This window comes from Myotis yumanensis, unplaced genomic scaffold (assembly GCF_028538775.1).
Source record: "Myotis yumanensis isolate MYYU_CA2020_CCGP unplaced genomic scaffold, mMyoYum1.0.hap1 SCAF_1, whole genome shotgun sequence".
In the NCBI taxonomy this organism is placed as follows: domain Eukaryota; kingdom Metazoa; phylum Chordata; class Mammalia; order Chiroptera; family Vespertilionidae; genus Myotis; species Myotis yumanensis.
In genome coordinates, this window is record NW_027223752.1 from 114406215 (window position 1) to 114478303 (window position 72089).

The window sequence follows — 72089 nt, forward strand, 5'->3', positions numbered from 1 at the left end:
GGATTGTTATTTTAGTTTCTCTTTCTGTGAGTTCATTATTGGTGTATAAAAAGCCATAGATTTCTGGGTGTAAATTTTGTATCCTACTACATTGCCGAATTCATTTATTAAGTCTAATAGTTTTTATTTTTATTTTTTAATTTTTTTAAAATATACTTTATTGATTTTTTTACAGAGAGGAAGGGAGGGGGATAGAGAATTAGAAACATCGATGAGAGAGAAATATCAATCAGCTGCCTCTTGCACACCCCCTACTGGGGATGTGCCCGCAACCAAGGCACATTCCCCTGACTGGAATCAAACCCGGGACCCCTCAGTCCGCAGGCCGACGCTCCATCCACTGAGCCAAACCCGTCAGGGCAAGTCTAGTAGTTTTTAATGGAGTCTTTAGGGTTTTCTATGTACAATATCATGTCATCCTATCTAATAATAGACAAACATGGTAATTGACCATACCTTCGCTACGCCTCCCACTGGCTAATCAGAGCAATATGCAAATTAACCGCCAACAAAGATGGCAGCTAATTTGCATACTGCAGGCAGGGCAGGACAGCGCCATCCCGCCTGCCCTGCCACCATTCTGGCCTGCTATCTGTGACCTGGGGTGGCGGGCGTCCTGTGTGCGACCCAACTGAGGGTGGCCGGGCGGGGCAGCGTGACTCCTCTGTCACTCCAACTTCCTCATCACAGCTCCCTTGGGAGCCTAAGCCTTTAGTCGGACATCCCCCGAGGGCTCCCTGGCTGCCAGAAGGATGTCTGACTGTAAGCTTAGGCCTGATCCCCCGGGGAGTGGGCCTAAGTCGACAGGTGGACATCCCCCAAGGGGTCCTGGAGTGCAAATGGGCGCAGGCCAGGCTGAGGGACCCCCCCCCAATGCACAAATTTTTGTGCACTGGGCCTCTAGTCTGCAAATAATGGCAGTTTTACTTCTTCTTTTCCAATTTGGATGCCTTTTATTTCTTCTTCTTGTCTGATTGCTTGGCTAGCACTCCAGTATTATGTCCAACAGGAGTCGTGAAAGTGGACATACCTGTCTTGTTCCTGTTCTTAGGGGAAACGGTTTTAGTTCTCGCCAATTGGGTATGATGTTCACTGTAGGTCTGTCATATAAAGCCTTTATCATGTTGAGATATGCTCTCTCTATTCCCACTTTGCCAAGAGTTTTTATCAAAAATGGGTGTTGGATTTTGTCGAATGCTTTCTCTGTGTCTATTGATATGATCATGTGATTGTTGTCTTTTAATTTGTTTATGTGATGTATCACGTTTATTGTATCCCTTGTTTCCCTGGGATAAATACCACTTGATCATGGTCTTTAAACTTTTTAATATATTGCTGGATGTGATTTGCTAATATTTTGTTGAGCATTTTAGCATCTATGTTCATCAGGGATATTGGCCTATAATTCCCTTTCTTTGTAGTGTCTTTATCTGGTTTTGGAATTAGGATAATGCTAGCCTCATAAAAAGAGATTGGAAGTGTTCCTTCCTCTTGGATATTCTGAAATAGTTTGAGAAACATAGTGTTAGTTCTTCTTTGAATGTTTGGTAAAACTCCCTTGTGAATCCATCCAGACCTGGGCTTTTGTTTGGTGGAAGTTGTTTTCTTTTTTTTATTACTGATTTTATTTCATCAGTTGTTATTGGCCTATTCAGGTTTTCTGATTCATCCTAATTAAGTTTTGGGAGATTATATTTTTCTAAGAATTTGTCTATTTCATCCACATTGTCCAGCTTGTTGGAATATAAGTTGTTCATATCTTTTTATTTTTTTTTTTTACAGATGTGAGAGTTTTTATTTTATTATTATTATTATTTTTTTTTAATTAAATCTTTATTGTTCAGATTATTACATTTGTTCCTCTTTTTTCCCCCCATAACTCCCCTCCTTCCAGCTCCCACCCCACCCTCCACCCTCACTCCCCACCCACTGTGTTCATCCATAGGTGCATGATTTTTGTCCAGTCACTTCCCGCATCACCCACACCCCTTTCCCCCCCAAGAATAGTCAGTCTATTCCCTTTCTATGTCCCTGATTCTATTATAATCACCAGTTCATTCTGTACATCAGGTTATTTATTCACTTGATTCTTAGATTCATTTGTTGATAGATGCATGTTTGTTGTTCATAATTTGTATCTTTACCTTTTTCTTCTTCTTCCTCTTCTTAAAGGATACCTTTCAGCATTTCATATAATACTGGTTTGGCGGTGATGAACTCCTTTAGCTTTTCCTTATCTGTGAAGCTCTTTATCTGACCTTCAATTCTGAATGATAGCTTTGCTGGATAAAGTAATCTTGGTTGTAGGTTCTTGGTATTCAGCACTTTGAATATTTCTTGCCATTCCCTTCTGGCCTGCAAAGTTTCTGTTGAGAAATCAGCTGACAGTCGTATGGGTATTCCCTTGTAGGTAATTGAGCCTCTTTCTCTTACTGCTTTTAAGATTTTCTCTTTGTCTTTTGCTCTTGGCATTTTAATGATGATGTGTCTTGGTGTGGTCCTCTTTGGATTCCTTTTGTTTGGGGTTCTCTGCGCTTCTTGGACCTGTAAGTCCATTTCTTTCTCCAGGTGGGGGAAGTTTTCTGCCATTATTTCTTGAAATAGGTTTTCAATATCTTGCTGTCTCTCATCTTCTGGCACTCCAATAATTCTGATATTAGACCGCTTAAAGCTGTCCCAGAGGCTCCTTACACTATCTTCACACTTTCGGATTCTTTTTTCATTTTGCTTTTCCAATTGGGTGTTTTTTTGTCGAATCTTTGGTTTGATTATTGTACTCCTCTGGTCTGCTATTGGGTATAATATTCTTTATTTCAGTCCGTGTATGCTTACTTTCTAATTTCTTTATCGTAGCATCGAGGGTCTCATTAGTTTTCGTGAGGCTCTGCACAAATTTATGGCAAGCCCTCAAAATTGCGATTCTTAGCTCCATATCCTCCATTTCTGTCATGTTTTTTTGTCTCCGCATCTTTTATGCTTTCTTGGTGCACCCCCTTGTGGTCTCTGTGCGCAGTCTTGTTCTAGCCAAGCCTTAATTGTTGTAGTTAACACTAGAGGGATTTGACCACCAGGCCGACTGGCTATAGGAATCAGCTGTATGGAAAACGTCTGCCTTCTGGGGAGGCGCTAATCCAGCCTTTGCCTGAGGCGATCGGCAAATGGATGTGCGCAGGGATTGGGCGGGGCGGGATCAACAGGGCGGGCGGAGGGAGCAGTTATGGCCACGCTCAGTCCCGTTCCCAGAGGCTCTGCTTCTCAGAACCCCGGCAGCCGCTGCAAACCTCGGAGAGAAAGCTGCCCTCAGGTTCCAACTGATGCCGGATAATCCCGCTTCTCCCGTTTGAGTCTGGGTCCCTAGAGACTCGCCCGGATCTGGAGCCCAGAGTCTGAGACTCACTCCCGACAGAAAACGACAACCGCGCCCTCAGCCACCAGCCCGCTTTGCGCGCGCACCTCGGTACCTTTGTATTTTCCACACTGCGCCGCCTCTGAGCCTCGATTTGCTGTTCTCTTTCCTTCTAGTTGTAGAGTCTCTCTTCAGCCAGCCTTCCTGTGGTTCTGGGTGATGTCCGTTCAGTCTTTTAGTTGTATTTTTGAAATGGTTGTTTGCGGCAGCGGTCTCCGGTGTTTACCTACGCCGCCATCTTGGTCTCCAAGTTGTTCATATCTTAATGGGGATTGCATTAAGCTACGAGTGGCGATAGGCGGGGCGGCAGCTGAGGCAAGTGGAACCGAGGCTTAGGGTAGCTGAATGGATACAAAAACATGACCCAACGATATGCTGTCTACAAGAGACCACCATCAAAAAAAAAAAAAAAAAAAAAAAAAAGACACACAGTGTCTGAAACATATCTTGGTTTCAGATCCTTGCTTTCCATTACCTTGAGTACTTCATGCCATTCCCTTCTGGCGTGTAGAGTTTCTGATAAGAAGTCAGGTTTCCACCTTATGGGAACTCCTATGTTGTTTACAGTTTTCTTTTCTCAAGTGCTGGAGAGGATGTGGAGAAAAATGAACCCTCGTGCTCTGTGGCAGGAAGGCAGACTGGTGCAACCACTGTGGAAAACAGTATGGAGTTTCCTCACAAAATTAAAAACGGAACTCCCATTTGACTCAGTATTGTCTTACAATCCTTTGTATTTTGTGGTGTCAGTGGTTATTTCTCCACTTTCATTTCTGATTTTATTTATTTGTGTCCTCTCTCTTTGTTTCCTGATGAGTCTGGCTAATGGTTTATCAATTTTGTTTATGTTTTCAAAGAACCAGCTCTTGGTTTCATTGATTTTTTATATTGTTTTTTTAGTCTCTATGTTGTTTACTTCGGCTCTAATCTTTATTATTTCCTTCCTTCTATTTACTCTGGGCTTTTCTTGTTGTTCTCTTTCTAGTCCTTTAAGTTGTAGAGCTAAATAGCTTATTGCTGATGTTTTCTTGTTTTTTTTAGGTATGCCTGTAGTGCTATAAATTTCCCTCTCAGGACTGCTTTTGCTGTGTCCCAGAAATTTGGGGATATTGTGTGTTCATTTTCATTTGTTTCCAGGAAGTTTTTTATTTCTTTCTTGATCTCATTGGTAACCCATTCATTGTTTAATAATATTCTATTTAGCATCCATGTATTTGAATGTCTTTGGGTGTTTTTCTGTAGTTTATTTCTAATTTCATTTCACTGTGATCTGAGAAGATGCTTGATATGATTTCAGCCTTCTTGAACTTGTAGAGACTTGGTTTGTGTCCTAACATGTGGTTTCTCTTTGTATATGATCCATGTGCACTTGAGAAGAATGTATATTCTGCTGTGTTGGAGTGAAATGTTCTATAAATGTCAATTAAATCCATCTGATCCAGTGTGTCCTTTAGAGTTTCTGTTTCCTTGTTAAGTTTTTGTCTGGAAGATCTATCCAGTAAAGTCAGAGGGGTGTTAAAGTCCCCTACTATGACTGTATTGTTGTCGATCTCTCCCTTAATGTCCTCTAGAAGTTTTTTTATATATTAGGTGCTCCTATATTGGGTGCATATATATTTACCAGGGTTATATCCTCTTGTTGGATTGATCCTTTTAGTATTATGTAGTGACTTTTGTTGTCTCTTGTGATGGCCTTCATTTTAGTTTATTTTGTGGGATATGAGTATTGCTACTCCAGCTTTTTTTTCTTTTCTAGTTGCATGGAAAATTTATTTTTTTTCCATCCCTTCACTCTCATCCACTGTGTGTCTTTTTTTTTTTTTTTTTGATGGTGGTCTCTTGTAGACAGCATATCGTTGGGTCATGTTTTTATATCCATTCAGCTTCCCTAAGCCTTTTTATTGGAGCATTTAATCCATTTACATTTAAGGTTATTATGGACAGGTACTTATTTATTGCCATTTTAATTCTATATAGCTAGGTTACTCTCTGTGTTCCTTCTTCTCATTACAGCAGTCACTTTAGCATTTCTTGTAATGCCTGCTTAGTGGTGATGTAATCTTTTAGCCTTTTTTTGTCTGGGAAGCTCTTTATTTGACCTTCTATTTTGAATGATAGCCTTGCTGGATATAGTAATCTTGGTTTCAGATCCTTGCTTTCCATTACCTTGAGTACTTCATGCCATTCCCTTCTGGTGTGTAGAGTTTCTGATAAGAAGTCAGGTTTCCACCTTATGGGAACTCCTATGTTGTTTACAGTTTTCTTTTCTCTTGCTGCCTTTAAGATTCTCTCTTTGTCTTTAATTTTGGCATTTTAATTATGGTGTGTCTGGGTGTGGGCTTATTTGGGTTCTTCTTCCTTGGGGTTCTCTGTGCCTCCTGAACTTGTGTGATGTTTTCCATTTACCAGGTTAGGGAAGTTTTCTGCCATTATTTCTTCAAACATATTTCTCTTTTCCTTTCTCTTTCTGCCTCTTCTGGCACACCTGCAATTTGAATATTGTTTTGTTTCACGTTATTTTACAGCTCCCTTAAGCTGTCCTTCTGTTTTTTCATTGTTTTTTTTTTCTTTTTGGTTCTCTGATTGAGTGATATTTTCAACTCTGTCTTCTAATTCACTGATTCTATTCTCAGCTTCCCCTAATCTGCTGTTTCCTTCCAGTATGTTCTTTATTTGCATTATGTCATTCTTTATATCAGATTTTTCTGTTTTTATAGTTACTATATCTTTTTTCATGATGTTGAGCTTCTTTACCATCATTACTCTGAACTCTGCTTCAGATAAATTTTTTTTAATATATTTTTATTGATTTCAGGGAGGAAGGGAGAAGGAGAGAGAGATAGAATCATCAATGATGAAAGGGAATCATTGATCGGCTGCCTCTTGCAGGCCCCACACTGGGGATCGAGTCTGAAAACCAGGCATGTGCCCTTGACCAGAATTGAACCCGGGACCTTTCAGTCTACAGGCCAATGCACTATCCACTGAGCCAAGCCAGCTAGGGCTCAGATAAATTTCTTTATCTCTGCTTCATTTATCTCTTCTTCTGGATAATTCTCTAGTTCTTTCATTTAGGGGTTGTTTCTTTGTCTCCTCATTTTGGCTGTCTGTTTGGGTTTATGACTATGTATTAGATAAATCCTCTACACCTCTCAATCTCTAGTGCAGGACAGTGTTAAATGCTGTTTCTGACTAATTAGATCAGGCAAAGACTCAAAGCCTCCAGCGACCGCCTCTGCCTACAGACTGATAGGATTCCTACTTGAATTGCCCCCCAGGCTATCATCCTCAGGTGTGGCAAGAGTTTTTTTCAACAGGGTCTGGCAGTTGCTTCTGCCTGGAGGCTAATTGTTACTTTTAATCTCTGAAGTGGCCTCACAGTAGGGTGTTTTCCAATAGAGTGGATCAACTGCTTTCCCCAAGGCAAGGCAAATGTCTATGTGGGAAAGATGTCCTCTGCTGCATGAGGGAATGACTCAGCCCAGGAAACTTGGGGTGTCTGCATTCTGAGCGCTATCCCCCGAGTCCCCAGTCTTGGGTTCTGCTCTCACAGCTCCAGTCCACTTCACCCTCCCTCTCCCAGAGCACAAGGTGGGTGGGTCCACAGGGAATTTTGTGCATTGGCCCTTCAAGAGGGTGCCTGAATTTTCAACTGTGACTCACTGGCAGACAGGACCCCCTGATTTTCACAGCTAGATGTTACGTAGGTACCCTTCTCAGTTTTGGTGCTCTCTGCTGGGGGGCACAGGTTGAGGTTTAGATCCCAGAGTTCTCAGTGGCAACTTCCTACAGCTGAGATATATCTCCCAGGACTTCAATTGTTATCTGTGGGCACCCAGCCAGCCCTTTCACTCCTCCGCCCCTCCTCCCAGTCTCTATGAGGTCTCCACTTTCGGTCCTTGGGTGTCAGGGTTCTCTCCTGTGAGTTTTCCATTGATTATTTAGGAAGTTTTTTAGTTATAATTCCAGTTTGCTCCTGGGAGCATCTCTGTGCAGCATGCATTTACTCTGCCGCCATTTTTAATATTAAGTTCACCTTTTCCTTTTTTTCTAGGTTGATCTGATTCCCCTTCTTCTGCAGCTTCTTCTTGGATCCCTGGAGGTTCAGCATCAGAGTCTGCCTCCTCTTGTTAATCCCCTTTTCAAAATAGTTAGTACAGAAGTGTGATACCCATCATCGGAGGTGCTCAAATAGGGACCTGAGGAAATGAAAGCAATGTAAGATCAGTCAGACTAACAGCCTCAAGGACCCTTCCATCTTTAAAATGGCAGGATTCATTTTTTCCCCAATGCACGCTTCATTATTACCAAAGAAAATAGAGCTTTTCTTTAATGTACACTTCCCTTTACTAGACATTCAAATGGTGGAACAGTATTTTTGTCCTCACAAGCTGCTTAATAACATTATTCCTTCCCTGTGCACACATCCCAGGAAATGCCTTATCACAACTCTTCCAGGATGAAAGCTCTGGTTGCAGCAGGAAGCTGATAGCTGATCAACTGATGATGATGTCATGCTTGAGGCTTTAAAAGTCCAGCTGCTGCTTCCCCAGAGGGACAGAAGGTGATAAGAAGAGATAAAGGACCCAATGGCCTTGGGCAAGAGCTAGGATACCTGGTCTAAACCCATCCAGGAAGGAGCACCCACCAGGAGCAGCAGAATGGACTGGGGCCTGGGTGCCAACTGGAGGCAATTTGGGAACAAGTCGACCCCCCACCACCACCTTTGCCCAGTGATGTGGTAGGCTGAATTAAAGATGGCCTCTGGGAGCATTTGAGATCTTGCTTCCCAACATTATGCTCAGTTTGGCTCAAATAAACACTTACAAAAATTCAAAAAATAAAAAAGATAGCTCCCAAGATTCATGACCACTGGTGTACATGGCTTGTATAATTGAGGCAGAATCTGGGAATTTGCTGGGATATCATTACCAAGATTAAGCTGCTAATCCTTTTACTTTCAGTTAATCAAAAGGGAGGTTACCCTGGATGCCTGATCTAATCAAATGAGGTCTTCAGAAGAGAGTGAAGGGTCTCCTGCTGGCTTGAAGAAATAAGCTGTGGTATTGTGAGAAGCCCTATAGAGGGGAGCCATGTGGTAAATCCCCAGTGGGGGGCGTGCAGGGGGCAGCCAATCAATGATTCTCTCTCATCATTGATATTTCTAGCTCTCTCTCCCTCTTCCTTCCTCTCTGAAATCAATAAAAATATATATATTTTTAAAGAGACTGAGAATAACAATTAGCCTCCAAGTAGAAGTAATTGCCCCACCCTGTTGAAAAAAACAAAAACTTGCCACACCTGTGGATGATTGCCTAAGGGCAATTCAAGACAAAATCCTCTCAGTATATAGACAGACGCTCTCTGGAGGCTTTGAATCTTTGCCTGATCTAATTAGTCATAAACAGCATTTGACACTGTTCTGCACTAGAGATTGAGAGGCATAGCAGATCTACCTAATACATAGTCACAAACCCAAACAGGCAGCCAAAATAAGGAGACAGATAAATGAAATAACAAGAGAATTCTCCAGAAGAAGAAACAAATTAAATGGAGATAAGAAATTTATCTGAAACAGACTTCAGAAGAATGATGGTAAAGATGCTCAATAGCATGATAAGAGATAAAGTAACTATGGAAATAGAAATAAAGAATGACATAGCACAAATAAAAAACACATTGGAAAGAATACATAGCAGATTAGGGAAAGCTGAGGATAGACTCAGTGAATTAGAAGACAGGGTTAAAAAAATCACTCAATCACAAAACCAAAAAGAAAAAACAATTTAAAAAAATAGGAGGACAGCTTAAAGGAGCTGTGGGACAACGTGAAACAAAACAATATTCGAAAAACAGGTGTGAAAGAAGAATCAGGAAGGGATAAAGAACATGTCTGAAGAAATAATGGCAGAAAACTTCCCTAACCTGGTAAAGAAAAAAGTCACACAAGTCCAGGAGGCACAGAGAACCCCAAGCAAGAAGAACCCAAAACAGACCCATGCCCAGACACATCATAATTAAAATACCAAAATTTAAAGACAAAGAGAGAATCTTAAAGGCAGCAAGAGAAAAGAAAACTGTTACCTACAAAGGAGCTCCCATAAGGCTGACACCTGATTTCTCATCAAAAACCCTACAGGCCAGAAGGGAATGGCATGAAGTACTCAAGGTAATGGAAACCAAGTTTACTATATCAAGCAAAGCCATCATTCAGTATAGTCGTTGAAATAAAGGAGCACATCACCACCAAGCCAGCATTACAAGAAATGCTAAAGGAACTGCTGTAATGAGAAGAAGAAACAGAGAGATAGATCTAGGTATACAGAATTAAAATGGCAATAAATAAGTACCTAATAGCCCTAAATGTAAATGGGTTAAATGCTCTAATCAAAAGGCATAGAGTAGCTGAATGGATACAAAAACATGACCCAACTATATGCTGTATACAAGAAACCCACCTCAGAACAAAAGACTCACAAAGGATGAGAGTGAAGGGATGGAAAAATCTTTTCTATGCAAATGGAAATGGGGAGGAAAAAACTGGAGTAGCAATACTCATATCTGACCATATAGACTTCAAAATGAAGGCCATCACAAGAGACAACAAATGTCATTACATAATACTAAAAGGATTGATCCAACAAGAGGATATAATCCTGGTAAACATATATGCACCCAATATAGAAGCACGTATATATAAAAAAAACTTCGCTCAGCCGGCGTGGCTCAGTGGTTGAGCATCAACCTATGAACCAGGAGGTCATGGTTCGATTCCTGGTCAGGGCACATTCCTGGGTTGCAGGCTCGACTCCCAGTGGGGGGCGCAGGAGGCAGCCAATCAATGATCCTCATCATTGATGTTTCTTTCTCTCTCTCCCTTTCCCTTCCTGTCTGAAATATACATATGTATATGAGATTGGACAAAGAGCTTACACCTATGGGTGGGGTGGGAACTGGGTGGAGGGGAGCTATGGGGGCAAAAAGGAACATCTGCAATAATCTGAACAATAAAGACTTTTAAAAAAAACTCTCAGCAAAGTGGGAATAGAGGGAGCATATCTCAACATAATAAAGGCCAAAGATGACAAACCTACAGGGAACATCATACTCGATGGCCAAAAACTAAAACCATGGAGATCTAAAATGGTGGCGGTTTAGATGGACGCGTCCCGTGCCTTGTCCCGGAGCAGATAGGGTGAGCAGCTGAAACCAGTACCATCCAGTCCAAATTGGCAGTGGAGATTCAGCTGGGAGACAGTTTGCAGCCGGGAAAGACAGAGGACTCCAGGAGAAAGGGGGCTGTTGGAGACTGCTGAATCGGGCTCGCCTGGCCCGGCAGCCTCCACTGTTGCAGAGATCTCTCCCGGAGCGGCCAGCTCAGCCGCGGAGACTGTGCCATCTTGAGTGGCTGATATCAGAAGCGTATACATCCAGGGACCCTGCAACCACGTCATCCAGGGATCATCTCAAGCAGCGCGACTACGTGGACTCAGACAAGCTCTGCTTCTCCTCACGGAAAGGTCAGATTTCACCTAAAGGTGCGGTTTGCAATCCAGATTGGAGAGAGGAACGCGCGCGGGGGACTCTGCACCCCACAAAGTCCGCAGCCATTGGAGCCAGCATGATCCGTGAATGTGGAAGGGGTCCCGCAGGGCTGCTGGCAGAAGGGAACTCTGAGAATAACCCCATAGCTGGACTGGGTGCAAAAAGGCACCTTCACATTTTGCCAGTGTGCCGGCGGCTTAGTACCAGGGGAGAGAGGACGTGCGGAAGAGTCTGCGCACAGAGCTGGATGGTGGAGGGTTGCCAGTTCGCGCACCTTCTCAGGCTCTTTTTTTTTTTCTCCCTCTCTCTCCCCCTTAAATCTTTGTGTTTGATTATTAAACCCAATACATAGGATCGCCCAATTGGGGTCACTCACAGAGACTGCAGGGGAAAGTTGTTTTTGTGGAAGCTGGGAATCAGAGCGCGGAGTAAGGATCAAAGAACCAGTTCTGGGGCAGTCGACTCTCCCAAACCAGTATTACCTGCGATAGGGAAAACAAAACCTAACTACTGGCTAGAGAGGACTTATAGCCTTGGAGGTCAATCCAGAAACACTGCCACCCAGGGGCTGAACCACAAACTGACTCTTCTGTAAACACACATAAAGGCAGTCAGGGAAACAAATACGGCCTGCTTTAATATCAAGACTGTGGTTTACAACACGGATGAACAGTGTATCACAGGGAACTTCAACCCTCTCCTGAATACCTGACAGGACTAAGGCATCCCAAACAGAAGAGTAGAGGAATTGAAGGACCTTCGCTACTGCACAATTTTTTTTCACCTTTTACTCAAGAAACTAATTTTTCTCTTTTTTTTATCACCTGATTTTACCTTTTTATTTACTACATTTTTATTTTTAACCAGTATTATTACTACTACCATTTTACCTTTTTTTATAGTGTCATTTATTTTCTCTTTATTTTATTTTGGGATTAGTGTTCTACATTCTATTTTCATCTTTCCTTTAGCATCATTTTACTCTACCTCAACTTTACCTTTACACCAAAACTCTCTTCCTTACTTTTCCCCTTTTGTTGTCCTGTTTCTCTTACCCTATTCCTGCTTTAGATTTTCCCTATTCCTTCTTTTTACCCCCCTATTAAAATTTCACCCTACTTATATATCTAATTTCCAGTCCCCTGCTATAAATCCATATACACCTCTCTCTTCTCTTTCTTCACTATCCATATTTTTTTCTCTCTCTGTCATTTTGTTGTTGTTTACTTGATTGTTGAGTATATTGGGGTTTTTTATGCTTGTTTGTGAGGTGGTTTTTTCTTTTTCTTTTTCTTTTTCTGTTGGTTTTTTTCCCCCGGTTATTTTTTTTGCTTCTGTTTTCCCTCGCATTGCTTGATATTAGTTGCTGTTTGTAGTTTGCATTCATCTCTAGGGATCTGTTGCTGGAATTTGTTGGGATTAGTGGCTGTTCTATTGGAGTTTTCTCCCCATATAAATAGTTTCTTCCCCTCCTCTATTTCATTCTCTTTTCTCTCTTATTTTTTTTCTTTTTCCCAACTTCATTTTTGCACTCCTTTTCTTTTCTTTTTCTCCTGTTTCTCTTTCTCTTCTTTCTTCCTAATCCCCTAATTCTCTTCGCTCAGGTGGTCACCTTTATTTGGGGTTATTACATTTGTGTTCAGTTCCTTGTGCTTTGTGCCTTGTTGTGTTGTATTTTGTGCCTTTAAATCAACGCAGCATAGAGAGAACTACATATCCAAACACCTGGAGAAGAGAGATCATGGGGAGACAAAGAAACAGCCCGCATATGAAAGAAAAACAGGCATCACCAGAAAAGGAAGTAAACGAAATGGAGGCAATGGAGGCAAGCAACCTGTCAGAGAAAGAATTCAGAGAAATGGTCATAAGGTGGATGAAAAGAATGGAAGACAAATTCAACAATATGTGTAAGAACCAAGAGGAAATGAAGAAGAACCAAGAAGGAATGAAAAATGGCATCACTGCTATAAAGAACTCAATAGAAAGCATCAACAGTAGACTAGAAGAAGCAGAGGACCGCATCAGTGAGCTAGAAGACAAGGTAGGAAAAAATACCCAAGCAGAGCAGCTTCTAGAAAAAAAAAATTAAAAAGCAGGAGGAGAGCCTAAGAGAACTTTGGGACAACACAAAACGAAACAACATCTGCATAATAGCGGTGCCAGAAGAAGAGGAAATTGAGCAAGGAATAGAAAACCTGTTTGAAAAAATAATGACAGAAAACTTCCCTGATATAGGGAAGAAAAAACTCACACAAATCCAAGAAGCTCATAGAGTCCCAAACAAAATGAACCCCAAAAGACCGACACCAAGGCACATTATAATTAAATTGGCAAACACCAACGACAAAGCAAGAATCTTAAAAGCGGCCAGAGAGAGACAGAAAGTTACCTACAAAGGATCCCCCATCAGACTAGCAACTGTTTTCTCAACAGAAACACATCAGGCAAAAATGGAATGGAATGAAATATACAAAGTCATGCAAAGCAAGGGTCTGAATCCAAGAATACTGTACCCAGCAAGGCTATCAATCAAAATTGAGGGTGAAATCAGGAGCTTCACAGACAAAAAAGGACTACAGGAGTTTAATACCACCAAACCAACAATGCAAGAAATGCTAAAGGGTCTGCTGTAAAAAGAAAAAATAGGAAACAAAGAAGGAACACAGGGGTAAAGAATTAAAATGGCAATAAACAAGCATCTATCGATAATAACTTTAAATGTTAATGGATTAAATGCCCCAATCAAAAGACATAGGGGAGGAGAAACCAAGATGGCGGCATAGGTTAACGCCGGAGTTTGCTGCCTCGAACAACCACTTCAAAAATACAACTAAAAGACGGAACGGACATCATCCAGAACCACAGGAAGGCTGGCTGAATGGAAGTTCTACAACTCGGAGGAACCGAGAATCAGAGGAGGTGCAGTGCTGAAGTAAAATACTAAGGTGCAGAGTGCGCAAGGCGTGGGCTGGTGGCTGAGGGCGTGGTTGTCTGTTTCAATCCGGAGGGAGCCTCAGACTCAGAGCTCCAGATCCGGGCGAGTCTCTAGGGACCCAGACTCAAACGGGAGAAGCAGGACTGTCTGGCTACGGTCCCTCCGAGGTTTGCAGTGGTTGCTGGGACAGAGAGGCAGAGCCCCTGGGGACGGACTGAGAGCAGCCATAACTGCTCCCTCCTCCGCCCTGTTGATCCAGTGGGACCCGCCCCGCCCAAGCCCTGCACAGAGCCATTTGCCGGATAGCCTCAGGCAAAGGCTAAATTAGCACCTCCCTAGAGGACACAAGTTCTTCCACTGCAAACACAGCTGATTATCACAGCCAGTCGGCCTGGAGGTCAAATCCCTCTAGTATTAACTATAACAATCAAGGTTTAACTACAACAAGACTTCGCACAAAGACCACTAGGGGGTGTACCAAGAAAGCGTAAAAAAATGCGGAGACAAAGAAACAGGACAAAACTATCAAGGGAGGATATTGAGTTCAGAACCACACTTTTGAGGTCTCTTGAGAGGCTTCTAGAGTCTGTCGATAAACTTGATGATATATACAGGAAATCTAACGAGACCCTCAATGGTGTGATAAAGGACCATCTAGAAAGTAAGCATACACTGACTGAAATAAAGAATATTATACAGACTCCCAACAGCAGACCAGAGGATCGCAAGAATCAAGTCAAAGATTTGAAATGCGAAGAAGCGAGAAACACCCAACCGGAAAAGCAAAATGAAAAAAGAACCCAAAAATACGAAGATAGTGTAAGGAGCCTCTGGGACAGCTTCAAATGTACCAACATCAGAATTATAGGGGTACCAGAAGATGAGAGAGAGCAAGATATTGAAAACCTATTTGAAGAAATAATGACAGAAAACTTCCCCCACCTGGTGAAAGAAATAGACTTACAGGTCCAGGAAGCGCAGAGAACCCCAAACAAAAGGAATCCAAAGAGGACCACACCAAGACACATCATAATTAAAATGCCAAGAGCAAAAGACAAAGAGAGGATCCTAAAAGCAGCAAGAGAAAGAAAGTCAGTTACCTACAAGGGAATACCCATACGACTGTCAGTTGATTTCTCAACAGAAACTTTGCAGGCCAGAAGGGAGTGGCAAGAAATATTCAAAGTGATGAATACCAAGAACCTACAACCAAGATTACTTTATCCAGCAAAGCTATCATTCAGAAGTGAAGGTCAGATAAAGAGCTTCACAGATAAGGAAAAGCTAAAGGAGTTCATCACCACCAAACCAGTATTATATGAAATGCTGAAAGGTATCCTTTAAGAAGAGGAAGAAGAAGAAAAAGGTAAAGATATAAATTATGAACAACAAATATGCATCTATCAACTAATGAATCTAAGAATCAAGTGAATAAATAACCTGATGTACAGAATGAACTGGTGATTATAATAGAATCAGGGACATAGAAAGGGAATGGACTGACTATTCTTGGGTGGAAAAGGGGTGTGGGAGATGCGGGAAGAGACTGCACAAAAATTGTGCACCTATGGATGAGGACAGTGTGTGGGGAGTGAGGGCGGAGGGTGGGGTGGGAGCTGGAAGGAGGGGAGTTATGGTGGGAAAAAAGAGGAACAAATGTAATAATCTGAACAATAAAGATTTAAAAAAAAAAGACATAGGGTAACTGAGTGGATAAGAAAACATGACCCATATATCTACTGTCTACAGGAAACCCACCTCAGAAAAAAAGACGCACACAGACTGATGGTGAAGGGATGGAAAAAGGTTTTTCAGGCGAAGGAAATGAAAAAAAAGCTGGGGTAGCAATACTTATATCTGACAAATTAGATCTCAAAGTGAAGGACATAAAAAGAGATAAGGAAGGCCACTTCATAATACTAAAGGGAGCAATCCAACAAGAAGAAATAACTCTGGTAAACATATACACACCCAATATAGGAGCACCCAAATACATAAGAAAACTTCTGGAGGAGATCAAGGGAGAGATTGAAAGCAATACAATCATAGTAGGGGACTTTAATACCCCACTATCACCATTGGACAAATCCATTAAACAAAAAAATCAGCAAAGAAACATCAATCCTAATTGACTCACTAGATCAGATGGAATTAAATGACATCTTCAGAACATTTCACCCCAAAGCCACAGAATATACATTCTTCTCAAGTGCACATGGGTCATTTTCAAAGATGGACCATATATTGGGTCACAGGCAAAGTCTCTTCAAATTCAAAAAGATAGAAATCATATCAAGCATCTTCTCAGATCACAATGGCATAAAACTGGAAATCAACTACAATAACAACAATCCAGAGGAGAAACCAAGATGGTGGCATAGGTAAACACCGGAGATTGCTGCCTCGCACAACCACTTCAAAAATACAACTAAAAGACGGAGTGGACATCATCCAGAACCAAAGGAAGACTGGCTGAGTGAAAATTCTACAACTAGAGGGAAAGAGAAAAGCATACCGAGAATCAGAGAAGATGCGGAGCGGAAGTAAAATACAAAGGTGTGGAGGTGCATGCGGAGAGGACTGGTGGCTGAGGACACGATTGTCTTTTTCAATCGGGAGGGAGTCTCAGGCTCTGAACTCCAGTTCCGGGTGAGTCTCTGGGGACCCAGACTCATACGGGAGAAACGGGTCTGGCATCGGTCCGAACTCGAAGGCACTCGCAGCGATTGACGGGGCCTCTGAGGGCAGGACTGAGAGCAGCCATACTGCTTGCTCTGCCCAACCTGTTGATCCCCTGGGACCCCGCCCCGCCCAAGCTGTGCAGGGAGGCTTTTGCATATGAAAGGCCTGGCCCTTTGTAATCTGAAAATTACTTAACAAACTGCAGCTGCCCCAAGGCCCCAGGGCAACTTGCATTGCTTTACAGCTGGCTTCTGCTGGGTAGCCTCAGGCAGAGGCTAGATTAGCACCTCCTTAGATCCAAGAGCCAGTGTACCCAGTGGTCTGAGTGGGACCATCCAATTACAACTCCTCAGATCCATAAGGGCCACACTCAGGGGGCAGACTCAGTGAGCAACAAAGCACCACTGAAACAAGTCTTGCCCCATAAGGGTGTCTTCAGCACAGAAGTTCCCCCACCGTAGACACAGCTGATTCTCACAGCGAATTGGCCTGGAGGTCAAATCCTCCAAGTGATACCTACAACAATCAAGGCTTAACTACAACAAGACTGTGCACAAAGACCACAAGGGGGTGCACCAGAGTGTCTACCTCAGGTAATTGGGGAGGCTGAGCCACTGGGCGCTATAGGACACTTAGCACAGAAAGCCACTCTATCAACACAGGGAAGCATAAAAAATGCCAAGACAAAGAAATAGGACACAAATGACAGAAATGGAGGAAAGCAAACTACTGGATATAGAGTTCAAAACGACACTTTTAAGGTTTTTCAAGAATTTTCTAGAAACCGCCGATAAATGTAGTGAGATCCTCAAGAAATCTAGTGAGACCCTCGATGTTGTGATAAAGAACCAACTAGAAATTAAGCATACACTGACTGAAATATACAGACTCTCAAAAGCCGACCAGAGGATCACAAGAATCAAGTCAAAGATTTGAAATGCGAAGAAACAAAAAAAACACCCAACCGGGAAAGCAAAATGAAAAAAGAATCCAAAAATACGAAGATAGTGTAAGGAGCCTCTGGGACAGCTTCAAATGTACCAACATCAGAATTATAGGGGTGCCAGAAGAAGAGAGAGAGCAAGATATTGAAAACCTATTTGAAGAAATAATGACAGAAAACTTCCCCTACCTGGTGAAAGAAATAGACTTCCAAGTCCAGGAAGCACAGAGAACCCCAAACAAAAGGAATCCAAAGAGGACCACACCAAGACACATCATAATTAAAATGCCAAGAGCAAAAGACAAAGAGAGAATCCTAAAAGCAGCAAGAGAAAGAAAGTCAGTTACCTACAAGGGAATACCCATACGACTGTCAGTTGATTTCTCAACAGAAACTTTGCAGGCCAGAAGGGAGTGGCAAGAAATATTCAAAGTGATGAATACCAAGAACCTACAACCAAGATTACTTTATCCAGCAAAGCTATCATTCAGAAGTGAAGGTCAGATAAAGAGCTTCACAGATAAGGAAAAGCTAAAGGAGTTCATCACCACCAAACCAGTATTATATGAAATGCTGAAAGGTATCCTTTAAGAAGAGAAAGAAGAAGAAAAAGGTAAAGATACAAATTATGAACAACAAATACACATCTGTCAACAAGTGAATCAAAAAATCAAGTGAATAAATAATCTGATGAACAGTATGAACTGGTGATTATAATAGAATCAGGGACATAGAAAGGGAATGGACTGACTATTCTTGGGGGGGGGGAAGGGGTGTGGGGGATGCGGGAAGAGATTGGACAATAATCGTGCACCTATGGATGAGGACAGTGGGTGGGCAGCGAGGGTGGAGGGAGGGGTGGGAACTGGGTGGAGGGGAGTTATGGTGGGAAAAAAGAGGAACCAATGTAATAAACTGAACAATAAAGATTTAATTAAAAAAAAAAATAACAACAATCCAAAAAAATAAAACACATGGCGACTAAATAGCATGCTATTAAACAATGACTGGGTTACCAGAGAGATCAAAGAAGAAATAAAAAACATCATGGCAACAAACGACAATGAAAACACAACAATCCAAAACCTATGGGACACAGCAAAAGCGGTCTTGAGAGGGAAGTTCATACCTCTACAAGCCTACTGCAAAAAAACAAGAAACAATGATAATAAATTACCTAACTCTACAACTCAAATAGTTAGAAAGAGAGCAACAAGAAAAGCCCGTGTAAGCAGAAGGAAGGAAATAATAAAGATCAGAGCAGAGATAAACAACATAGAGACAAAAAAAAAAAAAAAACAATACAAAAGATCAACAAAACCAAGAGCTGGTTCTTTGAAAGGATAAGCAAGATTGATGAACCTCTAGCCAGGCTCATCAAGAAACAAAAAGAGAGGACCCAAATAAACAAAATCAGAAATGAAAGAGGAGAAATAACAACAGACCCCACAGAAATACAAAGGCTTGGTAAAAAATACTATGAACAACTCTACTCCAACAAACTAGACAACCTGGAGGAAATGGACATATTCCTAGAAAAATACAACCTTCCAAAACTTAATTAGGAAGAATCTAAAAATCTCAATAGGCCAATAACTATGGAAGAAATTGAAGCAGTCATCAAAAAGCTTCCAGCAAACAAAAGCCCAGGACCAGACGGCTTCACAAGGGAGTTTTACCAAACATTCAAGGAAGAACTAAAACCTATCCTCCTCAGACTATTCCAAAAAATTCAAGAGGAAGGAACACTTCCAAGCTCATTCTATGAAGCCAGCATCACCCTAATACTAAAACCAGATAAAGACAACACAATGAAAGAGAATTACAGGCCAATATCCCTCATGAACATAGATGCCAAAATCCTCAAAAAAATATTAGCAAATCAGATCCAGCAGTACATCAGAAAGATCATACACCATGACCAAGTAGGATTTATCCCAGGGATGCAAGGATGGTACAATATCCACAAATCAATAAACATAATACATCACATAAACAAATTGAGAGTAAAAAACCACATAGTCATATCAATTGATGCAGAAAAAGTATTTGACAAAATCCAACACCCATTTTTGATAAAAAACTCTCAGCAAAGTGGGAATAGAAGGATCATACCTCAACATAATAAAAGCCATATATGACAGGCCCTTAGCCAACATCATACTCAATGGACAAAAACTAACACCATTTACCCTAAGAACAGGAACAAGACAGGGTTGCCCACTCTCACCACTCCTGTTCGACATAGTTCTGGAAGTATTAGCCATTGTGATTAGACAAGAAGAAGAAATAAAAGGCATCCAAATTGGAAATGAAGAAGTAAAACTGTCCTTATTCGCAGATGACATGATATTGTACATAAAAAACCCTAAAGACTCCATCAAAAAATTATTATACTTAATAAATGAATTTGGCAATGTAGCAGGATACAAAATTAACCCCAAGAAATCTAGGCATTTCTATACACCAATAGTGAACTTACAGAAAGATTGACTAAAAAAGCAATCCCATTTACCAGCACTCCAAAAAAATTAAGATACCTAGGAATAACCCTAACTAAAGAGGTAAAAGACCTCTATTCAGAAAACTACAGGACATTGAAAAAAGAGATAGAGGAAAACATAAACAGATGGAAGAACATACCATGTTCATGGATTGGTAGAATCAACATCGTTAAAATGTCCATACTACCCAAAGCAATCTATAAATTCAATGCACTTCCCATTAAAATACCAACAGCATATTTCACAGACCTAGAACGAACTCTCCAAAAATTCATCTGGAATAAAAAAAGACCCAGAAAAAAAAAAAGACCCAGAATAGCTGCAGCGATCCTGAGAAAGAACAAAGTAGGTGGGATCTGAATACCTGATATCAAGCTGTATTACAAAGCCACTGTTCTCAAAACTGCCTGGTACTGGCACAAAAACAGACATATAGATCAATGGAATAGAATAGAGAATCCAGAAATCGACCTGAACCAATATGCTCAATTAATATTTGACAAAGGAGGCAAGAACATACAATGGAGTCAAGACAGTCTCTTCAATAAATGGTGTTGGGAAAATTGGACAGATACATGCAAAAAAATGAAACTAGACCACTAACTTACACCATACACAAAAATAAACTCAAAATGGATAAAGTACTTAAATGTAAGACGGGAAACCATAAAAATACTGGAGAAATCCAAAGGCAACAATATCTGACATATGCCAAAGCAATTTCTTCACCGATACAGCTCCTAGGGCATTGGAAACTAAAGAGAAAATAAACAAATGGGACTACATAAAAATAAAAAGCTTCTGCACAGCAAAAGAAACCATCAACAAAACAACAAAAAAGCCCACTGCATGGGAGAACATATTTGCCAATGTTATCACTGATAAGGGTTTAATTTCCAACATTTGTAGGGAACTCATACAACTTAACAAAAGGAAGATAAACATTGCAATCAAAAAATGGGCAAAGGACCTATATAGACACTTTTCAAAAGAGGACATTCAGAAAGCCAAGAGACATATGAAAACATGCTCAAAGTCACTAATCATCTGAGAGATGCAAATCACGACAACAATGAGGTATCATCTCACACCTGTCAGAATGGCTATCATCAACAAATCAACAAACAACAAGTGCTGGAGAGGATGTGGAAAAAAGGGAACACTCATGCACTGCTGGTGGGAATGCAGACTGGTGCAGCCACTATGGAAGACAGTATGGAGTTTCCTCAAAAAGTTAAAAATGGAACTCCCATTTGACTCAGTGATCCCACTTCTAGGAATATATCCCAAGAAACCAGAAACACCAATCAGAAAGGATATATGCACCCCTATGTTCATAGCAGCACAATTTACCATAGTGAAGATCTGGAAATAGCCTAAGTGCCCATCAGCAGATGAATGGATTAGAAAACTGTGGTACATCTACACAATGGAATACTATGCTGCTGTAAAAAGGAAGGAATTCTTACCAATTGCAACAGCATGGATGGAACTGGAGAGCATTATGCTAAGTGAAATAAGCCAGTCAATGAAAGAAAGATACCACATGATCTCACTCATTTATGGATAATAAGGACCATTATAAACTGATGAACAAAAACACATACAGAGGCAGAGCAGCCTTGAACAGACTGTCAAACTACAGCCGGAAGGCTGGGGAGGGTTGGGGCGTGGGGGAGGGGGGCGGTAAGAGATCAACCGAAGGACTTTTATGCATGCATATAAACATAACCAATGGACATAAGACACTGGGGTGTGAGGAGGCTGGGGGATTGTCAAGGGGGGGCGGGGGGGATAGGAGACATATGTAATACTCTTTGTAATACTTTAAGCAATAAAAAAAAATACTAAAACCATTTCCCCTAAGAACAGGAACAAGACAGGGATGTCTGCTTTCACCACTCTTATTCAATGTAGTATTAGAAGTCCAAGCCACAGTGAACAGACAAGAAGAATAAATAAAAGGCATCCAAATTGGAAAGGAAGAAATAAAACTCTCCTTATTCACAGATGACATGATATTGTACATAGAAAACCCTAAAGACTCCACCCCCAAAAAACCTACTAGATTTAATAAATGCATTTGGCAATGTAGCAGGATACAAAATCAACACCCACTATTTGATGACGTTTTCATAATCCAACTAGAGGCCCGGTGCATGAAATTCATGCACTCAGGGGGGTCCACCAGCCTGGCCTGCGCCCTCTCTCGGTCTGGGAGCCCTCAGGGGATGTCAAAATGATGGCTCCCACCACCACCGCTGCGCTCACCAGCCGTTAGCCCGACTCAGGGCTTCTGGCTGAGTGGCACTCCCCCTGTGGGAGTGCACTGACCACCAGGGGGCAGATCCTGCATTGAGCATCTGCCTCCTGGTGGTCAGTGTTCGTCATAGCGACTGCTCGTTCCGCTGTTCGGTCAATTTGCATATTAGCCTTTTATTATATAGGACTAGAGGCCCGGTGCACGAAATTCGTGCACTTGGGGGGGGTCCTCTCAGCCTGGCCTGCACCCTCTCGCAGTCTGGGAGCCCTCAGGGGATGTCAGACTGGGAGCGGGCCAAAGCCATCAGTCGGACATCCTTAGCATTGCCGTGGAGGCAGGAGAGGCTTCCGCTACTGCAGCTGTGCTCACCAGCTGTGAGTCCAGCTTCTGCCTGAACAGTGCTCCTCTTGTGGGAGCACACTACCAGTGGGCAGCTCCTGTGTTGAGCGTCTGCCCCCTGGTGGTCAGTATGTGTCATAGTAAGCAGTTGAGTGGCCTTAGCATATCATTAGCATATTACACTTTGATGGGTTGAATGGCTGACTGGACCACCAAACACTTAGCATATTAGACTTTTATATAGGATGATAATGAATTCTTAGAAAGAGAAACTAAACAAACAATCCCATGTACAATTGCAACAAAAAAAAATGAAGATACTTAGGAATAAACTTAACCATGGAGGCCAAACATCTGTTCTTAGAAAACTACAGGACGTTGAAAAAAAGAGATAGAAGAAGATATAAACAAGTGGAAGAATATACCATGTTCATGAATTGGTAGAATCAACATCATTAAAATGTCCATACTACCCAAGGCAATCTACAGATTCAATGCAATCCCTATTAAAATACCAACAGCATATTTCATAGACCTAGAACAAATACTCCAAAAATTATTATGGAACCAAAAAAGACCCAGATAGCTGCAGCAATCTTGAGAAAGAAAAACAAAGTTGGAGGAATCACAATACCAGATTTCAAGTTATACTACAAAACCACCTAATCAAAACAGCCTGGTACTGGCACAAGAACAGGCATATAGATCAATGGAACAGAGCAGAGAGCCCAGAAATCAACCCAAGCCATTACACTCAATTAATATTTGACAAAGGAGGCAAGAGCATACAATGTAGTTAAGACAGTCTCTTCAATAAATGGTGTTGGGAAAATTGGACAGATACATGCAAAAAAATAAAACTAGACCACCAACTTACAGCATACACAAGAATAAACTCAAAATGGATAAAAGACTTAAATGTAAGTCATGAAACCATAAAAATCCTAGAAGAAGCTGTAGGCAGCAAAATCTCAGACATCTCTCATAGCAATATCTTTATGGATACTTTTCCTAGGGCAAAGGAAACTAAGGGGAAAATAAGTAAATGGGACTGTTAGGTTTGATCAAATAATTTAATTGATACCCCCTCCTGGGAACTGACCTTTAGGCCACTTCACAATGGAAATTCCACTTGTTTGGACCACATTCCACTTGCTAAGACCATATCTCTCCCCTCCAGAGTTTCCCAGAATCTGGACCTGCACAGAGAATTCTCTGCCCAGAGAAAGCCCACCTATAGTCCTTTAAGAACTTCTGACTCCCCATCTTTGGGGGCTGGCACCATTTTGGGGCTCAGCTCATCTGGTATCCAGATGACCTAATAAATTCATAATTCTTTACCCCCTTTTGCCTCATGTGTTTCTCCTTTTGCAACCCTAACATTTGGTGCCAAAACCCGGGAGGGTTCCACGGGGATGGGGAGCCATCACCCCAGCTTCAGTCACCCTGAGTTTGCTACTCACAGAGCAGCAGGCAGTAGCAGCTCGACCTGGGCTTACCTCCGAATCCTACTGGTGTGACTTGATTGCCGGCCTGGATTAAGCCTCCCTCCCTTATGGTCCCTCCTGAGCCAGCCAAGGATGACTACAGTTTGGGAACCTCTCCTTCTCCATTGCTGGCCCTCCATCCCACACTAGCCAATCTTCTCCAGGTCAGACCTCAGCAAGGCCACCCTCTGGATCCAGTTTAGAACTCCCAGACATCCTGATACTGGCCACCAAAGACTGAAGCTGCCCAGACCTGCCAGGGCCCCACAGACTTATATCACAGGACAGAGCCTCAGGTAACGATTATGGTGGCAGGTAAGCTGACCTCATTTTTAATTGACACTGGGGCCACTTATTCTGCCCTCTCTGAATTTGCTGGGACCCTTGTCCCCTCCTCAGTCTCTATTATGGGGGTTGATGGATTAGTCTCACAGCCATTAGCCACCTGACTTCTGCACTGCATCTTACTAAATACCCCCATTCACTCTTATTTCATTCTACTTCAATGCCCGGCCAGGGCTACCATGCATCCCCTCATAAAGCCCAGTTGTCCCAAATGACTTTTACCTACTTCAGTTTCACTCTCACCTCACAAAGCCGCACCATTCTTTAGACTGTAAACGCCTTATCTCCTCCATGACTGTCCCTTCTTCTAAGCAAGAAATTCTCTCCTTTCTCAGGCTTGCTGGGTACTCTCGCCTCTGAGTTCCCAACTTCATCTTCTCACAAAGCTCCTCTATGAATGACATGGTGACTAGACCCCCTCCTTGAGCCTTTAGATCCCAAGGCCAGCATTCTCACCCCTTTAATGCTCTGAAAAGTGTTCTCACCTCAGTGCCTTCTCACACACACTCCCTCCCCTTTCCCAAAGAACAACTTTCTTTACTGCAAAACTGCAAATGCTTACTTAACAGTCTGGCTACTATCAGAAGCTAAACTCATTATCACCCCTAGCATGTTATCACTAAGGAAAAATGTGGCAGTTTTAAATCCAAGTGGCTAGAGGCCTGCGAACAGACTGCTTGGCCTGCTCCCTCCTCCCCCTGCCTTTTCTCCAGCTTCATATGCCTATACATAATTTTCCAAAGTCTTTGGTAGCTTACAGGCTTTGGAGCATTGCTGGGTCAAATGATAAACATCTAAATATTTCAATAACTTTTAAGTTCACCTGATTTTAGCTTTTGTTACAGAAAATCTATAAAGTAGATTTGGAACTGTTAATGTAATGTCTTGTGCTTTGTTAAAGGTACATTTCTTGAAAGTGAGAATGTTCATAAATGTCAATCTAAAAAATGCTGGCTGTTTACTTTTGGTTATCATTGGAAAATTAAGCTTTCTAAGAGTTAGGAATATAATTAAACTGGAAAGAAATTGTATGGTTTGGGTAATAGATGGCATGAGGCATAGACATGCATTTTGAAGGAAAAAGAGAGTTAAAATTATAAGAATGTTTGTGAAAGTTGTAAGAAGGTTCATGAAAGTTATAGAAGGTTTGTAGAGAGAAATGTTAAAAGGAAGTTATATAAATTACACAGGCCAGTAAGCCAGAACAAGCAGAATAAGGATACTGAGACAGCTGTGGTACATCTACACGATGGAATACTATGCTGCTGTTAAAAAGAAGGAACTCCTACCATTTGCAACATCATGGATGGAACTGGAGAGCATAATGCTAAGTGAAACAAGCCAGTCAATGAAGGAAAAATACCACATGATCTCACTCATTCATGGATAATAAAGACCATTACAAACTTTTGAACAATAATAGATACAGAGGCAGAGCTGCCTCAAACTGATTGTCAAACTGCAGTGGGAAGGCCAGAGAGAGTTGGGGGGCAGGAGGGAGGGGAGTAAGAGATCAACCGAAGGACTTGTATGCATGCATATAAGCATAACTAATGGACATAAGACACTGGGGGGTAAGGGAAGGTAGGGGTTTGTCAAGGGCGGGGGGGGGGGGGGGAAAGGACACTTATGTAATACCCTTTGTAATACTTTAAGCGAAAAATAAAAAAAAAAAAAAATAAAAATAAAAAATAAAAAATAAAAAAAAATAAAAAAAAAAAAAAAGGATACTGAGACAGTATGCAGCCATCTAGAAAATCCTATCTTCCCTAAACCAAGGGTACTTAAGAGTAAATTATTTGAGAATAAACCTATTTTTGGTATATTAAACTACAACCCTCCAAACTAATGTCTCTATCCTTCCACCAGACCATTTGTCATAATTCTTATTGTTCTAGCTTTTGTTCCAGTAATACTAAAATTTATAAAACAGTTTGCCTCCACCAGGTTACAAGCCCTACTTGTAGAAATATCACCTCTAGACACCATTACAACCTCCTTTTGTGCCCAGGCCTTATCATCCTTCTGACCCCCAGAGCAAGGATGATGGGCCAGGTATAGAAACTTACCAGGGCAGAAAGCTCCAGATGCCCAGCAAGAAGCAAAACTGGGAAAATAAAAATCTTGCCCCAGGGTAACCTACCCTCCCCTAGCATATAACTCTTCAGGCATTTTAGACCCCTAATCTTTTCCTCCCTAAAGATAACATCTAGGCCTCAGTTGTATTTCAGCTCCAGGCCCAGAAAAGCAGCAAAACCAGACAAGTGACACTGTGGTAGCCTCAGGACCAGCTTTTACCTCCCAAGTCACTCAACAGGACTGTTTTAGAGCCTTCACCAACCAGTCTCTTGGGAAAATGATGATGCTGCGACCCCTCGTCCAGCCAACTACTATCAAAGTCCATTCCCCTGCGATCTCAACATCCCCCCTCAGCAGGAAGTATCTACAGAAGATATGACTTCATCCCTATTCCATAAAACAAAAAGGCCGAAATGTTAGGTCTGATCAAATAATTTAGGTCTGATCAATACCCTCTCCCCTGGGAACGGACCTTTAGGTCACTTCACAATGGACATTCCACTTGCTTAGACCACATTTCATTTGCGAAGACCATTATCTCTCCCCTCTGGAGTTTCCCAGAATCTGGACCTGCGCAGAGAATTCTCTGCCCAGAAAAAAACCACCTAGAGTCCTTTAAAAACCTCTGACTCCCCGTCGTTCAGGGCTGGCACCATTTTGGGGCTCAGCTCATCTGGTATCCAGATGACCTAATAAATTCACAATTCTTTATTCCTTTTGGCCTCATGTGTTCCTCCTTCGGTGACCCTAACAGGGACTACATCAAAATAAAAAGCTTCTGTACAGCAAAAGAAACCAGCAACAAAGTGAAAAGGGAGCCCACTGTATTGGAGAACATATTTGGCAATGATACATCTGATAAGGGGTTAATATCCAAAATATATAAGGAAATTATACAACCCAACAAAAGGAAGACAATAAAATCAGCAAAGGACCTAACTAGACACTTCTTCGAAGACGATATACAGATGGCCAAGAGACATATGAAAAAATGCTCAAAATCACTGATCATCAGAGAGATGCAAATTAAAACAATGAGATATCACCTCACACCTGTCAGATTGGCTACCATCAACAAATCAACAAGTGCTGGCAAGGATGTGGAGAAAAGGGAACCTTAGTACACTACTGGTGGGAATGCAGACTGGTGCAACTATTATGGAAAACAATATGGAGTTTCCTCAAAAAATTAAATATGGAACTTCCATTTGACCCAGTGATCCCACTGCTAGGAATATATCCTAAGAATCCCGAAACCACAATCAGAAAGAATGTATGCACCCCTATGTTCACAGCAGCAAAATTTACAATACCTAAGATCTGGAAACAGCCCAAGTGCTCAACAGTAGATGAGTGGATAAAAAAAGCTGTGGTATATTTATACCATGGAATACTATGCAGCAGTAAAAAAGAATAATATCTTACCCTTTGAGACAGCATGGAGAGACCTGGAAAGTATTATGCTAAGTGAAATATGTCAGTCAGAAAATTGTAAGTATCACATGATCTCACTCATATGTGGAATCTAAGTAACAAAGTAAACTGATAAATGGAGTGGATCCAGAGACATGGAAGCATGGAACAGAGTGTGGAATCTCAGAAGGAAGGCAGGGGAGGGTGAGTGGGTGGGAGGTAACCAACCAAAAACCTTCTTTGCATATATGCATAACCCATGGACACAGACAATAGAGTGCTGAAGACCTGGGGTGAGGGGAGGGGACGGGCTGGAGGGGGTCAATGGGGGAAAAAGGGGGACATATGTAATACTTTCAACAATAAAGATTTATTAAAAAAAAAAAAAAAAAGGAGACGGGCTTACCTGCCACCACAATCATTACCTGAGGCTCTGTCCTGGTGATGTAAGTCTGTGGGGCCCTTTCAGGGCCTGGGTAGCTTCAGTCTTTGGTGGCCAGTCCCAGGAGGTCTGGGAGCTCCAAACCAGATCCAGAGGGCAGCCTTGCTGGACTGGCTGAGGTCTGACCTGGAGGGGCCAGACTGTAGTCAGATTTCCAGTGGCCTTCCCTTCCGCACCTTGGGCAGGGCCCAGGCAGGGGTCTCGGGTTTGAGCAGGACCTGGCCCAGTGTCTCCTTGTTGCACTTGAAGCATGGGCCTGGAGGAGGCTTAGCCCCTGACTTACCCTTGGTTGGAGGGCCGACACTTCGTTTGGGGTTCGTGAGAGCGGTGGCTAGGAGCTGGAAGGCCTCCTTCTTGGTCTCAGCTTGGCCTGATCTCATCTTTGTTTTTGGATTTGGGTCTTCTCATCTCTATTATTAAAGACCTTAAAGGCCAGGTTAATGAGTCTTTTTGAAGGGTTTGTGGACCTGTGTCTATTTTTTGAAGTTTATGGTGTATGTCAGTGGCTGATTGGGATATAAAATGGATGTTCAGAAGAAGGGTTCCCTCTGGGCAGGTGGAGTCTAAGGCGGTAAATTTCTATAAGGCCTCTGTAAGGCGGGAGAGGAGGAGAACTGGGTTTTCATCAGGGCCCTGAGTGATTTCATTAAGTTTGTCGTAGTTGACCACCTTATGGGCAGCCTTTTTGAGTCTGACAATGAGACAGATGATCATATGGCTACAGAGCTGGCATCCTGGAGAATGACCTGATAGTATCATCTCAGGTCAATTCGGGGGAACTGCATCAGAGTCAACCCGGTTGGCCGCTGCGTCCTGTCTATGGAGGGCATGGGCGTGGTCCTGAACTGCTAGCCAGATGAGCTTCTTCTCCTTTGGGGTGAGAGAGGAGGACAGGAGCACGTAGATGTCGTGCCAGGTCAGGTTATAGAACTGGATCAGGTACTCAAATTTTTTAGTAAAGGTGATCAGGTCAGTGGAAAAAGCCCCCAGATGCCTCTCCATCAGTGTGAGGTTGGACATGGAAAATGGGATGTGTACTCGGACAATCCCTTCACTCCGGTCACCTCTCGGAGGGGAAGGACAGGGGCTGGAGGCTGGGCTGTCCAGGAACAAAGAAGAGGAGGGGCTTGGTAAGGAGGTTGAGGTGGTGGACAAAGAGGTGGATACTGTAGGAGGAAGGAGGAACATCAGGAGTTGGGTTCAAGGACACTGGGAGGGGAATGGAGAATTGAGTAACTGGAAGGGTTGAAGGAAGGGTCTGAGGGACCTGAGGGGTCAGGGAAGGACGGATCAGAAGCCCCAAGGTGGAAAGGTCCGGTCTTAGCAAGTGGAATGTGGTCTAAGCAAAACGGAATGTCGGTTGTGAAGTGGTCTAAAGGCCAGTTGACAGGGGAAGAGGGTATTGATTCAATTATTTGATCAGGCCTAACAGTGGAAGAATGCAAAGCGGGTGAGGAGGGACCTCTGGGATTGGATAAAAAGTAAAATAATAGATACATACTTCTTTTACTTAAGTGGGTTTAGGGTAGTTAACAGTCAACAATTAACTCAATAACAATGAGGGGATTTGTGGTCTCTGAAGAGAGGTGCCTGTGCTTTGAGGGGTCCAAAAAAGGAAAATTACTTTGACATTCCAAAGATAGGTTACCGTAGATTCAAAAAGACAATAGACAGGCTCAGTTAAGGTAAAGATTGAACTTTGTCAGAGAAGATACCAGTCTAGGACAAGACTAACTACCATAAACTGTTTTTTAGTTTTAAAAAGTTTTAATTTAAGACCATCCTTTGTGGTTATGAAACAAGAATTTTAGAGGAATATAGGCAGGCTTAGGGAATTTTTAGAATTGGGGTCCATGGAAAAACACAGGGCTACAGATTGGGAGAAGGTACATCTCCATAACACAAGGAAAGCAGGTGCAGGGAGCAGCAACAGTTGCATTTACATAAGACAAGGGAGCTGGAAGTAGCCAAAAAGGTCTATACTGTATCTATACTAAAAAAAAGGTAATATGCTAATTAGACCAGAAGACCTTCCAGGAGACCTTCCAGACGTCCTTCCAGACAAAGGCATGGTGGCGTGTCCGAGGCAGAGGTGGCTAGGGGCAATCAGGCCAGGGGGGGACAGTTGGGGGCGAGCAGGCTGGCAGGGGGGGCAGTGGGGGCAAGCAGGCCGGCAGAGGGGGGCAGTTGGGTGCAAGCAGGCTGGTGGGAGGGGCAGTTGGGGGCGAGCAGGCTGACAGGCAGAGTGGTTAGGGGCGATTAGGGAGGCAGGCAGGTGAGTGGTTAGGAGCCAGCAGTCCCAGATTGTGAGATGAATGTCCGACTGCCGGTTTAGGCCCCATCGGACATCCCCTGAGGGGTCCCAGGTTGGAGAGGGTGCAGGCCGGGCTGAGGGACACCCCCCTCCCCCGTGCATGAATTTTGTGCACTGGGCCACTAATCTCTACTAATAAAAGAGTAATATGCTAATTAGACCGGGAGACCTTCTGCATATCCTCCTGGACAAAGGCATGGTAGTGGGGCTGAGGCAGAGGCGGTTAAGGGCAATCAGGCCAGCGGGGGCAGGGGGTGGGGAGGAGCAGTTGAAGGCGATCAGGCCAGCGGGGGAGAGGGGCAGTTTGGGGCAATCAGGCTGGCAGGGGTGGCATTTGGGAGCGAGCAGGCCGGCAGGGGTGGCATTTGGGGGCGAGCAGGCTGGTGGGGGGGCAGTTGGGGGTGAGCAGGCTGGCATGGAGGGGCAGTTGGGGGCCAGCAGGGATCGGGCCTAAACCAGCAGTCAGACACGCCCGAGTGGTCCCAGATTGGAGAGGGTGCAGTCCGGGCTGAGGGACACCCCCTCCCCCATGCACGAATTTCATGCACCGGGCCACTAGTTTACAAAATAAAGAAGAAGGAAGAAAGCCCAGAAAGAAAAGAACAATGAGGGAGGAGGGCATCACATGTCCCATGTGGTGTTTGACCTTTGAGTTCAGGAGTTGCTATAGTGACCAATCAGAGGGGATATCAGGACACAGGGACTTGCAGCCTTTATAAACCATGAAAACAGGAAGTCAGTGGGACCCTTTCCCCCTCCCCACGTGGGAGTCCATTCTGTGGGTCAATTTCCCTCTCCCCACATGGGAGTATTTACTTCTTCTTCAATAAATTTCGACCTTTGTTATACCACCTCTGCCCGTGGATTCATTCTTCGACTCTGGCCGACAAAGAATCCGGGTTCCAGTCCAAAATTCCGTTTCAGTTACTTTATGTCTCTGAGTTTGCAAGGTTACCTGTCAGGTTAGCATGTGGCTCCTTTGCCTCCACAAGAGAGAGAAACCTGGGTGACAGAGAAACATCCATTGGCTGCCTCCTGCTGGCCCCCTACCAGGGACAGAACTGCAACTTGGGCCTGTGTCCTGGAGAATCAAACAGGGGCAACCTCTTGGTGCATGGAGGAGCTCTACCACTGAGCAACAGTGGCCAGGGCTGAACTCATTTTTTAAAAATATATTTTTATTGATTTCAGAGAGGAAGGGAGAGGGAGAGAGAGAGAAAAACATCAATGATGAGAGAAACATTCATCAGCTGCCTTCTGCACACTCCCCACTGGGGATCAAACCTGCAACCCAGGCATGTGCCCTAGACCAGATTCAAACCTGGGACCCTTCAGTCCGCAGGCTGACGCTCTATCCACTGAGCCAAACCAGCCAGGGCTGAACTCATTTTTTTAAAAAAATTTATTTCAGAGAGGAAGAGAGAGGGAGAGAGAGATAGGAACATTGATGAGAGAGAATCATTGATCGGCTGCCTCTTGCATGCCCCACACTGGGGATCCAGCCTGCAACCAGGGCCTGTGCCCTGACCGGGAATCAAATCATGACCTCCTGGTTCATAGGTCGACACTCAACCACTGAGCCATGCCAGCGTGTGTGAACTCATTTTTTTCCTTCACATGCATGGTTAGTGTTTTATTCTTTGAAGAACGGTTCTGAAACATTACACTAAGTCAGACTGAAAGGTAAAGTTTAAAATAGTTTTTATAAAGATATGTTGTAACATGTAATGACTGTTCACTCTACAAAATCTTGATCATAGAGCTTATAATACACCTAGTTGGCAGTAGTACCCAGGTTTTCCAAATTGTCAGTCATCATTTTTCTCTTGTCTGCATAGACTTCTTCTCATTAGCTGCTTTCTGCTTTTGTTGCATGATCTCAGAGTCTCTCTGTTTTCTCTAAGAGGCAGTAAAGCTATCGTCTTTTCTTTTTCCCTTGCTAATTTCCTGGGATTTCTTCATGTTTTTCTGGCGGGCAAGTTCTCGTTGATTTCCACGGGCCATGCCGACCACCGAGCCCAGAAGAGCGACTCAGAAAAGCACCGGCTGCCTCCCGCGCTCAGCGGACGTCCCCACCAGCGGGTCTGGAAGGCGGGCCAGCCCCGCCCTCCGCTGGGCCACCTGAACTCATTTTTTAATGCTTGCGGATTTGTGGATAAGAATAGTTGCTAATAAGGTCCCTTATATGTAAGCAGTTGCTTTTCCCCCCCATTCGTTCTCTTATTTTAGGCTCAAACCCGGGATAGGGGGAAGCAAAGGTATTTTTATTATAATTTGTCCTTGTTGGTATTGTTATTCCTATTTCGAGGTGATGGAGTAGCCCCAAACAGGACTTGAACCTACACCATCCACCACTCGCTGCTTTTCCCTCCATCTTCGCTTCATGATGGCGGCGGCGGGACCCAGCGCCCAGTTTGTCCACAACCCGCCGCCGTAGCCCGCCCGCCCCGCTGCGTGCGGCTCCCTCCGGCCGCGGTGCAGCGCCGCGGTGGGTGGGGTCTCATGCTCCGCCCACTGTGCGTCAGTGCGTGAGTCCGGCCCCGGGAGCTCCGGAACGGCCGGTGAGCTCACAGCCGGCTTCTCTTCAGCTTCAGCCTGCGCGCCGCCATCGCCGTTATGCTGGGTGCCGCTCTCCGCCGCTGCGCTGTAGCAGCGGCCGCAGCCTCCCGAGCCAGCTCTCGAGGCCTCCTGCACCCCGCACCGGCCCCCGGCCCCGCCGCGGGTAAGGTCCGCTCCTGCGCCCGTGTGTCCTTGCGGTGACCTGGGCCCCCGCCGCCACGCGAGAACAGGCTCGCCCCGCGGCCTAGGCTGCCCTGCCGGCGGGCGGCTGACCCCGGTGGCCACTGGCCGCCCTCCCCGCCGCCTTCCGGCCTGGAGGACTCGAGGACGCGCCCCCGGGGCCTACCTCAGCGACTTCTTGTGCGGCCACCGCGGACGGGTCAGGTGTGGACCTGCCGTGGGCGCCAAAGAGGGGTCCCAGCGCACTTCCCGCGTCAACCCGACCCCTGCGGTCCCCGGGGCGTGACCGTCATACCCCTGCGCTGACCCCAGGGGCCACCTGATTGGGAGTGTCCGCCGCCATCAGCGCTTTGGCGAAGGTGACATTGAGCCGCCGGACGCGCCGCTCAGTGTAGGGGCGGGGGAGATCCCTTAGTGTACCCGGGCACCGCCGCCCCGGAGTCTTCCGGGAACACAATATGCTTCCTTGGTGGGACACAGTATACTTTTTTTTAATCAGGCATTTTCTCGGTTGGCGTTTTGTGGGTTACCTTCACAGATCGTTCTGTTAAATTTTAGAAACTGCTCTGCCACGATCTAATTCTTCCACGTGTGTGGTTGTTTCCTGAGGTCTGAAAGAGGCCATTACTGTTTCGAAAATGGGGTACCACGGACCAGGAATACTGGGATTTACAGATGTGGGGAGGCTTTATTGTTTGCTTCAGGTTAAAGCCTGTTTGTTGGAGTATGAAATGCTTTGCTGTTTCCTGTCTCTTATTTTTCCTTCTCCTAATATATGTGTTCCCAGTGACTGCCCAGCACTAGAATTTTAATTATTATAACCACAGTTTGATCTTGGTCCATGATGGATGTATATGCTACATCATTTAGCCCCTAACCATACATATTTTAACATATAAACTCACAAACTCAAAACTAGTAAGGTTTGCTTGGCTATTTTGAGTGTTTTAAGTAGACATTTACACACCTAAGGAATATGTTTCCCTTCATTCAATTTAAGATTTTATCATTTATCATAGAATGGTAAGGCTGGCATGCACATCAGATCATGGAGACCATCTTATATTATAGAAGAAGAAACCAAAGCCCAACTTGGGAAACTGACTCCTTAACTAGTGGTAAAACAATTTTCTCGTTTTTAGTGGTAGAACAATTTTCTGTTTTGTGTTATTTTTGGCCCATCTGATATTTATCAGGTTTTATAGTTCTTTATTCTTTCCTTATCCAAATGTGAAAGTAGTAAATACTATAATTTTTTCATATAGACACATTTGGGGAGGTTTTTATGACCTTCAAAAGAATTACTATATTTTGTGGCAGGTAAAGGAAAAGGCCAGAGGTTTCTGGCTAACTGTAAATTAAGGGGATTCTTTTTTTCTTAGTACCTTTGGACATAGTAGTTTATCTCCTAAGTGTTCTATTCCCACTCTTAGAGTTTAATTCATAAACAGAAAGTTGTATTTTAGATATTTGTCCCTTAGACCTAAATATTTGCCACAAGGAGTCAGTATTGTTTACGGTTGTGTCAGCTGCTTTCTAGCTGTGTGACCTTGGACACATTAGTTAACCTTAAGACTCAGTTGCCTCTTGGCTAAAATCAGGATATTTGGTTGTGATGTTTTAAGTGAGATAAAGTAACTCTTAGCACAGTGATGGTGAACCTTTTGAGCTCGGCGTGTCAGCATTTTGAAAAACCCTAACTTAACTCTGGTGCCGTGTCACAGATAGAAATTTTTTGATATTTGCAACCATAGTAAAACAAAGACTTATATTTTTGATATTTATTTTATACATTTAAATGCCATTTAACAAAGAAAAATCAACCAAAAAAATGAGTTCACGTGTCACCTCTGACACGCATGTCATAGGTTCGCCATCACTGTCTTAGTACCTTGTCTGGCACTAACGCTTAATACATATTTGCTTTATTATACTGCATTTCATTTTTGCATATTATAGGTTGGGGTTTATCAGTAGAGACTGAAGAGGTTTTTATGCAATTGAAAGTTAGAAAAAATGAAGGTTCTTGTCTCTACCAGTTTGGCTCAATGGATAGAGCGTCAGCCTGTGGACTGAAGGGTCCTGGGTTTGATTCTGGTCCACAGCACAAGCCCAGGTTGTGGGCTCGATCCCCAGTGGAGGGCGTGCAGGAGGCAACCAATCAATGATTCTCTCTCATCATTGATGTTTCTATCTATCCCTCTCCCTTCCTCTCTGAAAAAAAATTTTTAAAAATTAAGGTTCTTGCATGAGGTGCTCCAAGACCAAATGAGAGTATACTTGAAGGAGTTCTGAAAAGGTTAACCTGAGGGGGCCTCAAGTTTGCTCCCGTTAAGTAGCAACCCAAATACTATATTTGGTCCATGAAGAAGTCTCCAATTTTGAAACAGTTGTTTTCCAGGAACCGCTGAATTAGATCATTAAAATGTTTTAAACAACTACTAGATTCTCTAGTCAACCCTTAAAACTTACACAGTCCTGGTTCCTGTATCCTTACCTTGATAATTTGGGAAGGGTGGGAGGAGTTTTCTTTTTTTCCTTTCTTGGTGCAGGGCTGAATTTAAGAGGTACCTTTTTTTAAAAAAAATTTTTTTTATTGATTTCAGAGAGGAAGGGAGAGGGAGAAAGAAATAGAAACATCAATGATGAGAGAGAATCACTGATCAGCTGCCTCCTACATACCCCACACTGGGGATCCAGCCCACAACCCAAGCACATGTCCCGACCAGGAATTGAACGTGATGTCACCTCCTGGTTCATAGGTCGATGCTCAACCATTGAATCATGCCAGCCAAGGCTAAGTGGTACTTTTTATCACCTTCCCACTATATATATATATCTTGAACAATTTGGTGCTCGACTAAGTTAACAGGAAAAATGTCTCCATTGTGGAACAAAACTTCAGTTCTGCAAGGTGACAAAAAGCCTCTAGGAGATGACAAAAAGCGCCTCGTAGGCCACACACAAAGGAGAGAATGAGACTCAGTTTAGAGTCAGTTTACCGCTAAACCTCTTTGTTAACATCTTAGGAAATTGTACTGTGAATATTTTTATGTTTTTGTTGCTGGTGAAATGGACAGTTAGCACGATTTTAAAACATAAAGAGGCCATCAAGAATGCTAACATTGCCCAATGGGGTGTGGCTTGGTGGTTGAGCATTGACCTATGAACCAGAAGGTCAAGGTTCAAATCCCAATGGTCAGGGCATATGCCAGGGTTGTGTGCTCGATCCCCAGTGGGGGGCGTGCAGGAGGCTGCTGATCAGTGATTCTCTCTCATTATTGATTTTTCTATCTCTCTCTCTCCCTCTCCCTTCCTCTCTGAAATCAATAACAATATATTTTTAATGCTAACGTTGCTAAGGGTATGTAAGAAACAATGATCACAGGCAATTGAAGAGGTAGAAAAACTGTTGTTGATTTGTATAAATGAAAACAGCCCAACACAGCATTTTGGAAACAGTGATACATGAAAAAGTGAAGATGCTGCATACTGACTTCCTGAAAGATAACCCTGGAATGAGTAGTGAAAGTGATTAGTTTAAGGCTAGAAGGGGGTGGTTCGATAAGTTTAAGAAAATAAATGTTTGTTTATAGATTAAACAATATATTAAATATGTACTGTATATAAGAAAAGCTTAAAACAATCACTTGGGAGTCTGGAACGAATTAATTTACATTATTTCTAACGGGGTGGAAGAGGGATCATTCGGTTTTCCAACAAATCACTTCTCAAACAGCCTTCTGGAACAAATAAAGTTTCACTGTACAACCAGTTTGTAATTTGGAACTCCCCAGAAGGAAGGTAAACAAATATTAAAGGTGATCCATTGATCTCCTTGACTGGGATTTGCAGCTGCTGGTCATCTTTTTCACAGTTAGAAAACAATACAAAGCTACCAGTCATCTGATGAAATCCATGCCCAGCAGTGAGGAAAAGAATTGGTTATCATGAAACACTTTATGGTAAGAAAGATACACTTAATTAATAATTACCTCTGGGGAGGAAATACATATATTTCATTTTTCTTGGGTAAATATTTAGAAGTGCAATTACTGGATGATATGGTAGGTCTGTGTTTAACTTGATAAGAAATTGCTAAACCGTCTTCCAAAGTGGTTGTACCATTTTACACTTGTGCTTTAAGTATTTAGTAAGGATAACTTTAGTTTTTGAAAAAGGTAGCTTGTAAATTTTGGGTAACAGCAGGTAGAAGCATTGTGATCTATGCTTTCTGATATATTAAATGTGAATATTAGTCCTGTATAGTTTTGACTAAATGTTTGTACTTGCCAAATACTTAGGTCTATAGATTCATTCTTTTTTCTTGTCATAGAAATTAAAGAGTATCCAATTCCAGCCCATTTATATACATGTCTCACTTCATTCTGGGCTCAGATTGTGATGGAAATTTAGGTCTCTGGTAAGATTTGGACTTGTGCGGGGGTCTTCTGTGACTGATGGCAGGTATTTTGCAGTAGGATCAAATGGTGATTTAAGTGAGAATCCTTTTGCTTGATCTAGCAGTGACATTCCATCTGAAGAACTGGCAAGTATTCCATCTTTTCACCTTTTTCTGGTTTCTTTTTTTTCTTATTTTCTTTCTATTTTTTGCACTTTCTCTTGCTAGTTACAGCATTAAAGGTGTATCGGATATATTTGACATTTAAATTTCAGAATATATGTAGTTATATATATCTACACTAATAAAAGAGAAAAATGGTAATTGGCGTACGACCGCTACCCTTCCCATTGGCTAATCAGCATATCCTTATGCAAATTAACTGTCAGCCAAGATGGCGGCCGGCAGCCAGGCAGCTGGAAGCGAACATGAGGCTTGCTTGCTCCAGGGACTGCAGACTCCAACGTTCCCCGCCTGACTTGACTTGCCGGCCTCTGAGCTGGCAGTTTGAAACATTCTAACAAATATAGAAGGCGGGGATCTCAGAGCTGAAGTTATACATTGTTTCGATTATAGAACCGAAACAAACCAGCAGCGGAAGCCTCAGAGCTAGAGCCAGAGCTAAAGCTGGCCCAGAAGAAAAAAAAAAAAAAAGAAAAAAAGGAGTGGTTGGGAGCTTCAATCAATCGCAAGCCTTGAGGCAGCCCTCAGCCCCTCACCCAGACTGGCCAGGCACCCCAGTGGGGACCCCCACCCTAAAGGGCATGTGACCAGCTGCAAACAGCCATCATCCCCTCATCCAGGCTGGCCAGGCACCCCAGTGGGGACCCCCACCCTGATCCAGGACACACTTCAGGGCAAACCAGCCGGCCCCCAGGCCTCTATCCTATATAGTAAAAGGGTAATATGCCTCCCAGCACCGGGATCAGCGGAGCCGAGAGGTCTCCTGGCACCAGATCAGCATGACAGGGGGCAGCGCCCAAACCCCCTGATCGCCCTGCGGCTCTGTGTGTGACAGGGTGTGGCATCCCAACCCCCTGATCGGCCCTGCTCTGTGTGTGACAGGGTGCAGTGCCCCAAGCCCCTGATTGGCCCTGCTCTGTGGGTGATAGAGGGCGGCACCCCAACCCCCCCCACCACGGGCCCTGCTCTGTGTGTGACAGGGTAGAGCCATAACCTCCCCATCGGCCCTGCCCTGAGTGTGACAGTGGTGGCGCCCCAACCCCCTGATCCGCCCTGCTCTGTGTGTGACAGGAGGCGGTGCCCTAACTCCCCTATCGGCCCTACACTGTGCGAGACGGGGGAGCTCCCCAACCCCCTGATGGGCCCTGCTCTGTGCATGAGAGGGGGGAGCTCCCCAACCCCCTGATTGGCCCTGCTCTGTGCGTGACGGGGTGGTGCCGCAACCTCCCCATTGACCCTGCCTTGAGTGTGATAGGGGGCGGTGCCTCAACCCCCCAATCAGCCCTACCCTGAGTGTGACTGAGGGTGGCATCACAACCTCCCAATCCGCCCTGCTCTGTGCATGACAGGGGGCGGCGCCCCAACTCCCCAATCAGCCCTGCTCTGAGCCCGACCAGGGGCTGCACCTAGGGATTGGGCCTGCCCTCTGCCACCCAGGAGCAGGCCTAAGCCAGCAGGTCGTTATCTCCCGAGGGGTCCCAGACTGCGAGAGGGCACAGGCTGGGCTGAGGGACCCCCCCCTTCCCCCCCGAGTGCACAAATTTTTGTGCACCGGGCCTCTAGTGTGTGTATATATATATATATATATATAAAGGTTTCTGTGTAGTTTTATATATATATATATATTTTCCATCACCCTTTATCCCCTCTATGTCCTCTTCCACCTCCACCCTCAACCCCCGCAATCACCATGGTGTCTATGTCCATGAGTTTTCTCTCCTTTTTTTTCTGTTTTGCTCAATTTTTTTTTTTTTTAATCCTCACCCAAGGATATTTTTCCATTTATTTTAGAGAGAGTGGTTAGGAAGGAGACAGAGAGAGAAACATCAATGTGAAAGAGTCACATTGACTGGTTGCCTCCTGCACATGCCCCAACCAGGGCCGGGGATTGAGCCTGCAACCGAGGTATGTGCCCTTGACCGGAATTGAACCCTGGAACCTTCAGTCCAAGGGCTGATGCTCTATCCACTGAGCCAAGCTGACTAGGGCAATTGTTATTTTTTAATCTTTTGAGAGAGATAAGCATCGATTTGTTGTTCCACTTATTTATACATTCACTAGAGGCCCAGTGCATGAAATTCATGCACTCGTGGGGGGAGGGTCCCCTCAGCCTGGCCTGCGCCCTCTCGCAGTCCAGGACCCCTTGCTCCTTACCACCTGCCTGCTCACTGCTCCTTACCGCTCAGCTCACTGCTCCTTAGCACTGCCACAGAGGTGGGAGAGGCTCCCGCCACCACTGCTGCGCTCGCAAGCTGTGAGCCTGGCTTCTGGCTGAGCAGCGCTCTCCCCATGGGAGTGGGAGTGCACTGACCACCGGGGGCAGTTCCTGTGTTGAGCATGCTGCCCCCTGGTGGTCAGTGTGCATCATAGCAACCGGTCGTCCCACCATTCAGTTGATTTGCATATTAGCCTTTTATTATATAGGATTGGTTGATTCTTGTGTGTACCCTGACTGGGGATCAAACCCACAACCTTGACATATCAGGACAACACTCCAACCAACTATCCTACCTGGCCAGGGCGCACACATATGTGCATGCATGCGTGGGGGGGGGGGGGGGGTTGTTTTATTTGATAAGCCTTTAAAAATAACTAGACGCTATACCAAGCTTGTCTAATTCATCTAATAGAAAATACAATTTGAAGAATGTTTTATTTCTATAAATTATGATCTCCATTAATAGAGGTCAGTTAAGACATTTTTAGACAAGGATCAATTTATAGTTGTCATTTATTTACTACCTTCTACAAAGTGCCAAGTCCTAGACAGTGTTACCTGGCCTTCATTTTTATTTTTATTTTTTTAATATGTTTTTATTGATTTTCAGAAAGAGGGAGAGAGAGGGAGATAGAAACATCAATGATGAGAGAGAATCACATATGGACTGCCTCCGGCATGCCCCCTACTGGGGATCGAACCCGCAACCCAGGGCGTGTCCCCAGACCAGTAATTGAACCATGACTTTCTGGTTCATAAGTCAACCACTGAGCATCTGCCCCCTGATGGCTTTCATTTTTAATCATCGTAATCTGATAAGGTAATGGTATCTGCATTTTACAAATAAGGAAGATAAAACTTGCTGTTTCCTAAAACCCAAAGGTAAAATTTCCTTCTCCTCCATCCCTTACCATACAGAGGCTGTTTAGAAAGATTCTACATTTCCTAACTCCTAATTCAGTGTCCATTTGAAAGGCAGTAACTAAAATGGAAAGGCTTTTCATATGTACTACAAAGGGTATAATGATTGGGAGCAGAATGCTAAGTAAGTCTTGTTTTCTTGACACATATTTTAGTATCTCACTTAGAAATTTTATAGTTTTTTTAAAAATTACTATTGCTTTGTCAGGATGTATAATTTATTTTGGAATATAATTTAACTAGAGGCCCGGTACACGAATTCATGCACATTGAAAGGAAATTAATTAGAAGAAATACTTTAGAGGCCAGGGAAGGACCATGGGAGGTTGGCTCCAGGGCATATCCAGCTCATCTAGATCAGGGCCATTAAAGCCAGGGAAGGCTCTAGGGCATGTCCAGCCCATCTCGCCCAGTCCCAATCGGCCGGACCCCAGCAGCAAGCTAACCTACTGCTCGGAGCGTCTGCGCCCTGGTGGTCAGTGCACGTCATAGTGACTGGTCGAACGGTCAGACATTTAGCATATTAGGCTTTTATTATATAGAATAGAAAGCATACAATTTTTTTTAATTTATGAAAAATATATCTTATAAATTAATTTAAGAACTAGAATGAAGCTCTGGCCAGGTAGCTCAGCTGGTTAGATCGAATACCAAGGTTACAAGTTCGATCCCCAGTCAGGGCACATACAAGAATCAACGAATTAATCCATTAATAAGTAGAACAAATCAATGTTTCTCTTCCCCATCTCTCCTTTCCTCTTTCTCTTTCCCTAAAATCAATAAATGTTTTTAAATATTAAAAAAAAAACAAACTAGAATGAACATTATTTTGAATTAAGAATTAATACTCTGCTTATTGTAAAAATTCAGACATTTTGGAAGTGTCCAGTGGGTCCTCAGGTTACGTCGGAGATCTGTTCCTACAGCGTGATGTAACACAATTTTCGCCATAAGTCGGAACCCACCTACATAAGCACCTACGTCACTCACATGGAGCACATACACAGCAGTAATGAAGTGAAACAGTAAAAATAAAATTAAAAGAAAGATAACAATTCCTGACCTTGTGGTAAATAAATAATAAAAAACGGGGGGCGTAATGGGGGGATAAGGACACATATGTAATATCTTAATAAAGAAATTAAAATAAATAAATAACTAAATAAATAATAGAAAACATAAAGCACATATGTACATACGTCGAAATGATGGAACTTTTTTTTTATAAATAAATGGGAGATGGCGACGTAACCATGAAACGACATACATCAAGTCCTACGTAACCCGAGGACTGTCTTTATAAATAAATAAAGTTTTTCTTTCCAAAGATAACCAATGTTAACAATTGCAAGTTAGCATTACACATTGGGAGGGAAGGAGAGCATAAACATACACCTATAATACTCTTTGTTCTGCATTTCTTTAATTTTTTTAAAGATTTTTTTCATATCAATACATAAAATTTGTTTCATTTGACCTGCTGAGTAATTTTCCTACTGTGACATACAGTTGATTCAAAACTTAATGCACTGAATGTATTTAAATGCTACTGAACTGTACACTTAAAAATAGTTAAGATGGTAGATTTTATGTTATACTAGAGGCCCAGTGCATGAAATTCATGCACGGGTAGGGTCTCTAGCGGCTGCCAACCGGGACCTCCCTTCGCACCCACCTTAGCCTTGCGCTGCCCACTCACCTGCTCCACCATCCCACCGCAGTCCCACTCTTCGGGGCCCATCGAGGCCGGCAGTGCCTCCACTGCCGCCCACTGCCAGCGCCACATTGCTGACACCCGCCATGTTCCACACCACCCCCTAGTGGTCAGCACATGTGTAACTCCCAGTCAGTCAAACTCCTGCAGCAGGGACAATTTGCATATTAGCCTTTTATTGTATAGGATGTGTTTTAATGGGAAATGCAAACAAAAAAATATAACTTAATTCTATTAACAGGATATATTAAGTACTTCTGTACATTGAAGTTATTATTTCTCCATTGTAGGTATCCAGTCAGTTCGCTGCTACTCCCATGGGTCACATGAGACAGATGAGGAATTTGATGCTCGCTGGGTGACATACTTCAACAAGCCAGATATTGATGCCTGGGAATTGCGTAAAGGTAATTGTAATATAGATTGCTAAACAGTCTATTTTGACATAGAATTATGAACTGTTTTGTAGTCTTCTACTACTGTGTTAAAAGCAAAACATGCTTCATGTTAACCGAGTCCTCTCATGCAACTTGCAGTTAGAAAATATTATAGCCCTAACTGGTTTGGCTCAGTGGATAGAGTATTGGCCTGTGGACCTAAGGGTCCCTGGTTTGATTCCGGTCAAGGGCATATGCCCAGGTTGCGGGCTTGATCCCCAGTTAGGGGGCATGCAGGAGGCAGCTGATCAATGATTCTATTTCATCATTGATGTTTCTATCTCTCTCTCCCTCTCCCTTTCTCTCCAAAATCAATAAAAATATATTTAAAAAAAGAAAAGAAAATAGTATAGCTTCCATAGTGTTTCCTGTAAAGCAAGGTTTTAAAGCAGGCATAATGGTATTTAGGGCCAAATAATTGTTTGTTGCAAGGGCTGTCCTTTGCATTGTGACATGTTTAGCAGCATCCTTGGCTTCTACCCACTAGGTGCCATCCACTCCCATGCCCTCCACCCCCAATTATGACAACCAAATATGTTTCCTGGGGGACAAAATCACCTCTGATTGAAACCACTGCTATAATGTCAAGGTGAGCAAGAGTTAAATTTTGTATCTTTTAGATAATTTATACAAGTAGTTATTTGGTTCTTCTCCCCTCTTAGTTATAGTTTTGGTTTTTTGTTATTTTTATTCTCCGTTATGATTTGTCTTGCCCTGAATAAGTGTCCAGTCTAAATAAGCTAGAACTTATTTTTCCTAAATTTGCAGATGTGCATTTAACATGAGTAAGTAGCATTAATGATAACTAATCTTTCTTTTTCTTTTTTTAAAAATATATTTCTTCATTGATTTCAGAGAGGAAGGGAGAGGGAGAGAGAGAGAGAAACATCAGTGATGAGAGAGAATCACCAATTGGCTGCCTCTGGGAGGTGTGCAGGAGGCGGCTGATCGATGTTTCTCTCTCATCGATGTTTCTAGCTCTCTATCTCTCTCCCTTCCTCTCTGTAGAAAATCAATAAAATATATTTAAAAAAATAAAAAATAAAAAAAAATAAATGTATTTTTATTGATTTCAGAGAGAGAGAGAGAGAGAGAGAGAGAGAGAGAGAGAGAGGAAAAAAACATCAATGATGAGAGAGAATCCTTGATCAGCAACCCAGACATATGCCCTGACCTGGAATCAATTCACAACCCCCTGGTTTGTAGGTCAATGGTCAGCCACTGAGGCACGCCGGCCAGGTGATAACTAGTCTTAATAGTTAGATGTAAATAGCTTTAAGTGTAGGCAATTTATCTGAGACCAAGAGTTCAGCCTCTGTGACTGTAGTCTAGCATTATAGTCACTGGTGTCCTTTGTTTAAATATTGTGTTATTTTGTTCAAAGCTCAATGTAATCACGCCCAATTATTTTCTGGTTGAATGTTTGAGTCTGCACACTAATGTTTCTCTCTCTCTTTTTAAAAATATATTTTTATTGATTTCAGAGAGGAAGGGAGAGAGAGAAAGAGATAGAAACATCAATGATGAGAGAGAATCATTGATTGGCTCTTTCCTACATGCCCTCAAATGGGGATGGAGCCCACAACCTGGGCATGTGCCCTGACTGGGAATCGAACTGTGACCTCCTAGTTTATAGCTTGACACTCAGCCACTGAGCCACACCTACCAGGCTCTATATCTCTTTAATGTCTTCATTTGGGCTTCATTAACTCTCCTTTCGTGTTTTTAGATTATTTTCCAATCAAATCTATTTTAAAGCAACCAACGTGCATAGGTTGTACTACGAGTTAAAGATACGAGTTTAAAATGACCTTCTTAATTGAAATAAAACCAGCAAATTATTTGAAAATAGTGTTTGCATTTAAGGAATTCTTTGGTTGGTTTTTTTGGGTCTTTTTTATTTCTTTTTGTTTTTTATTGTTTTCCTTTAATCTATAGGATAGTGCATAGTTCCTTCCACTAATTTATTGTGGAAGAGTCATTATGATCTTACCATCTGTTAAAAGTAAATTTGTTAGAAGTAGATTCTCTCATTGTATAGATAAGAGAATAGAGGCCTAATAGGTTCCAGGACCCAATTCCAATGTGTATATGTAGGCTTCCCTACATCAACAAACAAGTCTGGACGCCAGTAGGCTGTCCAAGAATTCAGTTCAGTGTGGCATTACTAGTATCTACCCTACCCAGAAGTAGAATCAGATTCCACAGGTAAAGAAATCAGTCTCACAAGACTACCCTGCACTTTAGAGGCTGGTTACAAGCCTAGATTGTTCATCTGTGCTTCTGACCTACTGGCTACAAATCAGAAGTTCCCACCACCCCCTTCTCGGGTTCCAATGACTCAGAAAACTCAAGAAAACATGTTTACTAGATTAACAATTTATACAAAGATTATTAAAAGATACAAATCAACAGCCAGATGAAGAGATACATAAGGTAAGGTCCCAAATGAAGGAGCTTCTATCCTCACAGAGCTTGGAGCCCGGCACAGTGGCTCATGGAAGCATTCTAGTACCCCGGTGTGGAAGGTCTCTAAAAAAGGACCAAGGGACTGTCCTATGGTTTTTATGGAGGCTTCATACTTAGTCATGATTGATTAAGTCTTTGGCCATTGGCAATTAATTTAACCTCAAGCTCCTCTCTCCTCCCTGCAAATCAGGAAATGGGAGTGAAAATTTCAATCTTCTGTCCACAGCGTTGGTCTCTGCTGGCATCCAACACCCACTCTTGGGAGTCCAAAAGTTATCTCCTTAATATAACAAGAGGCACCACTGTGCTCCCATCACTTAGAAAATTCCAAGGAAGGTTGGCAGTTCTGTGTCAGAAACAGACCAAATATATATTATAAATCACAAGATCATATGTCTATGTTTCAATAAAAATATAGATAACTAAATTATAGTTTAAGTGAGAATATTTCAGGTTGATATGCCCCCTCTTTTTAATTTGACAGGGATGAACACGCTTGTTGGCTATGATCTGGTTCCAGAACCCAAAATCATTGATGCTGCTTTGCGGGCATGCAGACGGTTAAATGATTTTGCTAGTGCTGTTCGCATCCTAGAGGTTGTTAAGGTCAGTGAAATAGTATTAAACTTGTTCTGGAAGTATGTGGTCTATTGACTAGGTATCAGTATATTCTTTATTTTTTAATTTGTTAAGATAACCTAAAATTAGTTCTTATATAACTAGAGGGAATTTACAGTACAGTTAATAATTTTTCTGGAATAAAGTTTGACAGAATTTATCCCAGGCCTGAAAAATTGTGCTTGATACTCTTTTGTTCAGCCCTTCCATTTAAGAATTTATCTTAAGTATGTACAAAGGTTTAACTATAATTTATCTTTGTGCTATTTGTGATAGGAAATTAAATGCTGTTAGTAGTTTCTTAAGATGAGACTTTCCAGAAGTGGTTATTACACAAATGTGTTTAACGTTAAACATATTTACATTAAACATATTTATTGCATATTACCTGAAGAAAATTATGAGATAATTTTTGTGGTGTGACCCCGTTTTATTAAAATACATATAGATGAAAATGTAGGTGGACATATTCTCCCTGTTGTTTAATTATAGTTTTTGTTTTTTTATAATTGCAAATTAAATACATTACATTTTAAGTAAGAACTTTATAATTTAAAAAATATAACTAAGGAGACTTAGAATTTGTTAAAGGCAGGAGAATAGCAGTTTGGCAGTATCTTAGTCCATTTGACTTTTTAATATATGTTATGGTGAATATTCATGAAAACTCTCTTACCCTGAAAATAAGTATTCTCTAAGTGTATCTCTCCATGAAAGAATATGGAATATAAGAAAGAAATTCAAGGTCTGTAAAAAAAGAAAGTGTGAGATTACTTTATCTACAATGGATAAGATAATTTAGGGTTCTGTAGGCTGTCAATTCATTCAGCACCAGTAGTTAATTCAATTAGGGCCTCAAATTAGAAGCAAATGTAAAAACTTTTCCTCTGTTAACTTAATTATTCCTATTGCCTGCTGGGCATGTTTAATTACATTCACAAAATTCTGTCATCACCACCTTATTTTCCAGTAACTCAGGCTTTGAAAAAAAATATTTCTGGATTTAGTCTAATTGTTTTAGTTATTTTCAAAGTGTTTTTAAAAACTTACCTTGACTACTGCCCACAAAGTTGCTCTCTTTATTGAACAAATATGTTAACTTAAAAGTAGCCTCTGCATATGTGATTGAAAGCATTTTCAAGTTCATTTTGTAAATAGATAAGGCTTCTCAGAGAGCTAAATGTGAATTTTCTTCTTTTTTTTTTTGCCATCAGGACAAAGCAGGACCGCATAAGGAAATCTACCCTTATGTCATCCAGGAACTTAGACCAACTTTAAATGAACTGGGAATCTCCACTCCAGAGGAACTGGGCCTTGACAAAGTATAAATCCCATCGGTAAGCAACATACCACTGAATAAAGCAGGAAAAAATCCAGGGAGATGTGAATGAGTGACATTTCAGTGTTCTCAGAAATGTCTTGTTAGAGGCTGTAAGCATAGAGATTTAGAGTACCAATGATAACTTTAAGGAGCTAGGATTGTTATTTTTTAGTTGTTATAATTGTTCTCTTACTGGTATAAAGGCAAGTAGAGACCTCCTTTACAAAAAAATCTATATAAAATATTTTAAGCATAAATAGCATAGAGAATAAATGTAATCACACCCAGATATTATTATTTTGCCATATTTGCTTTAATCTCCTCCCCTCTATCCCACCAAGAAATTATTGGTTTCACCTAGAGTTCAAGCCCTCTGGGTACCCTTCCCTCATTCCAGCCCATTAACCTCCAAAAAACTAAAGATAGTGCACTGCATTCAAAATGTTTATCATGTATGCTTTTTAACATGTGGTTTGTTATTGTTGTTTTTATATTTTTATTGATTTCAGAGAGGAAGGGAGAGGGAGAGATAGAAATATCAACGATGAGAGAATCATTGATCAGCTGCCTCCTGCACATTCCCTATTGGGGACCAAGCCTGAAACTTGGGCATGTGCCCTGACCAGGAATCAAACCGTGACCTCCTGGTTCATAGGTTGACGCTCAACACCTGAGCCACACCAGCTGGGCAACGTGTGTTGTTGTTTTTTGTTGTTGTTTTTTTTAACAGTAGGGTTTTATTAATTTGATGCTTTTTTGTGTGTGCCCAGGTTAGAATTTAATAGTCAAGTAAATTTTCATCAATAATAAAAATTTATTCTCTATGGAAAACAGATTAGGTAATAAAACCAGCCACAAGGTTGTCTAGGTAGTGAGCAGTGTGCAGAAAATCCCTTGTAAAACAGAAAATATAAAAAGCAGTAATTCATATTTTAATTTTATTTAACAAACATGTATAGTGTATATAATTCTTTTTTGCTAATCCTCACCCGAGGATATTTTTCCCATTGACTTTTTAAAGAGAGTGGGGGGACACATCTACTGGTTGCCTCCTGCAGGTGCCCAAATCCGGGGATTGAACCTGCAACCCAGGTAGGTGCCTTTGAAGGGGAGTGGAACCCAAGACCCTTTGGTGTGCTGACCGAAACTAACCACTGAGAACACTGGCCAGGGCGGTGTATATAATTCTTGACATGTGTCAGGCACAATTTATATATATTAAATTGATTTCAGAGAGGAAGGGAGAGAGAAGTAGAAACATCAGTAATGGGTGAGAATCATTGATCAGCCATCTCCTACATGTCCCTTACTGGATCGAGCCTGCAACCCCAAGCATGTGTCCTGACCAGGAATTGAACCATGACCTCCTAGTTCAGAGGTGGATGCTCAACCACTGAGTCACACCGCTGGGCTCAGGCATAGTTTTAAATGCTATATAAAGAGTAGCTCATTTAATCCTTATAAACAATCCTGTGAGGTGGTTACTATTATTATACAGTGGGGCCTTGACTTACGAGTGTCCCGACCAATGAGTTTTTCGAGATACGAGCCGTCTCTCAGCCAATTTTTTGCTTTGAGTTGCGAGCTAAAATTCGGGTTACGAGCCAGCTTCAGATACCCCACCGCTAGTTGGCGCAGCGAACGTCACAGTGAACACCACACATCAGCCCAGCATCACGTGTCTCACTCGTTCACTTTTTGATTTGACATACGAGTAATTTGAGTTACGAGCTCCATCAGGGAACGAATTAAACTCGTAAGTCAAGGCCCCACTGTAATTATTCCTATTTTATTATTATTATTTTTTTTTAGAAATATATATTTTATTGATTTTTTACAGAGAGGAAGGGAGAGGGATAGAGAGTTAGAAACATCGATGAGAGAGAAACATCGATCAGCTGCCTCCTGCACACTCCCTACTGGGTATGTGCCTGCAACCAAGGTACATGCCCTTGACCGGAATCGAACCTGGGACCCTTGAGTCCACAGGCCGACGCTCTATCCACTGAGCCAAACCGGTTAGGGCAACTATTTATTTTATTATTTATTGATGAGCAAACTGAGGCACCTTGGGGCTTGTTTTTTGGAGCATACGTCTTAATTTTTGTTTTTGTCCACAGACACCACCTCCCTGAATTCAGGTAGCTCATCTTTATAATATATGGAAAGTTTTTGAATGGTATTAAACATTTCTGTGAGTACTTGGAAAAAATTAGGTATTTAGAACAGAGGATTTCGTAGTTATATATATATATTTTTTTTTAATCTTTTTTTTTAAATGGATATTTTTTCCATTGATTTTTAGTGAATGGAAGGGAGGGGTAGAGACAGAGATAAACATTGATGTGAGAGAGACACATTGATTGGTTGCCTACCGCACAGGCCCGACTAGGGCTGGGGATGGAGCCTGCAACTGAGGTACATGCCCATGACCGTAATCAAATCCTTGGGCCAACGCTCTAACCACTGAACAGACCGGCTAGAGCCCTAGTTATATTTTCAAAGCTCTTATCTGTGGTTCATATTTCACAATGGATTCTTAAAAGGTTGTCTAAACACTTGGGCTTAATTTTTATTTTATCAAATACTAGAGGCCCGGTGCATGGACCCCAGTGGAGTCCCTCAGCCTGGCCTGTTTCCTCTTACAATCTGGGACTCCTTGGGGGATGTCGGACTGCCAAGTTTCGGCCTGATCCCCACAGGCCAGTCTGAGGGACCCAACCGGTGCATGAATCCATGTACTGGGCCTCTAGTATGCATATAAAATCTTTAGTTAATCTCTTCCTGCCCTCCCCCCTTCCCTCTGAGATTCATCAGTCTGTTCCATGTTTCCATGCCTGTGCATTGAGCGTCTGCCTCCTGGTGGTCAGTGCACATCATAGCTACCAGTCGAACAGTCCAACAGTTGCTTAGGCTTTTATATATCTATATATAGATAGATTCCTGCAAGAAATCCAGAAGATCTTTGTTATAGAGGATGTATTCTTGCTACAGTAACATATTTCTTTAAAGATTTCTATCTTTACTTTATTACCTGGCTAATTCTTCATGTTTTCTCTTACAGATAGGATTCCCAAGGATTTACTGATAATACTACTTGAGTGTAAACAATCACCTGGAAATACTGATGATAACATATTACCTTATTTGAACAAGTTTTCCTTTATTGAGTACCAAACCATGTAATGGTAACTTGAATTTTAATAAAAAGGAAATGAGTTTGAACTGAAATTAGGTATTGTTCCATGTGTTTGCATTGAAGAGCAGAAAATGAACTATTTATTATAGGTCCATTGTGTCACAGTTTTGTTATCCCTTATGTACTGAGAGAACTTTAATTTTCTGGAAGTCATTGCTATATAAACATATTTGGGTACACTGACTGGTAAAATAGCTAAAGGCTAAAAGTCATTTGTATAGAACTAGAGGCCTGGTGCATGAAATTCATGCACTGGGGGGCGGGGTGTCCCTCAGCCCAGCCTGCACCCTCTCCAATCTGGGACCCCTCGGGGGATGTCCAACTGCTGGGACATCCCTCTCACAATCTGGGACTGCTTGCTCCTAACCACTCACCTGCTTACCTGCCTGATTGCCCCTAACCACTTCTGCCTGCCAGCCTGATCACCCCCTAACCGCTCCCCTGCCAGCCTGATTGATGCCTAACTGCTCCCCTGCCGGCCCAATCGCCCCCAACTGCCCTCCCCTGCCGGCCTAATCTCACCCCCAACTGCCCTCCCCTGCTGGCCTAATCTCACCCCCAACTGCCCTCCCCTGCCAGCCTGATCTCACCCCCAACTGCCCTCCCTTGCCGGCCTGATCTCACCCCTAACTGCCCTCCCCTGCCGGCCTGATCTCACCCCTAACTGCCCTCCCCTGCTGGCCTGATGGCCCCGAACTGCCCTCCCCTGCAGTCCTGGTTGCCCCCAACTGCCCTCCCCTGTCAACCATCTTGTGACAGTGTGGGTGCAGCCATCTTGTGACGACATGGGGCAGCCATCTTGTGGCAACGTGGGTGCGGCCATCTTGTGATGATGTGAGGGCATGAGGGTCAATTTGCATATTAACTCTTTATTATATAAGATTTCCTTGTTGATAGGGCCAGCAAACCCTGGGCTTAGGGAATTGGTTGTCTGGATCAAATTGTGTACCTTCCCAAAACAGGTGAAATAAAGTTTAAAAGTGGTCATTGAGATAGTCTTGAGGATGTGCTGTAGGGTTGCCAGCCCTCTCTTAGTGCCCCTTTCCTTCCCTGCCTGGTCTTCCTTGCCAGTGCAGTATTAACTTTAGACATCAAAGAATTTGCTGTTGTAGATTTGGAGGCTTTCTCCTTAAAGAACTGAGTACATGGGTTTACTTCTTGAGAGAATTAATAAAATAAACAAATCCTGTCTTAAGAAGCTCCATAATACTGGATATCCACTGCTGAATAAAGAGGTTCTAGGACTGAGTGACTTCTACTACAGCCAGTTCAGACTGCAGTGTCCAGGGAATAGGGTTAATGTTCAGGTGAAATTTTTTTTTTTTATCATTTGTATCTTTACACTTTTATTTTACTATATAATTTTTTTTAATCTGGAAAAGTGAAAATAAGATTTTTCTTTCAGCATGTTCAAGTTTATGCCCCAATCTCATTATCTCAGAATATGCTGATACACTGTGTGGAAAGTGTAAAAATGGGGAGAAAACCCATAATCACACCTGTAAATGTTAATTTTTTTTCCATTTTTAAAAAAAATTAAATTCTTTATTCTTTAAAGTATTACATAAGTCTCCTTTTTCCCCCATTGACCTCTCCCTGACCGCCCCCACCCCCCAGCACATGCCCTTCCCCCTCCCTGCCCCCCCATCTATGTCCATTGGTTATGCTCATGCATGCATACAAGTCCTTTGGTTGATCTCTTACCCCCTCACCCCCCACCTTTCCTCATACTAGTAGGTTGGACAGTCTGTTTGCTGCTTCTTTGACTCTGGTTCTATTTTTGTTCATCAGTTTATGTTGTTCATTATATTCCACAAGTGAGTGAGATCATGTGATATGTATCTTTCTCTGACTGGCTTATTTCGCTTAGTATAATACTCTCCAGTTCCATCCATGCTGTTGCAAATGATAAGAATTCCTTTTTTACAGCAGCATAGTATTCCATTGTATAGGTGTACCATAGTTTTCTAACAGTTGAAATTTTGATGTCTTTTCTCCTAAAACCATTGTAAGGGAATGTTAGTAAATGTTTGGGTAAGATTTTAACAAATAACCTTTTATAAAAGGCTGACTCCCTACCAAAAAGCTCCCTTTCCCCTACCTTAAGAAGTATAAATGTGAAATAAAGTAAAACAGCGTCATGCATCTATTTAATGTGTAGTTAGTAAGCCACAGTTAGGTTTGATACCTCTGCGGGGCAGTTCTTTTCCTCTCATAATGTCCCAGTCTCTCCTGCTCTATTTTTCCTCCAGATTCCTCCCGTGATGAATATCAACATAGTCCTGCCCTCATAAATCCTAGAGACTGGGAGGCATGGCGGCGGGGAGGGGGGGGAGGGGTGTTAAACAGAATAATCAGAGATATAAAAATGTCATGGCAGATTTTAAAAGTTCTGTGAATATACATATGGGTACTGTGAGAAAGGGAATGATATTTAAGTTGAAGCCTAAAGGATTGGGAGTGTTTGTTTATATAGGGCTTTAGCTAAAAGGTAATTTCATTTGTTTGTTTATACTAAAGACTTTATTTCAAACAAAAAATTGAGAGCTATTTCCCTGGGTGTGGGGAAGGGATTAGGGCAAGGAATTCCCCGTGGCTAGGCCAATACCCTCACATACTGGAGGGGTTGTGTAACTCTCTTCCTGGCCCCTGTGATTGAGAATCTCAGCAAGTGCAGGACCCTATGCCATAGCTCACCCACCAAGGGGAACTCATGCAGGAGTCAGTATCTGGAAAGAGCATGGCCAAAGGCAAACCACAAGATCAAGTCCTAAGTACTAGGAACCCACTCTTTTCCCCCTTCCTAGGACCCAGAACAGATTAAGAAGATGGCCTTTGGAGCTCTGGCTGGTTTTCTCAGTGGTTAGAGTGTTGTCCCAGGGACCAAAGGGTCTTGGGTTCAATTTCTGGTTAAGGGCATGCATCTCTGTTGCAGGTTCAATCCCCAGACCTGGTTGAGGCATGTGTGGGAGATGACCAATCCATGTGTGTGTATCTCTCTCTCCTCTCCCCCCTCCCTCCCACTCTTTCTCTAAAAATCAATGAAAAAAATATCCTCAGGTGAGGATTAACAACAAAAGAGATGGCCTGTGGAGAGAACCTCTCAGATCCTGGTGAGAAGAAAGACCCAGTGTCCTCACATTTATCACCTCTGTTCTAGGAGGGCACTAAATCCTGGAGTCTCTCAGGTGGTAGTACTGGCACCAATGGAGGCAGGGAAACCCCAGCAAGTCTGGACCCTAAGGCTGACTCTCCCACCCTCTGGAAAAGTCTGCACTCACCTGTGATCCTTTGTATTTCTTGCCTTCCATTTCCCTTGGGTGGATGGGTGGATAAATTAAGTTTCTTGAATAAGGGCCCTCCAGGAGGGTCCCCTGAATGCCCATCAATCCAGGGCCTGAGAAAGGACGGTGTCACATGATGTTTGGCGCTGATAGCTGCTCCTGTCATGCTCATGTGGAATCTCTCTGAGGTTATGGATGGTGCTGGAGCCCTGGAAGCAAGGAAGCTGAGAACTTCGCTGCATGATCTCCATGATTTGTACCACTTTGTCCTTGTGTTTCCAAGCAGCAATCAGCCCCTGCAGCATCCACATCTTGTAGTAGTGAATATGTCACCATTCAGGCTGCCTATGTCTATAAACTCTGTGGTCAGCTTAAAGGCTGACATCACAAAGCTCAGGTTTCAGGGAGTGCTGGACAGGATGAAGCCAAAGTTGATGTGAATGATGTGACCTTCTGCGTCCAAAAGGATGTTCCCATTGTGTCTCTGACTTGCAGCAGGTAGTCAGCTCAACTTTGCATGAAATTGTGCTGGGCACTAAGGAATGCCTCTGGTGTAACTGCCATACTCCTGCAGGAAGTAATCGAGCAAGGAGGGTGTCTGTTTCTTTCCCTGGTAGATGAACAGTGTTGACCACTGGTCTAATCACGCTACTGTCCACAGAAATCACAAGAAACTGTGTGGCTTGATCCACAGGGACACTTGTCCCTGTTCCCAAATGGACTGCAGTTACTTCAACAGCTGGAAGGTCAACAGTTCCTTCCCAAAGATCATCTCCCATACTTGACAGTGACTGATAGAACTCCCAATTAGGGAGATGGCCATAACAGACGCCCTCTCTGATCACCTCACTTTTTTCTGCCAAGGTTCTTTGAGAGCAACTGTAGAAGGGTCTTATGGGTCTCATTTGAAGGCGGGGGGTGTGAACCAGCTGCTCTGAAAGGCACTGTTGTATGTACCCTGCTGCAATGAACACAGGCTCCTTGCTCTATTGGATGTTATTGTACACAGAAAACATACTGTCTCAGCTGTTGGTGTGCATTCAGGGAGCTCCACCTGCAGCTCCCCTATGTTGTTCACTAACAAGGCCTCATTATTCTTTTTCTTTTTTTAAATATATTTTTATTGATTTCAGAGAGGAAGGGAGAGACAGAAACATCAATGATGAGAATCATTGATCAGCTGCCTCCTGCATACCCCCTACTGGGGATCAAGCCCAAATCCTGGGAATGTTCCCTGACCGAGACTCTAACCATGCTGGCATTCGTAGATCTACACTCAAACACCAAGCCACACACACTGCCGGGGCTCATCATTCTTTTTGTTGTTGTTAATCTTCACCTGAGGATATATTTCCCCCATTGATATTTAGAGAGAGTGGAAGGGAGGGGGAGAGAGAGAAATGTCAATGTGAGAGAGACATTGATTGGTTGCCTCCTGCACGTGCCCCGGTTGGGGATTGACCCTGCAACCCAGGTACGTGCCCTTAATTGGAATCAAACCCGTGACCCTTCTGTCTGAAGGCCAACACTCTAACCACTGAGCAACTGGTTAGAGCAGGTCTCATCATTCTTGTCATAGTGGGAAACAGCATTGAAACTGCCTGCCTCCTGCTCATGGGAGATACTGAATTGGGCAAATTTTCTACAGAATGTGTGTCCCAGATTCAATTCTCAGGAATTGGTGGGGACATTGGTGGTGTCGAAGTTTTTGCATTCAAGGACTTCCACATAGATCAGGTAGGGAGTCTTGTCCTTGGAGTTGAGGACAGGATATGGACCATCTGGTGGCCAAAGCCAGTAGTGGGCAGTGAGACTCAGGGAGCTCACAGTTGAACAGGGAGAGCTCTGAGATCAGCCACTGTGTTTTCTGCTCTTTGGAGGAAGGGGTGGGGTTAGGGGTGGCAATTGCCGTCAGGAATTTGATGAATTCTCAATAAGGAGCCAGTCTGAAAGGCTCATCCTCATTCTCCACTTTGGGGTTGCTGGCATTCGTTTCAGATTGTTGCTGAGACTTATGCTGGTGGTGGCATCTGACTTAGGACACTGGTGAGCTCTTTTAGAGGGAGACAGCCCTGCCTATGTCAGGGACTGGACTCAAGGAAGGCGGCTCCCTCTTTCAGTGAGCTGGCTTCAGCTCATCTGAGATCATCTCCCGTAGCTTGGTCCCACAGGAGTGTTGTTGAGTGAAAATGTGCATATCTGAAGAGTAGGCCCCAAACAACAGGCACACTAGAGGGAAATATTAATGCTCTAGCAGCAACAGTGGGCTATGTAGGGCTTGATAGCATTATCCATGTCCTCATCCATGTGGATGTACATGGTAAACAACTGGGGCAAATGGAAGTCCATGTCCCTTCAACATCACTCATCATCAGAGAGATGCAAATTAAAACCACAATGAGATATCACTTCACACCATCAATAAATCTACAACGGGCAAATGTTGGTGAGGATGTGGAGAAAAGGGAACCCTTGTGTACTGTTTGTGGGAATGCAGATTGGTGCAGCCACTATGGAAAACAGTATGGAGGGTTCTCAAAAAAGTTAAAAATGGAACTGCCTTATGACCCAGTGATTCCATTTGTGGGTATATATCTGAAGAAACCCAAAACACGAATTTAAGAGTATATGCACCCCTATGTTCATTGTAGCGTTATTTACAACTAGAGGCCCGGTACACGAAATTCGTGCATGGGGGTTGGGGAGTCCCTCAGCCCAACCTGCGTCCTCTTGCAATCCAGGACCCCTCAGGGGATGTTGGGCCTAAACTGGCAGTCGGACATCCCTCTCGCAATCCAGGACGCTGCATGCACCAGTGACCATACTTTTCATACCGGTGAAAGGCATCTTGCTGTTGTAAGGGCAGCTACATTTTTTTGCCCTGATTATAAAAAGTAGTACATAATATGATCCTTCTGAGGCAGTAATACCATTTCCCCCATCTAATGGGTGGAAAAACTGAAGCAGAGAGAAGTTAAGTAATTGGCTTTGTCACACAGTTATAAGTGTCAGAATCAGGGCTGACCACAAAATGTGCAAGCCAGAGTCCATGCATGTCATTGCTGCATCGTCCTGTTTTTTTTTCAGTGTTAGAGTAGCCTTGCCAGGTTTTAATTTTTAAATCTAAGAGACTGTTTCCAATATATAGTGTAAGGTCCCTAGGTCTGGCCGGCGATCAGGGCCGATCTGTGGGGTGACTCATGGGCAGGGCAATCGGGGACCCCCCCCTGCCCCGCACTGGCACATGCCTTGGCTGGCGGCCTGGTGCTGCCCAGTGGCCAGCCCTGCCCCCCCCCCTCCCATCACCTCCGCCAGTCGCCTCCCTGGGGGGGGGGGGGGGGGGCGTGGAAGACACTCAATGCAGGAGTTCCTGCATTGTCTGCCCCCTGGTGGTCAGTGCGCACATAGCGACCGGTTGTTCTGCCAGTCATTCTGCCGTTTGGTCAATTTGCATATTAGGGTTTTATTATATAGGATAGCCAAGATATGGAAGCATCCCAAGTGTCCATCAATAGATCAATGGCCCATCAATAGACAAGTGAATATAGAACAGGTGGTACATATATATACAATGAAATATTACTTGGCCATAAAAAAAAATGAAATCTTACCATTTGTGACAGCATGGGTGGACCAAGAAAGTATTATGCTAAGAGAAATAAGTCAGAAAAAGACAAGTATCATGTGATTTCACTTATATGTGGACAAAATAAAGTTGAAACACTCATAGCACAAGGAGTAGACTAACAGTTGCCAGAGGGGAGGGGAATTGGGGAACTGGGTGAAAGAGGTGAAGGGATTTAGAGGTACAAATTGGTAGTTGCAAAATAGTCATAGGTATATAAAGTATAGCATGGGGAATATAGTCAATAATATTGTGAAAACTATTGTGCCACGTGGGTAATTGAAATATTGGGGAAGAAACACTTTGTAAAGTATATGATTGTCTAACCACTATTCTGTTCACCGGGAACCAATACAAAATTGTGAAAGTAAACTGTAATTCAAAAAAAAAAAGTCCACATTCTCATTGTGAAAGCAGAAGAGCCAGTTGTTGATGTAGGCTTGTAGTCTAGGCTCCTTGGAGTTATACAGCTATAAAACGGCCATGGACATCTCAGAGTTTTTATTCAGTCTCAGCGGCCAAGATGTTGTTTTGCCACTGCCTTCTTGCTCTCTTGGCTGTGCTGGAGGCCACAATGGCCCCCATCTCTCTTCCTCCTCTCTTATCTGGGCAGATGGATCATCCAGGCAGCGGATCTCACTGTACACACCATCTGCATTAACCAACTCCAGTGGGATGCCTCTGCTAGAGATAGCCATACCTCCATGCAAAAGCTTGACCTTCTCCAGCACCTCCTGGCAGGCCTTTTGGGCCACTTCGGGTTCAATTACTAATAGATCTCCGCCCCTCTCCATGATGACGTTTAGCAAGGAGCCCCCATTATTCCCTTGTGGGCCAGGCGTGGGCTCAGAAGTTGGCCTCAGGGGGCAGGCTCCACTACCATATCTCCCATAGCCACAGCCAGACTTTGAGCTTAAAAACTCCACAGGACCCCCGTTGAGCAGATGCTGGTGGTTTGGGTCGTGCTGCCAACACTGCCACCTTAGTGGCAGTGTAGTTGCTCCAGGTTCCATTGGCTGCTTGTGCTTCCCTGACAGTGGCCACAGGGTCTGCCTCTAAAAGGTAATTTTATTTTATTTTTCTATTAAATTTATTGGGGTGACATTATTATACAGGTTTCAAGTGCACAATTCTACAACACATCGTCAGTACACTGTATTGTGTGTTCACCACCCCAAGTCTTGGTCCATCACCATTTATGTCCCCTGTACCTTCCTCCACCTTCCCCCACCTCTCCTCCCCATCCCCACAATCCCCACACTATTTTCTGTGTCCATTTGCCAGAAGCCAGTCCATCCTTGCTGCTTGACACAGTTGCTGCAGGGAAGAAACATCTGCACAGCATATGTTTCAAGGTACCTGGCATATATGGCATACTGTTCTTAATATGTTTGCTCCCCTTCTTGGTGCTATGTGTTTAACCAAGGTCACCTCTCCGAGAAAGGTTGTTTCCCCAGGTGGGGATTTTTCCCTGAAGTTAGGGAGGGAATAAAACCCCTTAACTAAGTGCCAGGCGTGTAGTTAATCACTTTAACTACAAACAATCACACTTAAGCGACATAATCTTTACTCCCTGGAATGGAGATAAGAAATGCCCTAACCTTTGGAATAGAAATTGATAGGATTAAAATCAACTGGTATAAATACAGATGTAACAAGACAATAAAACATAGAACTTGGCTGGAGAACCTGGCTACAGAACCTGGCTGGAGAACTTTGCTATGATGATCGACTGAACGCTGTCTTCGTGTCATTCCCTCTTCGCGACTCCGTCCACACCTTTGGGAACCCCTGGACCTGCTGGGGCTGGACCCCAACATCCATTGATTTTTTTCTTTTTGTTTCTTTTTGGTTCTATCCCTCTACTCACCCCCTCCCTACCCCACCTCTCCTCCCCTGAGAGCTGTCAACCTGCTCTCCATGAGTCTCTTTTTATTTTGCTTGTTAGTTCATTGTGTTCATTAGATTTCAAATATAAGTGAAATCATATGGTACTTGTCTTTCTCTGAGTTGGCTTATTTCACTTAGCATAATGCTCTTCAGGTCCATTAAAAGGTAATTTTATTTTTTAAATATGTTTTTACTAATTTTTAGAGAGGAGGGAGATGAAGAGAGAGAAACATAGATGAGAAATGATCAGCTGCCTCCTGCACTCCTGCTACTGGGGATCAAGCCCACAATCCAGGCCTGTGCCCTGACTGAGAATTGAACCAGTGACCTCTTGGTGCATGCATGGTATGATGCTCAACCAACAAACCACACCAGCCAGGGCTAAAAGGTAATTTTTATTATTTTTTAATATATATTTTTATTGATTTCAGAGAAGAAGGAAGTAGGAAAGAGAAATAGAAACATCAATGATGAGAGAGAATCATTGATAGGCTGCCTCCTGCACGCCCCCTACTGGGGATCAAGCCCACAGCCTGAGTATGTGCCCTGACTGGAATCGAACCATGACCTCCTGGTTCATAGGTCAACTCTCAACCACTGAGCCACGCTGGCCAGGCTAAAAGGTAATTTTAATTACTGTATCACACATTTGGGTTTTACACCATTGGAATGGGGAGGAGGGATTTTTTTGACATTCTCATACGTGGATACATAATCACATTTATTTTATTTTTTTAAAAATATATTTTATTGATTTTTTTTTACAGAGAGGAAGGGAGAGGGATAGAGAGCCAGAAACATGGATGAGAGAGAAACATCGATCAGCTGCCTCCTGCACAAACCCTACTGGGGATGCACCCGCAACCAAGGTACATGCCCTTGACCGGAATCGAACCTGGGACCCTTGAGTCCACAGGCCGACACTCTATCCACTGAGCCAAACCGGTTAGGGCCATAATCACATTTAAATATCCTTCTTTAATTACTAAAACCTAAAGGAATTACTATAACTAGCTGAAAAAGGATCATGTCAGTAATCATGTGCTCTTAACATATAGGAGAAAGGCCAAATGATTACAATGGTTTCTGCTCTTAAGGTCATGGGAAGCGCCTGAGGAGGGAACATAGTGATTCACAACTATCTACAAAGGTGAAATAAGTGCTGTGATGGTCTTCATGCCACAAACATTTACTGAACAGGTACTGAAGTTAGAACAGTGAACGGGAGAAACAGAATTGGAGCCCGGAGAAACTGGAGGTAGGGGCACAATACAACTATATTGTATAGCAGTAGAGTTAACACTTAATGAGGATTTTGAATTAGGGTAATAACAGTAGAAATGGAAAGAGTTTAATTTTGATTAAGTTACATCCTTGAGTTGTAGTTATCTAATTTGGTGAGGGGGAATAAGAACTCTTGGAAGGCCCCTTTTACAGATATGAGTGATGGTGCCATTCATAGGAAAACAGGAGTCAACAAGAAGAGGAGCTTGATACGTGGTGGAGAAGTTACTGCATTTGATCCTGATCCTATTAGATCTCAAGTATTAGTGGGCAGAGTAGGCCTAGAAATCTGAAAAGAGGCAGAGACTAGAGGGATTATGAAAGAAGGCCATTTGGAGACAGATGTGAAGTCTGTTAATGGCTAAAGTTAGAGGGAAATAGGAGAGTTAACTTTTTATTACAGAAAATTTAAAACATTTATAAAAATAGAGCAGTATTATAAATTCTTATAAACTCAACACTCCACTCTTCATCTGTATCCTCAGTAACCCCAACTCCAAATATTTTGAATCAAATCTCAGGCATTATGTCATTTCATCTGTAAATAAATATATTAGACTATCTCAAAAAAAAATACATACACACACACACCATAATAAAGAAAGACTTAAACTTTAAAAAAGAATCCTCACCTGAGAATATGTTTAGAGAGAGGAAGGGAGGGAGATGATAGATAGATGATAGATAGATAGATAGATGATAGATACATCAATTGGCTACCTCCCACATGCACCCCCGCGAGGGACGGAACCTGCAATCTAGGTATGTGCCTTGACTGGGAATCTAATCCACAATCATTTGGTGCACGGGACAATGCTCCAACCCACTGAACCACCAGGGGAATGGCTAAACTTTTTTTTTAAAGAAAGTTTTGGTTGTGGTCTTTTTTCCTTCAAATAAAAATATCTTTATTAGTTTTTTTTCCATTATAAAGAATATATGCTCATGAAACAATAAAAGAAAGTACAAGAATAAACACCTAAAATTTCACCACCCAGTTATAATCATGACTAGTATTTTGGTGACCATATTTATAAATGTTTCTTTGTTGTGGACATTTAAGTACTTTTGCATGTTGTTTTACAAACCTATTTTTCTCCCCTCTGCTTGGTTAAGGCTATTATTTTCTATGTTGATAAATGTAAGTCTCCTGCTCTTTAATGGGGCACAGTATTCCATGGTATGGATATTTCAGTTTGGGTGATGGCTTTTGTAATGATTTGTTCAGTAAGGTATAATTTCCATGGAATCAAATGTGCAAATCTTAAGTGCACAGCTTGAGTTCTTAATTTGTAATCCATGGAATCATGAATGGAGGACTTTTAAAACCCTTTTGTGTGTGTGTGAAGATTAAATAAAATTAAGTGAAGTTGTCAGCATACAGCGATGTTCAACAAATGTTAGTTTTTCTGCCATGAATTAAGGGAGTTCAAGGCCAAATTATAGGAGGTGAAGAAATTATCTTAGGCAATGAGGGAGGAGGGCTCCTGAAGAACGATTCTCAAGAGAGTGATGGGAAAGATGGTGAGGGTTGAATGAGATTTGGCATTTCTTTTACATGCTGGAGATTTTTACTATGTAGCTGGATAGAACTGATAGCTGGAAAATGTTACTGTTTCCTTTGCATCTTAAGTTCTGTTGAGATTATATTTTTTAATTTATATTTTTAAAATCAATAAACAATATTTCATGACATGGGATAACCATATGAAATTCAGAATTTATTGTCCATAAATAAAGTTTTATTGGAACACCAGCTACACATTCATTTGCATATTATCTATGGCTGCTTTTTAAAAATTGTAAAGTACACATAAAATTTACTATCTTAAATTTTAAGTGTACAACTCAGTGGCATTAAGTACGTTCACATTGTTGTACAATATCTATGGCTGCTTTTGCACTACAATGGCAAAGTTGAGTAGTTAGAACAAAAACTGCATGGTCCACAAAGTCAAAAATATTTTTAACCTTAGCCATGTATGTGGAAGGCTGCCCATTGTCTTCTGCCGGGAGCCGGTCCATCCTTGCTGCTTGACACAATCGCTGCAGGAAAGAAACATCTGCACAGCATATGTTTCAATGGACCTGGCATATATAGCATACTGTTCTTAATATGTTTGCTCTCCTTAGCGCCATGTGTTTTAACCAAGGTCACCTCTCTGAGAAAGGTTGTTTCCCCAGGTGGGGATCTTTCCCTGAGGTTAGGGAGGGGATACAACCCCTTAATTAAGTGCCAGGCGGGTAGTTAAGCTACATAATCTTTACTCCCTGGAATGGAGATAAGAAACGCCCTAACCTTTGTAATAGAAATTGACAGGATTAAAATCGGCTGGTATAAATACGGATGTAACTAGACAATAAACATCAGATCCTCATCAGATCCTCATCACATCCTCATCAGATCCTCATCAGATCCTAACCAGAACCTAGCCAGAGAACATGGCAAAAGATCCTGGACAGAACCTGGCTACAGAACTTCACTGGAGAACCTAGACAGAACATGGCAGGAGAACCTGGATAGAACCTGGCTGGAGAACCTTGCTACAGAACCTGGTGACTGAACCTGGCTGGAGAATCTGGAAAACCCTGGCTGGAGAACCTAGCAAGAGAACATGGCACCAGAACTTGGTTGGAGTTCCTAACCAGAACTTCGCTGGAGATCCTGACCAGAACTTCGCTGGAGATCCTGGAGGGAGAACCTCACTATGCTGATGAACTGAAACCAGTTTCCATGTCATTCATTCTTCGCCGACTCCGTCCACACCTTTGGGGACCCCTGGACCCGCTGGGATTGGACCCCAGCAGTCTTCACTAGCAGAGAAGTGCAAACAAGGATCCCGGAATGCTGGTGACCCTTGAACCCATGGCAAGGGCCTGAGTTATGCACCGATTGTCTAGTCCTGACAATGGGGGCTCAAGCTATTTCCTGATCAAATAGTCTCAGAGTAAAACCTTCTAATATTTACTGACCTTTAAGATAGCCTGTCTGTTACTGCAATTACCTGCCTGACTAAGGGCTTTATGTTTAACCAAAGTTGAATAAAAGGCTGGCGAGGCCTGGGCACCGGTGGAAGTCCTTCCCCTTGAGTTGGACTTGCCCGCCTGGCCCCCCAATATTTCCAAATTATCTCTTGTCTCTTCTCTTTCATTTGCGTGCGGCTCCTCTTCCAGATCCTGAACCCTGAACCACGTGGGACGTGGGGGAACAAACATACACAATGTATACAAGTTTCCCAACCTCTAATCTAAAATAATAGAAGTCATTTTCAGAGCAAGCAAACATCTAAACCACAAGTCTATTACTAAGAGGCAAAGATGACTAGATAAATCTACTGATAAATTTCTTACTCCCATCAAATGTCTATGCATTCTCCACCACCCCACCTCATCCCCTATCCCTGCCATTAAATCAAGTTGAATTGATTCCTTTGCTGTGCTGGAGAAAATAGGTACATCTTTTTGCTTGATGGATTCTAGCTTTACCTAAAATAAGTAGATAGTAAATATTATTTGCAATTTTAAAAGGATCCTTCCACAGATCGATAATGGCTTCTTACCTAACAGAATGGGGTCTCTAGCTTTTTCTTTCCCTATTCTTTATTTTGAAAAATTTCAGACCAATTAATCTTTTGCTACATTTGTTTTATACCTAGTATATATACACACGTTTTTCTCAACTATTTGAAAATAAGTTGCAGACATGACTCTTTATCCTTAAATACTTAAGTAGACATCTAAAAATAAGAACTTTGTCTTCCTATATAACCACAATACTGTTAATATGCTTCAAGAAGTTTGGCATAAAATATATACTTTTTATTATTTTATTTTGTCTTATTCACCTTTTTTTTTTTTAAATCTTTATTGTTCAGATTATTACATTTGTTCCTCTTTTTTCCCCCCATAACTCCCCTCCTTCCAGCTCCCACCCCACCCTCCGCCCTCACTCCCCACCACTGTCCTCATCCATAGGTGCACGATTTTTGTCCAGTCTCTTCCCGAATCTCCCATTCCCCTTTCCCCCCCAAGAATAGTCAGTCCATTCCCTTTCTATGTCCCTGATTCATTATAGTCACCAGTTCATTCTGTACATCAGGTTATTTATTCACTTGATTCTTAGATTCATTTGTTGATAGATGCATATTTGTTGTTCATAATTTGTATCTTTACCTTTTTCTTCTTCTTCCTCTTCTTAAAGGATACCTTTCAGCATTTCATATAATACTGGTTTGGCGGTGATGAACTCCTTTAGTTTTTCCTTATCTGTGAAGCTCTTTATCTGACCTTCAATTCTGAATGATAGCTTTGCTGGATAAAGTAATCTTGGTTGTAGGTTCTTGGTATTCAGCACTTTGAATATTTCTTGCCATTCCCTTCTGGCCTGCAAAGTTTCTGTTGAGAAATCAGCTGACAGTCGTATGGGTATTCCCTTGTAGGTAATTGAGCCTCTTTCTCTTGCTGCTTTTAAGATTTTCTCTTTGTCTTTTGCTCTTGGCATTTTAATGATGATGTGTCTTGGTGTGGTCCTCTTTGGATTCCTTTTGTTTGGGGTTCTCTGCGCTTCTTGGACCTGTAAGTCCATTTCTTTCTCCAGGTGGGGGAAGTTTTCTGCCATTATTTCTTGAAATAGGTTTTCAATATCTTGCTGTCTCTCATCTTCTGGCACTCCAATGACTCTGATATTAGTCCGCTTAAAGCTGTCCCAGAGGCTCCTTACACTATCTTCACACTTTTGGATTCTTTTTTCATTATGCTTTTCCAATTGGGTGTTTTTTGTCGAATCTTTGGTTTGATTCTTGTGCTCCTCTGGTCTGCTATTGGGTATAATATTCTTTATTTCAGTCCGTGTATGCTTACTTTCTAATTTCTTTATCGTAGCATCGAGGGTCTCATTAGTTTTCGTGAGGCTCTGCACAAATTTATGGCAAGCCCTCAAAATTGCGATTCTTAGCTCCATATCCTCCATTTCTGTCATGTTTTTTTGTCTCCGCATCTTTTATGCTTTCTTGGTGCACCCCCTTGTGGTCTCTGTGTGCAGTCTTGTTCTAGCCAAGCCTTAATTGTTGTAGTTAACACTAGAGGGATTTGACCACCAGGCCGACTGGCGGTGGAAATCAGCTGTGGGAAAACTTCAGTCCTCAGGGGAGGCGCTAGTCCAGCCCTTGCCTGAGGCGATCGGCAAATGGCTGTGCGCAGGGTTTGGGCGGGGCCGGCTCAACAGGGCGGGGGGGAGGGAACAGCTATGGCCGCTCTCAGTCCGTCCCGAGGGGCTCTGCCTCTCTGTCCCAGCAATCGCTGCAAACCTCGGAGGGGCCGTAGCCAGACAGTCCCGCTTCTCCCGTTTGAGTCTGGGTCCCTAGAGACTCGCCCGGATCTGTAGCCCAGAGTCTGAGACTCGCTCCTGATTGAAAACGACAATCGCGCCCTCAGCCGCCAGCCCGCTTTGCGCGCGCACCCTCACCACCGCACCGCCGTACCTTTAAATTTTCCACACTGCGCCTCTGCTGAGCGTCGGAATGCTGTGGTTTTTGCTTCTAGTTGAAGAGACTCTCCTCAGCCAGCCTTCCCGTGGTTCTGGTTGATGTCCGCTCTGACTTTTAGTTGTATTTTTGAAGTGGTTGTCCACGGCGGCAGTCTCCGGTGTTTACCTATGCCGCCATCTTCGATTCTTCTTATTCACCTTTTTAAAAAAATCTTTATTGTTGAGAGTATTACAGATGTCCCCCTTTATTCACCCCATTGCCCCTCTCCACCTAGTTCCTGCACCGTCCCAGGCCTTCACTACCCTATAGTCTGTGTCCATAGGTAGTGCATATCTACACTAATAAAAGACAAACATGCAAATTGACCATACCTTTGCTATGCCTTAAGCCACGCCCACCAGCCAATCAGAGCAACTATATGCAAATTAACCTAACCAAGATGGCGGCCAGCAGCCACGGATCTGGAGTAAGTAGGAGGCTTGGTTGCCCCATTGATGGAGGAAGCCAAGCTTCCCACCTGCTGTGGCCGGCTCTGAGCTCCACTCAAGGCAACAAAGTTTCAATTATAGAAGACAAATAAACCCCAGATACCTGCTTTCAGCTGGCTGTGGCCACAGAGCTGGAGTGAGCAGGAGGCTTGGGTTGCCCCTGGCGATGGAGGAAACCAAGCTTCCCACCCTGCCCTGGCCGGCTCTGAGCTCCACTCAAGGCTACAAAGTTTCAATTATAGAAGGTAAATAAATCCCAGAATAAAAAAAAGAAAAGAAAAAAAGGAGAGGCTGGGAGCTTCCATTGCTGGGGTCTTGGCCAGCCTGAAAACAGCCCTCAGCCCCTCACCCAGACTGACCAGGCACCCCAGTGGGGACCCCCACCCTAAAGGGGGTGTGGCCAACCTGAAAACAGCCATCAGCCCCTCACCCAGGCTGGCCAAACCTCCATGGGGTGAGGGTCCTCACTGGAAGGGGGGGGGCTTGACCAGCCTGCAAATGCCATCAGCCCCTCACCCAGGTTTGCCAGGCACTCCAGTGGGGACCCCCACCCTGAAGGGGGTGTGACCAGCTGTGAACAGCCATCAGCCCCTCACCCAGGCTGACCAGGCACCCCAGTGAGGACCCCCACCCTGAAGGGGGTGCAAACATCCATCAGCCTCTCACCCAGGCTGGCCAGGCACCCCAGCAGGACCCCCACCCTGATCTGGGACACCCTTCAGGGCAAACCAGCCGGCCCCCACCCGTGCACCAGGCCTCTATCCTATATAATAAAAGGGTAATATGCAAATTGACCCTAACAGCAGAAAGACTGGGAATGACTGCTCACTATGACACACACTGACCACCAGGGGGAAGATGGCTCAATGCAGGAGCTGTCCCCTGGTGGTCAGTATGCTCCCACAGGGGGAGCTCTGCTCAGCCACAAGACAGGCTGACGGCTGCCAGCACAGCGGTGGTGGCGGGAGCCTCTCCCGCCTCCTCAGCATCACTAAGGATGTCCGACTGCAGCTTAGGTCTGCTCCCTGCTGGTAAGTGGACATCCCCCGAGGGCTACCGGGCTGCCAGAGGAATGTCTGACTGCCAGCTTGGGCCCGATCCCCCAGAGAACGGGACTAAGCCAGCAGGTGGACATCCTCCGAGGGGTCCCAGACTGCAAAAGGGCATAGGCAGGGCTGAGGGACCCCCCCCCCCCACCCGATTGCACAAATTTTTGTGCACTGGGCCTCTAGTCCTATATAATAAAAGTGTAGTATGCAAATTGTCCCCTCAACCAGGAGTTTGTTCGGGAGTTCAACCAGGGGGCAGAGCTGGCCGGGGGAAGGAAGGGAGGACCGGCCAGCAGCTAGCAGCCGCCAGGGACCCTACCAGTGCTCAAATTTTGTGCACTGGTCCTCTAGTGTGCATATAAGATCTTTGGTTAATCTCTTGCCACCCCCCATCCCCATTCGTCTGAGATTCATCAGTCTGTTTCCATGCCTCTGATTCTATTTTATTCATCAGTTTATTTTGTGTATTAGATTTCTTGTTCATTTGTTTTGATTTTTAGATTCAATTGTTGATAGATATGTATTTCTATTTTATTGTTCATACTTTTTATCTTTTTTCTTTTCTATTCTTTCTCCTTCTTCTTCTTCTTCTTCTTCTTCTTCTTCTTCTTCTTCTTCTTCTTCTTCTTCTTCTTCCTCTTCTTCTTCCTCTTCTTAAAGAATACCCTTCAACATTTCATGTAATACTGGTTTGGTGATGATAAACTCCTTTAGCTTTTTCTTGTCTGTGAAGCTCTTTATCTGACCTTCAATTCTAAATTATAGCTTTTCTGGGTAGAGAATCTTGGTTGCAGGTCCTTGCTATTCATCACTTGGAATATTTCTTGAAACTATCTTCTGGCCTGCAAAATTTCTGTTGTGAAATCAGCTGACAGTCGTATGGGTGCTCCTTTGTAGGTAACTAACTGCTTTTCTCTTGCTGCTTTTAAGATTCTCTCTTTGTCTTTGACCCTTGGCATTTTAATTATGATATGTCTTGGTGTGGACCCCTTTGGATTCCTCTTGTTTGGGATTGTCTATGCTTCCTGGACTTGTAAGTCTATTTCTTTCACCAGGTAGGGGAAGTTTTCTGTCATTATTTCTTCAAATAGATTTTCAATATCTTGCTCTCTCTCTTCTCCTTCAAATGTTGGTACATTTGAAGTTCCCCCAGAAGCTCCTTACATTATCTTCATATTTTTTTATTCTTTTTTCTTTTTGCTCTTCTGATTGGGTGTTTTTTGCTTCTCATATTTCAAATCATTGATTTGATTATCAGAATCCTCTACTCCCTTGAAAGTCTCTCTAAGTCCCTTGACACTCTCATAAATTCCCTTGAAGCTTTCATTAAGTTCCTTGAAACTCTCATCAAGGTCCTTGAATAACCTTATAACCATTGTTTTGAACTCTGTATCCAGTAGTTTGCTTGCTTCCATTCCTTTCATTTGTGACATGTTTGTCTCCACATTTTGGCTGCTTCCCTGCATTTGTTTCTATGTATTGGGTAAGGCTGTTATCTCTCCTGATATTGGTAGAGTGGCCTTGTGTAGTAGGTGTCCTGTAGGGCCCAGTGGCTCAGCCTCCCGAGTCACCTGAACTGGGCACTGTAGTTGCACCCCTGTGTGGGCTGTGTACACAGTCTTGTAGATGAGCCATGATTGCTGTTGGTGTCACTGGGAGGAATTGTCCTGCAGGCCATTTGGCTGTAAGGACCAGCTGTGTCTGCAATGGAAGAGCTGCTGAGCAGGAGACACCCCTATGAGGCAGGACTTGCTTCAAGGGGACTTTGGTGCTCACTGAGTCTGCCCCTTGAGTGTGTTGCTTGTGGATGGTGTAGAGTTGTAATCTGCTATGATCTAAAGCTATCCACTGGGTGCACTGGCCCTGGGGCCTCCAGGGAAATGCAAAATCAGTCACTGCTTGGGGCCACCTGGCAGGAGCTACAGAGTGATCTGCAGATGGCTGTTACTTGTATTGGGATAGGAAGTTCCCAGGTGAAGCCCAGCTGTGAGGCAAGGCAGGCTGGTGCTAGTGTTGGATCTTGGGCATTTTGAAGGACATCTTTGTGGAAGTGTCCATTTAGGTCCTTTACCCATATTTCACTTGGGTTGTTTATCTTCCTTTTGTTGAGTTGTATGAGTACTTTATATATTTTAGTAATTAACCCCTTATCAGATGTATCACTGACAAATACCTTCTCCCATGCGGTGGTTCCCTGTACATTTTGGAGATTAAACCCTTATCGGAGATAACATTGGCAAATATGTTCTCCCATGCAGTGGGCTTTCTTGTTGTTTTGTTGAAGGTTTCTTTTGCTGTGCAGAAGCTTTTTATTTTGATGTAGTCCCATTTGTTTATTTTCTCTTTAGTTTCCATTGCCCTAGGAGCTGTATCAGTAAAGATATTGCTACCACATATGTCTGATATTTTGCTGCCTATGGATTCTTCTAAAAATTTTGTGGTTTCCCATCTTACGTTTAAGTCCTTTATCCATTTTGAGTTTATTTTTGTGTATGGTGTAAGTTGGTGATCTAGTTTCATATTTTTGCATGAATCTGTCCAATTGTCCCAACACCATTTATTGAAGAGACTGTCTTAACTCCATTGTATGCTCCTTTGTCAAATATTAATTGAGCATAATGGCTTGGGTCGATTTCTGGGTTCTCTATTTGGTTCCATTGGTCTATATGTCTCTTCCTGGGCCAATACCAGGCATTTTTGAGAATAGTGGCTTTGTGGTATAGCTTGATATCTGGTGTTGTGATCTCTTCAACTTTGTTCTTCTTTCTCAGGATTGCTGCAGCTATTTGGGGTCTTTTTTATTCCATATGAATTTTTGGAGAGTTTGTTCTAGGTCTGTGAAATATTCCGTTGGCATCTTAATGGAGATTGCATTGAATCTATAGATTGCTTTGGGTAGTATGGACATTTTAATGATGCTGATTCTACCAATCCATGAACATGGTATATTCTTCCATTTGTTTGTCTTCCTCTATCTTTTTTTTTCAATGTCCTATAGTTTTACTCATATAGGTCTTTTAACTCCTTAGTTAAGTTTATTCCTAGGTATCTTCATTTTTTGTTGCAATGGTAAATGGGATTATGTTTTTAGTTTCTCTTTCTGTGATTTCATTATTGGTGTATAAAAAGCCATAGATTTTTGGGTGTTAATTTTGTATCCTGCTACATTGCCGAATTCATTTATTAAGTCTAGTAGTTTTTTTATGGAGTCTTTGGGATTTTCTATGTACAATATCATGTCATCTGCGAATAATGACAGTTTTACTTCTTCTTTTCCAGTTGGATGCCTTTTATTTCTTCTTCTTGTCTAATTGCTATAGCTAGCACTTCCAGTACTATGTCGGACAGTAGTGGTGAAAGTGGGCATCTTGCCTTGTTCTTGTTCTGAGGGAAAATGGTTTTAGTTTTTGTCCATTGAGTATGTTGTTGGCTGTAGGTTTGTCATATATGGCCTTTATTATGTTGAGATATGCTCCCTCTATTTCGACTTTGCTGAGAGTTTTTATCAAAAATGGGTGTTGGATTTTGTAGAATGCTTTTTCTGCGCCTATGGATAGGATCATGTGATTATTGTCTTTCAGTTTGTTTATGTGATGTAGCACGTTTATTGATTTGCAAATATTGTACCAGCCTTGCATCCCTGGAATAAAGTGCACTCAATCATGGTGTATGATCTTATCTATATATATGAAAGCCAAAGCAACCGAATGACTGGTCAACCGGTTGCTATGATACGCACTGACCACCAGGGGGCAAGCACTCAACGCAGGAGCTGCCCCCTGGTGGTCAGTGCACTCCCACAGCCAACCTCCCATGGCTGGCCAACCTCCTGTGGTCCCTCCCCTCCAGCTGGCTGGCCCTGATCAACCCTGATCACCAGCCAGGCTGAGGGACCCCACCCGTGCACGAATTCATGCACCGGGTCTCTAGTCTACACTAATAAAAGAGAAACATGGTAATTGGGGTACGACCGCTACCCTTTTCATTGGCTAATCAGTGAGTATATGCAAATTAACTGTCAGCCAAGATGACAGCGGCAGCCAGGCCGGGATCACCGGAGCCGAGAGG

The 72089-nt window shown here is 43.0% G+C and overlaps 1 protein-coding gene and 2 pseudogenes across 1 annotated transcript; 1 reads left to right on the top strand and 2 right to left on the bottom strand.

Annotated features, from left to right (window-relative positions):
• Positions 1 to 32278: 32278 nt before the first annotated feature.
• On the bottom strand, positions 32279 to 33082 carry LOC139005149 (small EDRK-rich factor 1 pseudogene; annotated as a pseudogene).
• Positions 33083 to 33228: 146 nt separating this feature from the next.
• On the top strand, positions 33229 to 50947 carry COX5A (cytochrome c oxidase subunit 5A). The gene is made up of 5 exons (XM_070430127.1): positions 33229 to 33416; positions 43162 to 43278; positions 46262 to 46383; positions 47610 to 47732; positions 50781 to 50947. The coding sequence occupies exons 1-4, from the start codon at positions 33311 to 33313 to the stop codon at positions 47721 to 47723; spliced, it is 459 nt and encodes a 152-aa protein (XP_070286228.1). The 5' UTR covers positions 33229 to 33310; the 3' UTR covers positions 47724 to 47732; positions 50781 to 50947.
• A 3124-nt stretch (positions 50948 to 54071) lies between these two features.
• LOC139012303 (phosphatidylinositol 4-kinase beta-like) lies at positions 54072 to 58716 on the bottom strand (annotated as a pseudogene).
• Positions 58717 to 72089: the final 13373 nt, after the last annotated feature.

Bases quoted from the DNA above. Each gene is read 5' to 3' on its own strand.
- COX5A (XM_070430127.1), top strand. From the start codon at position 33,311: ATGCTGGGTGCCGCTCTCCGCCGCTGCGCTGTAGCAGCGGCCGCAGCC. The intron at 33,417-43,161 runs GTAAGGTCCGCT...TCTCCATTGTAG, and splicing joins GGCCCCCGGCCCCGCCGCGG to GTATCCAGTCAGTTCGCTGC. The intron at 46,384-47,609 runs GTCAGTGAAATA...TTTTGCCATCAG, and splicing joins GCATCCTAGAGGTTGTTAAG to GACAAAGCAGGACCGCATAA.